This window comes from Mytilus trossulus, chromosome 2, assembly GCF_036588685.1.
Source record: "Mytilus trossulus isolate FHL-02 chromosome 2, PNRI_Mtr1.1.1.hap1, whole genome shotgun sequence".
In the NCBI taxonomy this organism is placed as follows: domain Eukaryota; kingdom Metazoa; phylum Mollusca; class Bivalvia; order Mytilida; family Mytilidae; genus Mytilus; species Mytilus trossulus.
Window position 1 is genome coordinate 85,295,106 of NC_086374.1, and position 72,089 is coordinate 85,367,194.

The window sequence follows — 72,089 nt, forward strand, 5'->3', positions numbered from 1 at the left end:
TCAAAAAGTGTCACAAAGATAAATGCAAGTTTTACTAAGAAAAGTAGACAGGAACGTCACATGATTGAGTGTTACATTTCAGACAAGTCAAATTATTTTATTGTTTACATACACTTAAAAAGACATCAAAGTCATATTTATCTGATTTGACTTTTTTAACTATCTACATTACAGCTACAGATGAATCAGGAGATTGTGGAATGATTCATCACAAATTCACAGTTGATACAACACCTCCATTGAATGGTGCTATGACTGCAGGTCCATTTTATAACATGGTAAATTATTTTGAATAGTTTTGTTTTTATCATTTTGCTTCATATTTTGTAACTTTTACAAAAAATTTCTCCTCTGAAAATATTGACCCAAATGTAACCAAACTTGCTCCCATTCATCTTTATCCCTGTCTGCCAATCAAAATTTGCCAACATAGCTGAAAATAGAACATAGGGGTAAAATGCATGCTTTGTCTGTTATCTTTTAAAACTATCAAAAGATCAAATCTGAGAGGGCAAAAATGATGAGAATTTTGCGAATCTACTGTCCATTAACATCAAAACTGTCAGACTAAATCTTATTATAGGAGTTATTGCACTTAAGGATTTACTTGGGTGAGGTTTTGGAATTTGTGTCAAATGCTCGGGCTCCTTGGTGTTTTTCCATACAATACAATGTAAAAATATTTTCCCCATAACACCCATTTATTTTTTCAAATATGACTAAATAGCTCATGAAAGGTCATTTACCAAAGTTTTAGAAGATTCTTAATTTTCTATCTTTTGTTTTGAGACCCAATAATACCAATGCAAATATAAGGTTAAAGTCCAAGTCAGCCTTTTCCTGCCATATTTTAATTCTCAAATATCTCAAAAAGTAGGTCCATGACCTATCAATATTGTTAGTTTATTTTTATCCTTAATTGATGCTCTACCTGAGCTTATAGTATCAATTTTAACTACTTAATTTATTAATTTTCACCTAACCTCACCTAAGCACATCCTTAAATAATGAGTTTTCAGCATTTATGCTCACCTGGCCCAAAGTGAGCTTTTCTTATCACTTAGTGTCGGTCGTCCCTGGGCGTCCATTGTCTGTCATCCTTTGTTATCTTTTACAAAAATCTTCTTTTGAAACTTCTGGACTTGGCCACAATCATCATTGGGGTAGCTATTACTAAGAAGGTCAATATGGCTGAAAATAGAACATAGTGGTAAATTGCAAGTTTTGTCTATCATTTTGAAAACTGTTATTTATAAATAGAGAAAATCTGACCTGATCAGATATTTTGAACATGTCAAGCTTTACCATTAGTTCATATACGTCAAAATTGTCAGATAACTTGTTATTTTTTAACAGGAAGTGGCCTACACCTCTGACAATACAACTGTTCAAGTTAAATGGACAAACTATAGTGATCCTGAATCTGAGATATCAATATATGAAGTTTCACTGTGGAGGAATACTTCTTGTTATTCTGATGGACAGGAAGCACTTTTGGTAGATTGGATAGAATTAACCAACAACTACACAGAATACAGCTTTGTCAATTTGAATCTTACAGTATGTTTCATTATATAGTAATTTAGTAATTAAGTACAGAAAAGTGAAGAAATGTCAGCTGATAACAAAGAAAACACCAACAGACATCCATCAAATAAACCTATCTACTTGAGAACTGATTAAAAGGGTTTGGTATTGCTCTGCATGCTTTTTTTTTCGAGCCTGCAACTTTTGTTGCAGAAAGCTCGACATAGGGATAGTGATCTGGCGGCGGTATTAGCTCACTTCTTGAAAGCTATATATTTTAGAAGGTAGAAGACTTGGATGCTTCATACTTTGTCCTTTACCTCATTTTCATGGTTCAGTGACTACTTGAAAAAAAAAGTTAAGATTTTTTGTAATGTTAAATTCTCTCTTATTATTAGTAATTGGATAACTATATTTGTTATGTGCGTACCTTGCAAGGTCCTTATGCACGTCAGACAATTTTTACTTGACCTCGACCTCATTTCATGGATCAGTGAACAAGGTTAAGTTTTGGTGGTCAGGTCCATATCTCAGATACTATAAGCAATAGGTCTAGTATATTCTGTGTATGGAAGGACTGTAAGGTGTACATGTCCAACTGGCAGGTGTCATCTGACCTTAACCTCATGTTCATGGTTGAGTGGTTATAGTTAAGTTTTTGTGTTTTGGTCTGTTTTTCTTATACTATATGCAATAGGTGTACTATATTTGGTGTATGGAATGATTTTCAGGTGTACATGTCTAGCTGACAGGTGTCATCTGACCTTGACCTCATTTTTATGGTCCAGTGGTCAAAGTTAAGTTTTTGAGTTTTTGTCTATTTTTCTAATACTTTATGCATTAGGTCAACTATATTTGGTTTATGGAAATATTTTATGACCTTTATATCTGTTATTCAGGTTTTATTTGACCTTGACCTGATTTTCATGGTCTATTGCTTAGTGTTAAGTGTTTGTGTTTTGGTCTGTTTTGCTTAATTTATTAGCAAAAAGTCAACTTTATTTGTGTATTGAAGAATTGTTAGCTGTACATGTCTGCCTGACATGGTTCATCTGACCTTGACCTCATTTTCATGGTTCATTGATCAACGTTTCGTTTTCTTGGTTAATGTTGAGTTTATGTGACAGTTGTAATAAAGCTTTATATTTAGGTCTATCAACATAATAACAATGATTAGTAAAGAAGTCGAGACATTTCAGCGTGTGCACTCTTGTCTAATCAACATTTTAGTAAACACTTTTATTAAAGAATATAATAATCTAGTTTGAGAAATTTCACTTGAAGGGGTCAAAGAATGATATGTTATGGATGTACCAAAGAATTGTTTTTTAAAAATAATTAGCAAAAAACAATTTCCACTAAATTATCTCTTTACACACAAATTAACGGTTCTGTCAGCGATTATTACGTCATCAAATTAGAGGTATGTTGCCAAGTATATTGCCTTTTGCTACTAGATGTTTGATTATACTTGTAATACACATCAGATAAACCAGCTGTTCAATGTAGAACATACATTTACATTGCTCAACCTCAGATTGAATAATTATGATGGCAATATATTCATGATGGATTTATTTTCTGATGATCATACCTGCCAACTTTTCAAAATGCCCATGGAGGTTTTACGTGCAAGATGGCTCATATAGTCCTACAAAACCTTTAAGAGGGCCTCCAAATATATTTTAATGTTGTTTTTTGGCTTCTTCATACTTTTATATAGCCATTGTAAAATTAATTGTTTTGTTTAAAATTGAGGACAAAATTGCTCTTTCTAAATTTCCATTTCAGAGCCTCCATGGGGGAAATCCCCCGCAAATAGTGACAGTGGGCAGGTTTGGATGATGAAAATCCAATTGTTTTTTGATTATTTCTTATGTTGTCGATTTTGGTTCTAAATTAATAAAATTGAGTTGCATGTTGGTTTTTTTTTCAGATGAATATACCTTATACTGTTAGGTTGAAAGTTTCTAATGCTGCAGGTCTTTACATTGTACAAAAATCTTCACCAGTTTTATACGACCCTTCCAAGCCAACAGCAGGTACTTTACAGGATGGATCAGACTTTTCAACACCTCAAGTATGGTTTAGCTCAACTACAACAGTAACAGGTAAAGACTAATTCATCATGTTACTAGAGTGATATACACTCAAAGAGTGATGTGTAGAACAGCAAAAAAAGCTCTGTTTTTTTACTTTTTGTGGTATTTTTGGGGGTGCATGCACATGTACTGATTTGCTGTAATGAATGGATACCCCATGCATATCCTTTGTTTTTCTACTGTACAGAATAGTACCACAGTGACTGAAATAATATTATATGTTATTCAGGTCTCAGACAGGGTATATACTGTGCCATTCCCGGCTTAGAGTTTATATCCCACATATATTACGGATTACCCCTGACTTAATGTTATTTTCCAGTGCAAGTATTTGTTGACAACGCATGTATAAGTTGAAAAACCCAGCCTAATATGTTCGACATACGTGAAGGGTTTTCTTATTTGCTGTGAACATAATTTTATCGTGTATGTTATAATTTATAATAACACTTTTAACATTAAATTTAAGTATTAAAAGTGTAAATTGTGTGATTTTGTATCAAAAATGTATTGTTGACTGAAGCATGTCATTATTTTCCCTCTGTGAGCCTCTGACAGTCTGATAACTTTTGACGACGTCATATAGTAACTGGTGTTATGATGACGTTTATGAGGATCCGATTGGGGATAAAAACGTCGTATATACCCCGGCAGTTTTCTGAATATATACTGACATCTCTGTGTTGTTATCCAATCACAAACCTCGACACATTTGTAATCCGTAATATTATACAAATATAGCCTTTGTATGAGGTCGATTCAAGGATACATTGACCTAAAAGAAGTATATTGACTGAGGACGAAGTCCGAGGTCGATATACTTCTTTGGGTCGATACATCCTGTATTGACCTCATACAAAGGCTATATTTGTTATATTATTAATTTCGACCATATTTGTATCAAAATCGTCTTTTAGGTTTGTTGAAATTTTATAGATATTACATTGTCTCCTAGACAATAACAACATATTAGTTGTTATTTCATTTCCTTTTTTTTTTTTATATCTTATGTATTCGAAGATTTTTTTTGTCAAATAATCGATCACAAATATCATGTGTTTCAAAACGTTAAACAATATCCTGAAATTCATTACATGACGTCACAAAGAATATTGGTTTTTAGATATTCTAAAAATAACCGTGCGATATGCTTTTTGCAGGTCAATATGCTTTTTGCTATCCGCTGTTTTCTCTCTACCTTCGAAAAAATAGTTTAACATGTGACTATCCATAAACGAATCAAATATGTTAAAATATACGAATTAATTATAGTATACAATTACTGTCTTTTGATGAGGTAAATGTGTGATTTTATTGACTTTTGAAAAACTGATATTCACTGAGGCCAACGGCCGAAGTGAATATCAGTTTTTCAAAAGTCAATAAAACCACATATTTACCGAAACAAAAGACAGTAAATGTTTTATTCCATATTCCGAAAGAAATGAATGTAATAGAAAATATTTACCAAAAGCAATTGTTAATCAAACGCTTTTTTACCAAAACTGTACATGAAAAAGCACGCGACGTTTTGCGCGGTGAATATCCTTTTTCCGCAGGTGAATATGCTTATTTATTCAAAATCCAATTCATATAGAAAAACCTACTAAAAGTTTATAAATATGGAATAATATCTGATATCATACTACAAAGTATGGTTGTATAATTCAGGGCTCACACTACTTCCGAATCATAGGGAGAAGTGACTTTTTTTTATGAAATTGATAGGTAGAAGTGATGAAATTTGAAAGAAGTGCTCAAAAAAAGGAAAAGAAAGTTGTTATATCAATTAAAATTTAAAACGACTCTGTTGTCATGTTTATGAAATTCAGTGTTTCTCATTAAAAAGATATATAAATTTAACAAAGTTAGATGGGACATAATTTATAATAGTCACAGAGTTGGGCAACTTAAATTAATAAATTGAAACAATGCAAATACATGGAAATATATACATTAATCAAGCAGATCTAATCAAATGTATGTAAATGCATGTGGAATGTGTCATTTTAGTTTTGGGATCATATTCTTCTGTTAGCTATGCCATTCATGTGTCCCTTGTCATTATCCTAATAATCTTGAATTCATTCATAGCTGGTCCGTTTAATGATAAATCGCGACTCTGATCTGTAGTTTGTACAAATAGTTCAATGGCGGACAATAAAAATTACAATAATAAACAATGTTTGGCACCCTATTTGGAAAGGATCGCGAATACGATTTACTTAAGGCAACTTTCATCACTTTCTGATGAAGTAACAATCTTATTTTGCTGAAAGTTTGAATGATTTCATGTACCCTCTGAAGTAACAAGTACCAGAAGTGATAAATATAATTTTCTTTATCAAATAATATGCAACCAACTTTAAAGTCAATGCTTTTACCTCATTTCTAAAGAAAATTAATCGTTTATGTTTTTAAATTTCTTTACTTTGAAAAGAAAAATTACTATTTCATTAACTTGGTATAAATTGTATATTGCTGATGATGAAAGCGATTGAAAGTAAGTATTGTGAACAACAGGGCTGCCAGATTTCGCTTTCGAAGTCAGACAAAGCAAAGTGTTGGACTTTAACACTTTTTATACAGATTCATACCAGTTTCTATTGAAATTAAGGAACATTTTTGAGTCTCATAAAATGAAGAACATCAACTTTATAGATTTTATTTCAAAAACTTATGGAGAGAATTATAAATGAATTGGAAATTATTGCTCTTTCTTTCCAATATAAAGAATTAATTGTACATGTGACTTTTTTTAAGGTTCATTTCTTCACTTTGCCAATCCTCTTGGGTCAGCCTGTCCATCAAGACCTATTTCAATGGTTAATGATCCTGACTGGAGCAGACTGCAGCAAATTGGTCTACGAGACCCTAGTGGCAAGAAATGGTCATTACTGTATCAAACACAAAATATCAACAAGGATATATATGATGATATTGTCTCTGTGAAACTTGCACGAGACCACAAAAAACAGCAGATGTTTACTGGGGCATATTACAGACCTGCTGACTTTGAAAATGGTGGCACATATCATGTAAGTTAAAAGACTACTATGGATTCAATATTATTTATTGGATACCAATGCAATTTTCATGGATTTCTTGGCCATAGGTGAACCATGAATTTAGATATATTTAACAGAGTACAATTTTTCTACAGGCTTTTTACATTTGTATTTATTTATCAACATATGAATTCTTCATTTAACAGAGCTCCCTTGGTGGTCTCATAGAAGAGTGTTATTATGTGCTGCTTCTCCTCTAAACCCATGACATTAAGGAGTAAGAGATTGATCTGCTCAGACTCAGAATAATGTGTTTATGTAGGGTGACATGACTTCCTGCAGACTGTTGTCTTATGAATTACATAATGTAGTGCATTCCAAATATGGCTCAGGGTGTCAATCTAGTGCAAAACAGGTTAATATTCATATCACACTATTAACATGTTCTTGACTGAATAATTTGCAACTGGATGTGAAACATCCATCCATCCATCCATCTATTTCAACAGTCCTATTATCAAGTTATAACACCTTTAAAGTCCAAGCAATTTCATTATTTTTCATTTCTTTTAGATTTCTGTAAAACCTGCCCATGGACATGGTATTGCTGTAACAGAATTATTGTTCTGGGATGGGCAGGATAATAGCATTGCAACCTTTCAATATGAAGAACCATTTGACTGGGCATCATCAGTTTGTCAGTGTTGTTTACTGGATCCAATACCTTTGGTAAAGTTATAATCTTTTAAAACTGTTATTAAAAATATACATACAAATGCACCCTGTTTTATGTTTCGTATTTATCGAGATAATTGCATTAAAAGCTTGTGAAACTGAGGTTTAAAAATGTGATTTGTTGCTGCATATCCATAATAAAAAAATTGAAAAAAATCATGTACATACGAAATCAAATGATCTTTGAGGTCACATATTTTTGGAGTGTTCCACAAAGTCCTTAGAAAATTTACCACTTCCCAAAACATACATTTGTTTCACATCTAAAATTTTGAGTACACCTGTTTGCTCTTGTCACAAGAATATTCAATATAGAAATACTGTCTTTTAGTGAATAAAACAATTTTAAAGTCTGTCTTAGCAGGTTTTAAACAGTATGTTATCTGTTAAAAGATTTTTACTACTTTTTTATACATTTTTATAAAAAAAAAAGGTTGTCTCCATTTTGGCATCTTTATTTGCAGTCTTCTCAATCTATTCACATTAATTGTTTACATTTGTATTATGTGTGTTTAAATTTGCTGAGTAACTTAAATTCAAAGTGTTAATCTTTGCTGAATATCAGATGATTCCTTTTGAATTTCCCCCCTGAAACTTCCTTTGATCTTAAGTTGCATACATATAAAGATATTTGGCATGTTCCTGGGAGTTATGCAGCCAGTAGAAAAATAAATTGAAGTTGGTGCTTTATGTAACCAGAACATTTTCTCGTGAATTTCTAACTGATAGCATCATTGCTATAATGTGACATGTATGGAAAATATCAAAGTTCTCAATGTTTACAAGGGAGGTAATATTTTGTTACTAGATTTCCCTCTGTAAATGGAGATTTGTGCTTTGTTTGAGTCTTTTAATTGTTTTAAAGGCTGAAACATGCTTAATATTTATCAGACATTTTGACTATTACAGGACTGTGATTATTGTAATTGCTCGAGATATCTGTCAGATAAATATGGAAACAGTACAAAACCTACAGTACCTAGTACCTCAACAGGAACAACTATCTTGACAACTACACAGCCATATGACATAGTTAATAATCCTGACAACAGTGACGTTTCAGAACCTGTAGATACAAGTAAACCAATAGCAAAAAGAGCATGTGGCATTCAAGTATTTTCAGGTACTGTTTAGATAATTATATTATTACACAATCTTTACTAATTTATACTGTTGAAGCTCCATATTGCCATTCTGACTCCTCAGTTTGTAGATTTTGCATTAATTTAATTTAATCAATTAAACTCACCTAGCCTACTGGTTCGATCAGTTCTAAAACAAATTAAAAAAAAACACAATTATGATGCTTGATGAACACTCAATACGCAAGATAGTCCTAATGACCCTGCTCAGGCTGCTGTAACAGGGCAACATCATTACCTATTTAAGCACTGACTATGCATTAACTAGGATGTTGTTGCATTATCTATCAATTAAAATTTAGAATGGAAATGGGGAATGAGTCAAAGAGACAACAACCCAACCAAAGAGCAGAAAACAGCTTAAGGCCACCAATGGGTCTTCAACACTGTGAGAAAATCCCATACCCAGAGGCGAGATTCAGCTGGCCCCGAACCAACAATGTATACCCGTTCAGCCAAAATGGACGTCACACTAAACCACGAAACATAAGGCCAGTCTCAGGCTCCTTACTTGGGATCACAAAAGTAGGGCAAGTTAAACAAACAGAGTAGGTAGGTAAGGACTCATTTTGGCCTCAAATTTCAGTTTCATATGACGATAGATTTTGACCACTTTTTAAACACTTAAGTGTCTATTCCGCTTGATTCAATTAGTAAATGTGAAAGATTTAACTGATTCAGTCATTAAAAACGATCCGATTGAAGCTCAAATATGAAAAATCTCTCAAATATGCCAAAATACATCACTTTTCAGATGGTTTTTGTCAAAAATGAAAGTGGCCGCATCCGTGTTCATCCACAACCTTTATATATGCTATGTATTATCATAAAATACGACTTGCATTGCAATATTTTGGATGAACACGAATGCAGCCACTTTCGTTTTACACGGAAACCGCCTAAAATTTAACTAAAATGCTAGAATTTTGAAGATTTCAGTAATTTAGCATGACCTAATGGTGCTACAACCCGATATATGTGCATTGTATTGTCAAAAACAGCCCATATTTATGTAGCAGAAGCATTCAACTGTCCAATAAATATTTAAAAGTTTACATTTTAACAATTTTGTAAATCTGTTATATTTTTGGGCCAAAAATGGGCCTTACCAGACCTTCTCCTTCAACAAGTTTTGTGAGATCTTATCCCTCAAAAAAAAAAATTGTTTTCTCTTGCAGATCAAAATCCCAAGATAGTGACTTGGTGTAGATCTTTGAATGACATCTATCCTGTAATGAAGACAGCTGTGGATTATAACATCACAGGAGAATTTGTAAACTTCAAAATCATATTTAAACCTGAGATGGACGATGCAGTTGATGTAAGAATTATATTTGTCATATTTTTTGCATTGTAGGAAACCTAGAAGAACAGTACATTGATAATGTTTGTAGTCAATATTTTCAAGACTCCACACTGCATCATTGTACAAAGTCGTCATGGGATTTTTTTTAAGATGTATACTATAGATGTCCCAAAAAATAAGTACAAATAAAAAATAATATTAACAAAATTATGATTCAAACCTTAGACAGAGGTTCTTCATGATCAAGATATAGCATCTGATGATTAAGTTGGGTTTCTTTTTATATTTTTGCATTTGTTACTTAGAAATGGACCTTTTTTGGGGAGTAAACAGTATATTTTATACAGACAGCAACAATTTTAGGCTAGACACAGGGTTTGGTTGAACCCTTTACAATATTTCTTTTCTATTTTAGATATCTTTGTGTCTTATTGTATCTGTAAATGATGAGAAATTAACAGAACTATGTGGAATACCTATTCTAAGTAAATCAACAAAATTAGTGCTTCACGTTTTCAATCGTGATAATTTTGTGCCAGATATTACAGATAAATTTAACATATTTTCCACCAAAGCATATTTCAAGAATCTAATCCTGCCACCCCCAGCTGGTGCACTTTGTCGCTATGGTGATCCATTCAGAGGCGGGACTATTCCGATAATAAAATATGAAGTTGGTATTGGAAGTGACAAACTTTTAACAGATATTGAACCATTTAGAGAAGTGATAGTACCCTGTATACCTTGCTTTGGAGAATGTTCCAAATATAACTGTAATAAGGACTGTAATGTTGATCAGCATGTGGATTTTAAGTTTACGTTGACCGACTTACATCTAATGCCTCAAGTTGTTGATGTGAATGAAACTGGACACTACTATAATAAGACAATAATCTATTATCTTACAGGTTAGTTAATTATACCTGGGTTTTGATGGAAAATTGTTTGAATTGAGTTCTTCTCCCCAATCTGTATCTGCATTTGTATGTCCAAACCCTTTTCTGTCATATTTTCTATCGCTAAAAAGTTAATAGTAATCCTCTTTATTTTTGGTTCATTTAGGAAAATCTTATGCTGTTTCACAACAGTTACTTTGTAAAAAGATTGCACATGAATTTTTTTCAGACACAAGAACAATTTAAAGACATTTTCTGATTAGACTTTACTTGATACATTTTAGGAAAAGCTGTTACAGGGGCTGGGGATACTGCTCTGTCATCATCATCAGGGTTTTATATTGACCTTACAATACCTGTGTTTGACCCTGATGTAATGTTGACCAGTCCAATTTATACTGATGCAAAACAAGGAGAGTTTCAGCCAATTAGATATCAAGCATCCAACAACACTATTAAAGCTTTCTGGAGATGTACAGATGAAGAAAGTCAAATCAAGGTAATGAAGTGATTGGGTTTTTTTTTTTTAAAAAGAAACACTGTACATTGCACATGTTGTACTTCTTTTTTTACCATTTATTAAAAATTAAGATTTTAAACAGATTTTCTAAGAAAATGTAATTTTTGAAATAAAATTTGCATCCAAACAACAGATAAATTTTCAGTTTCATAGCTCAATATAACTGCTTTGATAGTCTCCTAGTAGCTTGCATGTCTTGAGTGTATGAGTTTGTTTAATTTGTTTGTTCAGTAATACATGTTTAAAAAATAATTCTAAAATGTATTTGCTGCTTTTCTGCTAAGTGGCAGTCAGAAGTAAGGGCAAAGACTGGTCAACTTAGAAACAGAATAAAAGGTGGAATGACATATCTTCCTTCACAGACTGTAACTTAATAAAAAAAATAGAACATTCAATTCTGCATTAATGTTTCAATCTTGCACAAAAAAGGGTACATATTTTTCCCATCACTTGGCGTCCGGCGTCCTGTGTCGTCTGGCGACCGGCGTCGTCATCCGTCGTTGTTAGCTTTTAGAAAAATCTTCTCCTCTGAAACTACTGGGCCAAATTAATCCAAACTTGGCCACAATCATCATTGGGGTATCTTGTTTAAAAATTGTGTGGCATGACCCAGTCAACCAACCAGGATGGCCGCCACGGCTAAAAATAGAACATACGGGTAAAATGCAGTTTTTGGCTTATAACTCAAAAACCAAAGCATTTAGAGCAAAGCTGACATGGGGTAAAATTGTTTATAAGGTCAAGATCTATCTGCCCTGAAATTTTCAGACAAATCGATCAACCCATTGTTGGGTTACTGCCCCTGAATTTGTAATTTTAAGGAAATTTTTGATGTTTTTGGTTATTATCTTGAATATTATTATAGATAGAGATAAACTGTAAACAGCAATAATGTTCAGCAAAGTAAGATTTACAAATAAGTCGACATGACCGAAATGGTCAGTTGCCTCCTTTAGGAGTAATTGCCCTTTATAGTAAATTTTTAACCATTTTTCGTAAATCTTAGTTATCTTTTACTAAAATCTTCTCCTCTGAAACTACTTGGCCAAATTAATCTAAACTTGGCCACAATCATCTTTGGGGTATCTAGTTTAAAAAATGTGTGGCGTGACCCGGTCAACCAACCAAGATGGCCGCCATGGCTAAAAATAAAACATAGGGGTAAAATGCAGTTTTTGGCTTATAACTCAAAAAACCAAAGCATTTAGAGCAAAGCTGACATGGGGTAAAATTGTTTATCAGATCAAGATCTATCTGCCATGCAATTTTCAGCCAAATCGGGACAACCTGTTGTTGGGTTGCTGCCCCTGAATTGGTAATTTTAAGGAAATTTTGCTGTTTTTGGTTATTTTGAATATTATTATAGATAAAGATAAACTGTAAACAGCAATAATGTTCAGCAAAGTAAGATTTACAAATAAGTCAACATGGCTGAAAATTGCAGGGCAGATAGATCTTGATCTGATAAACAATTTTACCCCATGTCAGCTTTGCTCTAATTGCTTTGGTTTTTGAGTTATAAGCCAAAAACTGCATTTTACCCCTATGTTTTATTTTTAGCCATGGCGGCCATCTTGGTTGGTTGACCGGGTCACGCCACACATTTTATAAACTAGATACCCCAAAGATGATTGTGGCCAAGTTTAGATTAATTTGGCCAAGTAGTTTCAGAGGAGAAGATTTTTGTAAAAGATAACTAAGATTTTACAGATAAACTGTAAACAGCAATAATGTTCAGCAAAGTAAGATTTACAAATAAGTCAACATGACCAAAATGGTCAATTGACCCCCTATGGAGTTATTGTCCTATATAGTCAATTATTAACAATTTTCATAAAATTTGTAAATTTTTATTAACATATTCCACTGAAACTACTGGGCCAAGTTCATTATAGATAGAGATAATTGCAAGCAGCAAGACTGTTAAGTAAAGTAAGATGTACTAACACATCACCATCACCAAAACACAATTTTGTCATGAATCCATCTGCTTCCTTTGTTTAATATTCACATAGACCAAGGTGAGCGACACAGGCTCTTTAGAGCCTCTAGTTTAAAAATCTCAAAACAATTTTCTTTGACCATTTTATATACTGGTGTATGTAAAATTTTCAACTGAATGTTAAACATATTCCCCCTTTTTAGCTCACCTGGCCCGAAGGGCCAAGTGAGCTTTTCTCATCACTTGGCGTCCGTCGTCGTCCGTCGTCGTTAACTTTTACAAAAATCTTCTCCTCTGAAACTGCTGGACCAAATTAATCCAAACTTGGCCATAATCATCATTGGGGTATTTAGTTTAAAAATTGTGTGGCGTGACCCCGCCAACCAACCAAGATGGCCGCCAAGGCTAAAAATAGAACATAGGGGTAAAATGCAGTTTTTGGCTTATAACTCAAAAACCAAAGCATTTAGAGCAAATCTGACAGAGGTAAAAATGTTCATCAGGTCTAGATCTATCTGCCCTGAAATTTTCAGATGAATCAGACAACCTGTTGTTGGGTTGCTGCCCCTGAATTGGTAATTTTAGGGAAATTTTGCTGTTTTTGGTTATTATCTTGAATATTATTATAGAAAGAGATAAACTGTTTACAACAATAATGTTCAGCAAAGTAAGATCTACAAATAAGTCAACATAATCAAAGTGGTCAGTTGACCCCTTTAGGAGTTATTGCCCTTTATAGTCAATTTTTAACCATTTTTCGTAAATCTTAGTAATCTTTTACAAAAATTTTCTTCTCTGAAACTACCAGGCCAAATTTAAACAAACTTGGCCGCAATCATTATTGGGGTATCTAGTATAAAAAATGTGTGGCGTGACCCGGCCAACCAACCAAGATGGCCGCCATGGCTAAAAATAGAACATAGGGGTAAAATGCAGTTTTTGGCTTATAACTCAAAACCAAAGCATTTAGAGCAAATCTAACAGGGAGTAAAATTGTTTATCAGGTCAAGATCTATCTGCCATGAAATTTTCAGATGGATCGGACAAACCGCTGTTTGGTTGATGCCCCTGAATTAGTCATTTTAAGGAAATTTCGCCGTTTTTTGTTATTATCTTGAATATTATTATAGATAGAGATAAACTGTAAAGAGCAACAATTTACAGCAAAGTAAGACTTAAAAATAAGTCAACATGACCTAAATGGTCAATTGACCCCATAAGGAGTTATTGCCCTTTAAAGTCAATTTTTAACAATTTTCATAAAATTTGTAAATTTTAATTAAACATTTTCGACTGAAACTCTTAGGCCAAGTTCAATATAGATAGAATGTTTGTAAGCAGCAAGAATGTTCAGTAAAGTAAGATGTACAAACACATCACCATCACCAAAACACAATTTTGTCATGAATTCAAATGCGTCCTTTGTTTAATATTCACATAGACCAAGGTGAGTGACACAGGCTCTTTGGAGCCTCTAGTTCTGTTTAACCCTAGTTATTCCTTTTAGAATCAAAGAAAAGAATGATTACAATCTCTATTTATACTTTGTTAGAAATTTTGAAATCTGCATCCTTGTTGGTGCTGTCACTAGGCTTGAAAAAAATGATTTCTGATGCAATTTTATTAATAAAAGGAAGCATCTTTCACTGTACTATAGATATAATTCTACTTTTAATATTTCGGCTATCGATAGTGTATATCTATCTGTCAAAACTATTCATTTGCAATACTCAATAACCTTATGCTGGGTCTTCCACCATGTAATATACCTGACTTGGGTTTGGTAGACTAAAGACAAGTAAAATATATAAATCAAATGAAGAGCTTTCAAGATTACATGTAAAATATCACAACAATCATGGATAAGGCAATACAGTTCTGGAATAGTAAAGATTCAACATTCAATTATACAATATTTTTCATGCTTACTCATTATTAGAAGTGATTAGAATAACGAAACTTAAAAAAAATGTAAAATTCAGTAAAACTTCTTTTTATAAGGATATTAAAAATTCTGTTACATTTTTAGGAAAATTTGTGGGCTATTGGTGAAAACTCAGGTGGAGAAGAAATTCAAAGTTTTCAGTCCATTGGCCATAACATGACAGCCCTTAATTCATCACTAGAGGGCATCCTAAAGCATAACCATACATACTTTGTATCTATTATCTGTATTAATGGTGGTGGGAAATGGGCTTACTGGAATGATACAATAGGTAAGTTGTAACGGTATATAGAACCACTAATATGGACCCTGTCAGAAAGAACATACAATAAAGTATTGCTCATTACAAACAAAATAGTTCCTACACAGGTGTATGCCACTAAGTAAAATATTTGGGTAATTTTATTTTTCATTTATTTAGGTGTTGTGGTACTATTGGAGCCACCAGAGGTTGACAATTTGAATAATACAATACTTGGAGAAATCAAACAATTCAAAGAAGCAGTAGTACCTACTGATGCCATGGAAAGTTTTGATCCTACAACTATAGGGTTCACCTTTACTGTTAGTGAAGATAAATCTATAAAGAGATATGGTAAGATCTTCTTTATGTTGTTGTTGATTTTTGGTCCTTCAGGTATTAGCCTACATGTATTTACTCTGGTGCATTTTTAATTGGATTTCTGACAGAAAAAATGATTTTTGCTTTTTGGGATGTACAGCCGTTGGTCTGGCATCCGAGGAGGTGGCTGTCTAACAATGTTGGTTCATTAACATTAATATGCTTTGATAGATATGATGTTTCCTGTGACTAAATGAAGGTCCAGTTTGATTTTCATGATTTTAGCTTTATCCTTGTTGAGTTGTAGATCTTTCAATATGGCAAAAAAGTGATTTAAAGGTGTATATGTCTTGTCTTGCAGGGTTTATATTACCTTGACCTCATTTCTATGGTTCATTAGTCAATATTAAGATTTTGTGGTTTAAACTGTTTCTCAGGTACTACAAATGATTGAACCACTGTATTTGGTGTATACAATGATTGTAAGGTGTACATTATATGTCTGCCATGGTTCATTTGCCAAGGATCATTGTTAATGTTATGTTTATGAGAAACTTGTAGTACCTTTATATTATAGACTTTCAACGTAAAATCAATCAACATTGATGCATGCATACATTTTAGCATGTGCACTCTTGTTATACAAATTTTCATAGATTTCATGAGTAAATATGAACCAGTACCGGGTAATTTAGATATTCAACGAAGTAACAGTAGTTTCCTATATATGGCTAGAGGCTTGTATGCAGATTTTGGCAAAACCAGAAAATCAAATATCCATGAAATTCTAATATTTCCTGAATCTATCAAAATTGGTGTCCATGAAGGTAAATGAAATTCACAGTAGAAAGTAAAATCATTTCTTTAAATAATAGCTCTCTGACAAAATTATGTAGATGATATTCTTTTCAAGTACACATCAAAGATTGGATTCATGCCATCTGTAAGAAAGATGTAGTTAGAATTAAACTACATCAACACAGAAAGTAGTACCTGCCAGAATTAGGGCAATAATATTGTAGTTTACTTACATAAAAGTTATTTTTATCTTTTAGAGATATGCATTGGAACATATAAAAATTTAGACAACATTTTCCCTTGTACCTGGGTTGGTTATAACACGTCAGGATCAGCTTCTATCAAAGATGGATATTTGTATATTGATGATATCAAGCTGAGACCTTTGTCTGAGCTAAAGACCAAATATTGGAATATCTCCTATGAATTTACGGAAAACAAGACAAGTGTATTCCATATGGAACCTGGTCGGACATTATTTATGACTATGAGGGTTTGTAATGAAGCTGTGCTTTGTACCAATAAGTCAATAGGAAGTGTGCTGATAACCAACACAGAAACTGTATTGAAAACATCAGAACACGGAGAATCCATTGAAATTGTACAGTCAGTTGCTTCTAATTCAACACGGAAAAAGAGGGACACAGATGTGATTGTTGTTACAACACCTGGCGGACTGGAACCTGGTCAAACAGTTGTACTACAGCCAATATCCGAGAGGGATCTCAACACAGAATACAGATCTGATTCTTCAACAGATTTCCAACCGTACATTGTTAATCCAGCAACTTCATTTGACATGGTTGAAAGATTATTGTATAGAAGGTATGAATCTATTTTATTTTGAAATTTAATTGCACAACAATAATCTTTTAACATGTTTAATTATACCCCATGGAGGGTATAATGTTTTTGACCTGTCTGTCAGTCCTGTTCTTGACATAGCAATTTCTCTGAAACTGCTCAAAAGATTTTCAGGAAACTTTGTAGATAATAATGACAGACTATGTAGATGTATATATCGTCAGGAAATTATGATTTAATTTTTTTTTCTAGGAGTTATGCCCCTTTAACTGAATTTTGGCCAAAATATACTTTGTCATAGTTACTCCTGAAACCTCACAACAGGATTTCGTGAAACTATGTAGATAATAAGAAAATACTAATATGTAGATGTGCATATTGACAGGAAAGTAGGATTCAATTTTATGCCCCCACCATAGTGGAGGGAGCATTAAGTATTACTCTTGTCCATCTGTACATTATAAAGTACATCTGTATCTCCCAAAGTTGGTTTCCATTCTGTAACTTTAATTTCCCTCAACCAAATATTATGAAATTTATACACAATGCTTATTACATGTATCACATAATACAGATCAAATTGGAAATTGGGTGGCGTCACTTTTACCATTCTTCAGTAATGTATCTTTATAACTTGATATGTTATATAAGCAAAATATACTTTTTCATCACAACTCCTGTGAATTACACTACAGAATTTCATGAAACTTGTATATAATAAGGACATACTATGTACATGTGCATATCGACAGGAAATTAATATTGAACCTTTTTTAGGAGTTATGTCCCTTTGAACTAAATATACTGCTGCAACAGTTTGTAATCACAACTTCAATGAAACCACACAACAGAATTTCATGAAACTTTGTAGTTAAAATAAGGACATAATATGCAAATGTGCATATCTACAAGAAAATTGGTATCACTTGACTTTTTGTAGAGTTATAAGTCTTTGAAGTTAGAAATCTGTTAAGATTTTATTTTTCCAGTACCAATTTGTGAGCGTGGGGTATGTGACTAATGGGCAGCTTTAGTATTTCTTATTTTAATTATTAACTTCATTTATTTTAATTGATTGATTGCTTTATTTATTTGTAGAATATATTCCTATGAAACTTCATTTTCGGTGATACCTGTTGGTCACCTCTCAATGCCAGGCCCTATGAATATTACATATCAAGATGCTGTCGGTGAGAATGAAGACAACAGAACTGTACTAGCACACTGGAATACAGGTTTGTCTAATGAATTTATATCATGGTGTAGCTATTTCCACCTTACACAGTAAACACATTTCTCTAATTCTTACATGATTTATCATATTCCTGACTTGTTGATTATTTTTATTTAATAAACATGTGGTTTGTTTGATCTCAGTTCTTCTATGGTAAAAATTCCATTATAACAGCAAATTTTCTTGCTTTCTTCTGAATTTCTCATTGTGACGGCAAGAAAAAAGCATCTATGTCTGATGATGTCACATAGAAAAACACATCTTTTTGCAGATCATTTGAAAAGAAGGAATAAGTTTTCCTGCATATTGTTTAAAAGTCATTAGAGAAACAGGTTCCACCACCAAATCTTGTGTAATATGATATTTATCCTCTCTCGACAATTAAAAAAATGCTCAGCAAGCCACACATTTTAAATTTGAAAATTTAACTGTCTCAAGTGGATGAATGTCATATCACACTCGATGCATAGGTAGAATATATATTTATCCATTATTTTTACCTTTATGTGAAGTAAATATACATATTCTCATAGTTAAATGATGTTTTTAAATTTTTAGTTATTCAGCAGTGGGAATTAAGTGGTAAAACCTGTGGTGATGCATCACTTCTAGAGATTGATAATGAAGATGGTACAAAGACTGTTCAGGTATTTTTGTGTTGAACAATTAAACACAACACATCTACCTCTAGATGTCTTTTTATGGTTTGTTGGGTTCCTGCCTTATTGACATATACTTTACATCTCCCTTTATCCAGGTGGGCGAGAGGTCAAAGTTGTTAATCTACTGTATCACAAGCATGTCAATGCATAACTTGTGAGTTAGAACCCAATCTTAATTGACTAGGATTGCCCTTTTTCCTGCAGCAGGTTGGTGGTTCTCCTTAGGAATTCGTTCTTCCTTCACCAATAAATAACTGGCTGTTATAAAATAGCCAATAGTGATGAAAGTCCCATAAACACCAAATAATCTATCAATCCTTTGATTCCAATTGAAATAAACGATTTTAATAGGTGACAAATTGAGAAATATCGTGTTGATCAAATTAATCTGTTAAAAAAATTTGATAATTAATTCCAAAGCTGAATACTATTAATGTACTTTAAACAAGAAAAGCTGTATTATAAATTTAAACAAATATTCTTTGGATGAGAAAAAAAAAATTTATGTTTAAATTTTTGGAAGAGGTAAATACTTATTTTAATCATTAGTAGAACTGCTCATTATAAAAAAGATGTGGTATGATTGCCAATGAGACAACTGTCCACAAGAGACCAAAATGACACAGACATTAACAATTATAGGTCACCGTATGGCCTTCAACAATGAGCAAAGCCCATACCAAATAGTCTACTATAAAAGGCCCCGATATGAGAATGTAAAACCATTCAAACGAGAAAACTAACGCCTTATTCATATAAAAAAAAAAAAAAAGAAAAACAAATATGTAACACATAAACAAACGACAATTACTGAATTACAGGCTCCTGACCTGGGACAGGCACATACATAAATAATGTGGTGGGGTTAATATAAAAAAGAAGATGTGGTATGATTGCCAATGAGACAACTGTCCAGAAGAGACCAAAATGATACATAACAACTATAGGTCACCTACGGCCTTCAACAATGAGCAAAGCCCATGCCACATAGTCAGCTATAAAAGGCTCCGATTTGACAATGTAAAACAATTCAAACGAGAAAACTAACGGCCTTATTTGTATAAAAAATTAACGAAAAACAAATATGTAACACAAAAACAAACAACAACCACTGAATTACAGGCTCCTGATTAAACATGTTAGCGGGATCCTAACCCTCACCTAACCTGGGACAGTGGTATAACAGTAAAACATAAGAACAAACTATAAAAATCAGTTGAAAAAGGCTCAAGTCATCCGTGAGATGGATAAAAATACAAGTGGACGTGGCCGGGTACTTGTACATCCCAACAACAAAAATACACTAGGAAAAGATCTGAGAGTACTTGCAGTTATCTGACACCTAGTTCAAAGCCACTAACAACTAAAATCATGCATCTAAAACTAAACAATCAATACGAACACATTCAATTTCCAATGGATTTAGTGTAAAGCCAACATAAACAGAGAAAAACATGACCTTGTGCCATGCCAAGTTACAGGTATCATTAGTTTTACATATGAACAAGTTTTACATATGAACAAATGATTTGTCATTTTATTATATACATTTTAAATGTGAATATTTTTTTTTTAAATATATTTTCAAGGTTTGCAAAACTTGGAGAAGTGAAACAGAAGCAAGAAATCAGACTGAGGAATCTATTTTATATTTCTCTGAAGAGACACAATTTGCTGTTTTCATTGTATCAAACAGAGTATACAACACTGCACCAACACTGATCAGTAATAGATATATATCTATCAATGAAGATCAAGGTATGACATCAAAAACTGGAGTCATTTATTAACTCTAAGGCTGTAGTGAGCTCTTCTATCACTTGGCATCCATCATTGTAATTTACTTTTAAAAAATATTTTCTACTGAAATTACTGGTTCAAATTCAACTATTAACAATAACTCTAAACTTTGCAAAAATCATCATTTGGGCATTTAGTTTTTAAAATGTGTCTGATACCAGCCAACCAACATGGCCTACAATGCTAAAAAAAAAGGTCGTTAATCTTGAAACCTGCTATGAATACAGAAAATCAGACTGGGGCAAAAATGTTAAGATCTCTACCTATACTGCCTATTTGCATCAAAAACTGTCATATGAATTGTTATACATGTATAGGTAATGTAAAATTTTACCTATTTTTGTCATTTTTTGCTGATTATTTTGAAAACTATAACTATAATAGATCGAAAGAATCTTTATTCGAAAAAGTGAGTATGACTGAAATTGTCAGTTAAGTCTTTTAAAGAGTTATTGCCCTCTCATGATGATCCATTGAAGACAGATGGCTTATTCAGAATTGGTTTAATTTAGGTACAGTACAGTACCAGTTAGAGGCAGCAGATGAAGAGGATGATACAGTGAGATTTTACCTTAAAACAAAACAGACATACAAACTTGGTGCTCCAGTTCTGTATGAGAATGGCTTGTAAGTCAGAGCTACATGAACCGTTCTTGATATATGAAGCAATTTAGATATTTTACCATTTTGCACACAAATTTTTCAGATAAAAGCCTTTTAAAGGGCTAAATCGAAAAATAAATTTCTTTATTAAATTGCTCTGCTTATGATATAAGAAGACACACACTCAATGTCTGGCCTAAATAACTGACAATGATTGTGAGAGAAAAAACTGTTTCAATGGATTTTCAGGTTCATTATGATACCTATGCAAACCTACCCCTTTGTCCCATGTCCTATATAACAAATTCACAAAAAGATATAAGATGACAATAATCTCTTTGAGTTTTTTGTGCTACAATAATATCAAAACATTTTCTTGATTTTGTTTAGATTGATGTACACTCCATGTAAAGATTGTTCAGGAGTAGAAACAATTGATATCATCCTTAGAGAGATACAGACCAGTAAGGATATTACACCAGCCAGCAGTGAAGTTACACTTGTTATTACAATTATTAATACCAATGATCCACCAGACATTTTCCTTGTACAGTATGGTCAGTCTATTTTGTTAGATGATCCAACAGAGCCGGTTATGGTAGGAAGTTTTATATGTACATGTAGTATTGTAAATCATTGTGTAAATTCGGAAATAAGTGTGTGCATTTACTGGTATAATTGCAAGAATGGACAAAAATAAAGGATTAATATTTTGATTTCAGACAGATATATGTATCAAAAATCAGAATCAAAATTCTTATTGTAATACCCTAAATAAAATAATCATTCAGAATAATTTGTGAAATTTACTACAAATGATAGGATTAAACACATTTTGAAAGGAATTTATTGGTGTATAAACTTGACCAATTCACCCACAAACAAATAAACGTGTGAATGACTTCACCAATAAATTTCTTTCAAAAGGTGGGGTAAAAATGTTTAATCATTATAATTCTTGAAAATTATAAATAAACTATTTGTTTTCCACATTCATAAAATCTATCGCATGTTATTGTGTTTTAATGAAAATAAGTAGATGTTGTATAGTAGCAAAGAAATTAAGAACTATAGGTCACTGTACAGCCTTCAACTATGAGTAAAACCCATATTTTTGTTCATTGTATTTGTCTGACGTGTGAATATATTTTATAGTAGTAACCTCAACATTATTTATCCAAAAATAATATACTGCAGTCCAGATATTCCCTTTGGATTGAAATAAGTTAAACTTCTGGGTCATACTTTTAAAAACAATGTTGGAATAATCGAGTTTAAAACTTATAATATAAATTATTGCAGGTATATTTGGAACAGAAGACTGAATATAACAAAAACAAATGGACAGACGATTTCACAGCTGTTATAGGAGCATTTGATGTGGAACAACAGCATCTTGTTATTGAAGTATACAAACCAACATTGGGAACAGTTATATTTACAGAAGTGAAAAGAACTGTACCCAATATGGATGACTGTGATATTGATACAAATGTAAGTAAATATTGCTTACTATAAGGCAATATGTTTTAACAAAAAATTCAGTTTAATTTAAATTTGAAAACAGCTAACAAAATAAATTAGGAACTGTAAGCAATATTGCTAAGATGAAATAGTCAAATGCAGGTATCTGGACCATAGATTAGAAAAAGGTTTGTCTAAGGTGCTTTTTTAGTTGCAACACTTGACCATTTATCCAGAAATAATTAAGATATACCACTTACAAGAAAATTTCTGAATATGCTTATGAAGAGGTTTTATCCTTTTACAATACCAATATTAAAGACTATTCTTCAAGTTGCAGCTTGAAGAATAGTCTTTAATATTGGTATTGTAGTAAAAGTATACCTCTTCATAAGCATATTTTAAATCTAGAAATTATTGCGAAAAATGTGACAGAGTTGAAAATGCAATAATTTAAACTCGCATTTTGAAATATTTTATATGAATTAAACAGAATTTTTCTCATCTATTCAACCAATCTAACTCATGATAAAGAAACCATGTCCTGGAATAATTATTTTTAATAAACCAATTTAATACAATATATGATCCAGGATTTATTTTTGCAGGCAGCCAGTGATCTATGTGGTAACTTTAGTTATGCTCTGCCTCATGATAAAGAAACCATGTCCTGGATTTATACCACCTTGACCTACAAACAAAGCATAAATGTAACAGGAAAGGACTTCATTAAATTGTATGTCTCTGATTCCATGAATGCCTCATCATCAGTAGTGACTGTACAGTTTGTTTTAATGGAATCACCATGTCACAATGATGGCTTTTGTCAACGTAAGTTTGAACTAAAAACTATTATTTCAACTTATTTTACTAGAGAAATTAAATTTTCATGAATGATTAATCTAGTATCTCAAAACTTTTTGTTTTATGTATAGCTTGCAGTTGCTTTCCAAAGATATTCAATCTTGGTGGTTAATTAATAAAATTACAGATTGTAATCAATATTTTATCATTTTTATCATTTAAATCCAGTTACAGGTATCTCCCTTATTGACAGATGTGTCCAACCTCTTCTAAAGTATAAATACTTATGTACTTATTTTATTTTCCTAGCTTATAATTTATATTTCTTTTATTATATACATAAAATTTTTATACCTTTGACTTGGAAAGAAACTATAGGAAAATGACCTTATAGATATATATTACTCTGACAATGAGAAATCATGCCATGTCACTTTTTAATATAAACTATGTTAATAATTTCATATTATACAAATTTGTTAATATTAAAAACAATATTCTACAATAAACTTTTATTGTATTCAACAGTGGTCTGTTTTGCTGCTTTTAAAGCAACACCACTAGGCACATATTCAGAACAATTGCCAGTTTGGTTGCATTTACTTAATTAAACAAGGCACACAATATATGAATCTTGAGTTCGGATCATGAAGTGTTCTAATAATGAAAACAAGTGTAACTGCGAGCTACTGCTCACTGATGATACCCCAGTCGCAAGTGGATACTGTTAATAGTATAAAAATATGTAAGTGTTCTGTAAACATGAAGATGTCGAGTGATGATTCTAAAAACCCTTTCACATGGTAAAGCTGACATAAATAAACTCTGATATCAAATTTTAGAAATCCTTGTATTGTAGTTCCTGAGAAAAATGTGACGAAAATTTCTACTTGTCTATATGTGTAAAATGATACAAGTGTTTCGGTAAACAGGAAGTTGTCGAGGAATAAATCTGAAAACCATCACATGGAAAACTGACTTATCTAAACCCTGAAACCAAATTTCAGAAATCCTGGCATTGTAGTTCCTTAGAAAAATGGGACGAAAATTTTCAACTGGGCCAGCATGTGTAAAATTATACAAGTGTTCGGTAAACAGGAAGTTGTCAAGGGGCGAATCTAAAAAACACATCACAGGGTGTAGCTGACTTATATAAACCCTAAAACCAAATTTCAGAAATCCTGGCATTGTATTTCCTGAGAAAAATGCAACGAAATTTTCAACTCAGCCAGCTTGTGTTAAATGATAAAAGTGTCAGGAAATTGTCAAATGATGTCTGAGAAAAATGCAACTAAAAATGTTCATGGGACGGACAGACAGATGGATGGACAGACAGAGGTAAAACAGTATACCCCCCTTTTTTAAAGTGGGGGTATAAAATACAGAGAATCTCTATATCACTAACAACCAAAAAAGCAAAATAACAAAAAAGCATATAATTGCGTGTACTCGCCAGGTGACAAAATCCTTGCAAGTAAACTGAGTGTAACATGTGAATATCATGTCATTTTGGCAACTATATATTACTTTTTTCTTTCAGCAAAAAATGGCAGTAACTATCCTTGCACCAGTCCGTATAGAGCTAATAATTTTGATCAGTATTTTGAATGTGTATGTTTACCTGGCTGGATAGGTGTATACTGTGAAGAAAATATTAATGAATGTTTAAGTTCAATATGTGATGAACCATTTGAATGTGTTGATGGTGTCAATAAGTATGAATGCAGATGTCCAGTAGATGACCCTAACTGTGATTTTAAGATGTGGATCATTCCATTGATTGTCCTCAGTATAGTTTGTGTGGTGATGATCTTCATAGTGGTCATTTGTAGATATTGGAAGAAAAGGTGATTGTAAAACTGTTTTTCTTTTCTTTCATTTTTATACGCCCTTCTTTTAGACCGGATGTATTATGGTATACCGTCTGTCCGTCCATCCGTCCGTCCGTAGTCCACACTTCGGACAATAACTCAAAAACACTTTCACCAATTTCCATGAAACTTAAAGTGAATTGTTTATATCTATTGAAGTAAGCTCCCTTTCGTTTTTTTTAATTCCAGATTTTAAGTTTTGGATTTATGGGGCTTTATTCATAAAAAAAGGGGGTATTTTCAACACTTCAGACAATAACTTAAAAAGGCTTTCACCAATGTCCATGAAACTTTGGTGAATTGTTTATATCTATTGATGTAAGCTCCCTTTCAATTTTTTATAGATTTCAGATTTTAAGTTTTGGATTTATGGGGATTTATTCATAAAAAAAGGGGGATTTTTAACACTTTGGACAATAACTCAAAAAGGCTTTCACCAATGTCCATGAAACTTTGGTGAATTGTTTATATCTATTGATGTAAGCTCCCTTTCAATTTTTATAAATTTCAGATTTTTACATTTCCGTGTTATGAATTTTTATACTTAAAAAAGGGAGGATTTTCCAATTTTGGGACAATAACTAACACTTTCACAATATTTTATGCAACTTTGATAAATTGTTTATATCTATTGACATACACTCCCTTTCCATTTTTATAAATTTTAAAATTTACGTTTTCTTAAGAAATGAATTTTTATACTTTAAAAAGGGGGATTTTATGCAACTTTGGTGAAACTTTGGTGAATATATTAATGTAACATCTATAAATTTTATATAATGTATATGCCTTAATAAATATAAAAGGTACTTGGTACTCAGAAAGTGTGTTGTGAACAAGATAGAATGTGTGGATGAAAAATTAAGACAACAAACTTAGTTAAATTTGAGGTAGCCTTAATAGTGTCAATTTTTTTTTGCATTTTTATTTATTATTTGGGGGGGGGGGGGTATTTGACAGGGCTCACACTATTTCCAGTTGATCATATCAATTCATTTAAAGCATAAAAGACAAGTTAAAAGAGCAACGGGCGTATCATGCGCTAAAGCGCAGCCCTTTATTTGTAATAAGATTATAAAGATGTAATATGAATGCAACTTCTGTCATAGAAAGCTGGACATAGGGATAGCGATTGGCACCGACTGCATGTTGGCATTATTAAAAGCTTAATATTTCAGAAGTAGAAGACATGGATGCTTCATACTTTGTATCTGTTTATTATTTTTGGCTTTGTTATCTGATCTTGGCCTCATCTACTTGAATCATATGTTTTATGTGATACTTGTAGTAAAACTTGACTATCAACATAAAATCAATGGTCAGTAAAGCATGCAAGACTTTCAGTGTATGCACTCTTGTTTTGTATTACTTCAATTTTGATAAAGACCTAATTGCAAATTGTGATTTAAAATTTTAATTTCTGGAAAAATAAGATCAAATTTAATATGGCCCTTACGTTTTGAAAGATAGGCCAAATATAGCCTGTAATTTAATTCACTTCAATACCACTTCTTGCTTTGGGCCACACTCCAAATAAGCATAAATGTGTAAGAAATTCTTTAATCTACACCCCAAAATAATATATGACTTAAAAGTATGTACAAATTCCTATCAGTTCAAGGTTAGTATAAAGGAAATGAGAAAAGAGTCAATAGGTATATTTCAAGAATAATATAACATCTTTTTATTTTTCAGAGTGAAAAACAATAAAGCTTATAGAGACCATCTTAACCAGGTAAATATACTTCTCAATATTTGACCCAGTGACACAAAATATATATACTTTGGTGAATGGTATCCAGGTAGAATTACTAGTTTTATTGTCAAGCCTGCAACTTTTGTCGCAGAAAGCTCGACATAGGGATAGTGATCTGGCGGCGGCAGTGGCGGCGGCGTTAGCTTACTTCTAAAAAGCTTTATATAATGGAAGGTAGAAGACCTGGATGCTTCATACTTTGTATATAGAGGCCTCATGTTACCACTTTTCTGTCAGTCACATGTCCAATGTCCTTGACCTCATTTTCATGATTCAGTGACTGCTTGAAAAAAAAGTTAAGATTTTTTGTAATGTTAAATTCTGTCTTATTATAAGTAATTGGATAACTATATTTGGTATGTGCGTACTTTTTCACTTGATCTTGCTTCATTTCATGGATCAGTGAACCAGGTTAAGTTTTGGTGGTCAAGTCCATATCTCAGATACTATAAGCAATAGGTCGAGTATATTTGGTGTATGGAAGGACTGTAAGGTGTACATGTCCAACTGGCAGGTGTCTTCTGACCTTGACCTCATTTTCATGGTTCATTGATCAATGTTTGGTTTTCTTTGGTAAATATTGAGTTTATTTGACAGTTGTAATAAAGCTTTATATTTAGGTCTATCAACATAATATCAATGATTAGTTAACAAGGCAAGACATTTCAGCGTGTGCACTCTTGTTGAACTTCTTTGTGTTACTTTTTCTAGAAACTATTATTATATCTTTTCATTCATCATACTAATATATAGGGTAAATGCCCCTCTAACCCAACAGGTTAGTCAGGGTCAGGGGAACACCTGCCGAATTTTTTATCTTTTTGAAGGGTGTTCAATAAAAACTTTTATAGGCATTTTCAGCATAATACAGGTCCTAGCTAAAGGTAAAATAAGTTTTGGAGCAGAGGAAAGCATTTTTTTTATTTTTTTACTTACCTTGAATATCATTAAGATTGAGATATAAACAGCAAAAATGTCAGGCAAAGAAAGATCTACAATTAATTAAACACGACCAATTGGCAATTGACATCTTATTGTCCTTTAAAGTAAGAATATATATATAGTGGCCAAAACAATAAAAGAATTGTTTGCATGACACAATTGAAATTATTAAGTCCTAAATGTTTATTTTGACCAGGTAATTGTATGAAATAGATTGTCATTTGTATGAAATAGATTGTCATTTCTGTTATCAATAAAGGTAATATTTGTAAAAAAAAATTCTCTTTATAGAGTACTAAAGATTTGTTAAGTGATGATTTATCTCAGGAATTTTCATTTGTTAAAGATCCAGTGGTAAGTAACAAATTTGAGCAATTTAGAATAATCTATAAAGAACATTGTATCAGATATATTTTTTAAGTTGTTTATTTATTAGATATTTTTTTGTGAAATTTTTGTGTTTTTTGGCATAATATTTTATTCATTGTAATGTGAGTATGATAAACAAAAAATTGATTTAAAATTTGAAACAATATATAAAAGAAAAATGACTAGATGGAGTGAAATTGAAAATTACATTATTTTGAATGTTAATTTCTTGAAATATCTGTAAATTTTAATAATATTTATTTTCATTTATATGTCATATATTGAATACATCTAAATGATTTCATGAAGGACTGGTTCCATTATGCAATTGAAAAAGCCCATACTGCTCCCTTAGTGTATTATTTAAAAGAAGCTTTAGAATTTGTTCCTTGAAGAATTTTAAAGCATGAATTTGTTGATTGCAGAAATTTTAATGGTAAAAATTCCATAAAATTATTTTCTAAATTTCTTATTTTCAGGACAAGAATTGCCAAAGCCGTCCTGGAACCGCAACTTTAGATGCAAGGGTAAGAGTTTTTCCTTTGCGATGATGGAGCTCAACCCATATAAATGTTTATAGAATCCATAGAAAGAAAAATCTGACTGTGGAAGATTGTACAAAAAAATTGTAATGATAAAAGATGATTGATTGATAGATGCTAAATATCTAACGGAAAATATTACTTGCAAATTGAATATAACAAAATATGAGCAGCTCTTAATTGGAATTTCAATTCTTCTCAGTGCATGCATTTTAGACTGTTATATAGATATTTTAAACTATATAAGCAACAACAGGTTGGTATGATAAGTACAATTTTGTAAACATTTAAACATTTTTAGAAAATAGTAAAATTCTCCAATTCTATAAAAGGATTCAAATTTTATTGGCAAATGAATATGATGGTATGATCTGGACACTTTAGTTCAGACATGTTAGATGTGACATATTGGACTGAAGATGGCAATTTTACATTTAATTTTTGGAGATATTAAATATGAGTCAAGACAAGCCGGAAAAGTTAGTTTATCCCCTTTTTTTTGTATAAGACCACTAATAGCAATATAAAATAATAGCAAAATATCTTTCAGATAAGTCAAAGGCTTATATCTAGATTTTGATAACAAGATCACCAAATGAGGTTACTTTTGAAGACTTGAACATAAAAAAGCAAGACCTTTCAAGCCCTAATTTAAGGAAGGCATACTCGATTCAAAAATAGAAATACTAATTTCTGACAGACATATCCATTCTTAACCAAGCTTATTTATTCATTATTATAGTCTGAAACTTACAATTACAAGATTATTGCCCAATGTTTATATAGATTTATGGGCATGAAACTGTATGGTACAATGTTACAGCAGTAATATAACTGAAATATATGTCCACAAATAAACGTAATATGAGGCATGACCTGTTGTTTAATGATTGTTCCTTTTATGAGCATTTTATATCAGTAACTTTTTTTTATCTTTCCAATAGCAAGTTGAGTTCCAAGAGAGCCATGATGATCTTGCAAATTTGAATCTAGTGGGACTTCTGAATCCTGTTATTGGTAAAACTGCAAACCCAAGATGGAAGAATAAGGTTTACCCTAAATCACTTACCAAGAAATCTACAATTCCTTCATTACAACAGAAAACAGAAACCAAGATAAATGAAGAAGTTGAAGAAATAGATAATTTGAAGGATGACTGGACAAATTCGTCACCTGTGCATCAAGCTCTTGAACAAGCCATGAAACCTATACCAAAACATTATAAGAAGTCTTTAAAAGAAATAAAATCAGAATTGTTAGCTGATAATATAGAGTCAATATCAAATCCAACTGAGGAAAGAAAGCTAGACACGGAAGACATCCATCAACAGGCCATGCCATCTCATTTTAAACCAATGTATCAAGCAAAATTGGCAAAGCCACTTCCCACAACTGGTCTTGTTGCACAAATCATGTCTTACAGTCGATACAATGAAAAACAACAGCTTGAGAAAAGCAGTGATGCTTAATTTGTGTGAACTTATAATCGCATTTTACATCTTTTAGAAAATAGATTTTTGTGATATAGTAACTTTTTCATAATATTCAGTTAACCAGTTTATTATTGATAGTTTATTGAATTTTGCTGAAATGCAAATAATTGAATGATCAGATGTTTTATTTCTTAGTACTAAAAATAAAGTCTTTCTTACTCAGATAAAGCTTTTATAGATTGTGTTGCGAATTTACTTATTTTAGTAGCAAGAAAATTATAGTCAAGTGACCCTAACATTTCTTTTTCTTATCTGGAAGCATATCATTAGAGCTCTCTTCTCATATTTTGTCTTAAAATTATTTGGTTGAGTTTTCTTTTTGTCACACAAGATCTGGTTTTCCATTCATAATTATATTATTATAATCTATACAAAATCTGGTTTTCCATTCATCATATATTCAAAATCTGACAATTTTGCACAATCTGTAGCGTAAAAAGACGCCCTGTAATCCATACTTTTTTAAAGACCCAATTGTTGCAAAACACTTATCCTTCCTTCATGACAAATATGTTGTTGTCCCCACAGATGAAGCCCCAAACAACATCGTTTTTGTGTGTAAAACTCATTACATTAACTGCTTGATAAACAAATAGGCTAGGTATCGACAATTCACTGGGAAACTCAACATATACCCTCACGACACTTACAGAATAGGAAATCCTGGATTATCATAGGTCTGTTCTATGTTCCTTTTGGATTTCAATCAAAGATGAAGAACTGGATTTTCCATCACTGTATTGGATACCTATACGTACTTCATAAGTGTCCTTACAAACAACGGTATATTGCTGGGTCTTTCAAGTGCTCCACGAAACCTCTTTCTTAATTCTTATCATCTATTTTATCAGCAATCAAAGACGGGCTTCAAAGTTATTGTGAAACTGCCTATTCTAGAGAAGGCATGAATCAGATGTGGATACTTAAAAATTCCAAAAATCGTTTAGAGTACATACAATTTAACTCTCTTTCATTTTGTAATAGTACTAAAACATTTGACTTCTCTACACTTTACACAAGTATTTCACATTCCAAACTAAAAGACAAATTGAAAGAGTTGGTATTGTTTTGTATGATAAAAAAAATGGCCAATATAGATACAATTAAGTATCTTGTCTTAGGGAGGGATAAATCCTACAGTGTAAAAGATCAATCTGATTCAAAATTTTCTCCAAATGACATTATCAAGATGCTAGATTTTTTTATTGACCACATATTTCTTAGGTTCGGAGGACGTATTTTCAACACTGTCGGCATTCCAATGGTTACAGATTGCGCCCCTCTTCTTGCCGACTTGTCTATTTATTATTATGAGGTTGATTTCATACAGGAACTTTTTAGCAAGAAAGATAAGAAGTTAGCAATATCCTTTAACCCTTATTTCCACTATAAAGATGATGTTCTTTCACTAACTAATTCAAAATGTGTAGACTATGTTGAACGCATCTATCCCATCGAACAAGAGAAATAGGACACAACTGATACAGTTAAGTCGGCCTCATATCTTGACTTACATCTAGAAATTGACAATGAGGGTCAGTTGAACACAAAACTTTACGACAAAGAGATGATTTCAGCTTTCCAATTGTGAACTTTCCATTTCTAATTAGTTCTTGATAGATGGCTGTTGCTCACAAGGAAGCTATTAAACCAATAATTTGAAATGGTGAAGTTGAACTAATCACTTCGTAAATTTGACGGACGCCATCACGAGTTGGTTGACCGTTATAGATAAACGTTTCACAAATTTTATCGGATGTTACTGACGTCGTTACTGCAGTCCCATTTCCTTTCATGAATGTGACCTACCGAATTACCGGTATACTATTTACCGGATTTGTAATCACATAAGCAACACGACGAGTGACACTTACGGAGCAGGATCTGCTGCCACCCTAGTTTTTGGTGGGGTTCATGTTGTTATTCTTCTTTTTTTTTGTCATGTGTACTATTGTATGTCTGTTTGGTTTTTTTTTCATTTTAGCCAAGGCGTTGTAAGTTTATTTTCGATTTATGAGTTTCACTGTCCCTCTTTTAAGTCATTATCTCAAATTGTTTGTTTACAGCCCTTTTTAAACCTGTGTCACGGTCAAATCATATTTTACAATAGGAAGTGACGCGAACACATAGATTAACAACAAGACTATTTTACAGGAACATTAGTGGAGGACATACAAGAAAAGCGGTAAAAATAAATGTCAATATGTAGGATGTATTAATTTGAATTTTTACTTTTGTTTTGTAACTTGGTTAATTAATAACCAATTATCCATGCTGAAAAACATTTTATCGTTCTTGTTTATTTGTCTGATATATGTAATTATCCCCGTCTTAGTATATTTCTAGTAGTTTGATTGCTTAAGGCAAGTCGTTACAAAACCTATAGCCCCTGAGTGTTTCTTACCCATATCCCCGGACGTTGCTATCCATTAGATCGGTGAAATTCACACGCGTTTTCCTTAGTTCCTTTATTGTTCCTTGTGAAATATCGATTTCTGTAGATTTTATGTCTGTATAATTAGATACTTAATCCACTAACGAGTTTATCTTATTATGTCGATAATTTGCACTCATTTGTGCATGCATCACTTTTCTGTCACATTGTCAGTAAATGGGACTACTGACCTAGCTATGCAAACGACCCACGTTGACGTCACACCGTCTATGAGTGTAAGCGCTCACAATTTGAGCACCAAATTCGACCCATTTCACTTTGTCTTCAGATTAAAAACCTCTCATATTTGTCTACCTGTAGGGTTCTACCAAAGGTAGTACCCTACACCCCGTTAAAATATGTCAAGATCCCAAATTTCAATTAAAAATATTCAACAAATGAAAAAAAACGTTACTTGCACGTTAAACTTTGTGGTCGAATTTCTCTAAAAATCGCCAGATTAAGACTGGGGAAAAATTCGTTATCTACGTTCATATCCGTAAATATGGATATGAACGTAGAGAAGTTAAAATATGTTGATGTTGGCAGGAGATGGTGAATCAAGTCCAGGCCCTACGAATACAGTTGACATTTCATACCAAAGCATATACATTTTTTACTGTTATACGCAGTTTGAGAAATAAACTGGATTGTATTTCTAATGTTATAGAATAATTCGATATCATTCGCTTTTCTGAAACTCATCTGGCTCAATTATTTCCAACGAAACATAGTACTCCCGGTATTTGACAGGACAGGCGATGGAGATGGAATTATTATGTTTTATAAAAGTAACATTAATATAAAGCGGCGTCTAGATTTGGAGCCTGATAGTCTAGAAATTATATGTGGTTTGAGTTGAAAACAAAATTGCACACGTAATATTGATTAACATGACTTTACGATTTGAGCGCTTTTCATCCTCCAATTTTGGTAGCTATACGATATGATGGTGAAAAGGGCATTAAACGAAACTTATATTATTTGTTTTGGTGATCTAAATAAAAAATTCCTTCTAAACTTACCTTACTTTATAAGTGATATACGAAGTATAAATGGTTTATTTAATACAATTAACGGTGCTACTCGTTTTGATTCACGAACTGGTTCTTTGTCCTTATATTATTAGACCCAGTTTTAAAAACTGATTCCAGTTAGTTTATTGACTGGGAATTTTCTTATCAATAGAGACATAAATGATCATGAAAGTACTTGCATAACAATCAGAAGTGTGTTTAGTAACTCGATGTGTTTCAAAGTAAAATAGGGGACTTTAAAATAGGGGATTCAAATTTAATGAAACAGAAGGTTTCAGAGGTCGAATTGAAGAAAATTACTTATACTTGATAATGCTATTGACGTCTATGAATCTTTCAATATATTTACCCACGAATTTTTATAAGTGACTGAATCTTGCATTGCGAAAATAGAAGTAATTTTTCGATCTAATGATAAAGTCTTGTTTAATTCAAATCTCCGTAAAGAAGTAAGAAAACGAGACAGGTTTTGGACTATGAAATATTTAAAAATAGATAAAAAGCACAACAAACGAAAGGAAATTAAAAATTAAAGGGATCGAGTAAATAACCTAATGAAACACATTAAACAAAAATGCTATGAGAATATTAATGAAAACTTAAATGAACCTAAGCAAACAAATAGTAGAGTATATTGAAAAATCATAAACTCCTTATTAAAAGAAGACAGATCTTCTCATGATATTTCACCGATGCAAAACCCTAATAATAATTTTGGATTTCTTATGATGCAAAAAAAAGGTTGATATTCCAAAAAGATATTTTTGTTCAATAGTTAAAACTAGGTTCACACGGCCAATCAGATCAACTCGTGATCCCGATTGTCCAATTTTCCATGAACAAGTGTAACCAAGTGCTTGATCGATCCTATTTACGACTTCTACTCGACCGCTATCCCACTGTTTACGACTTTAACTCGACCATTCACGACTCCTTGCTGACTTCATCACAATTCCATGATAAAACAACTCGATTGTGTGCATAAAATATGTGAAACTTCAACATGGATAAATGTTTGGTTTAAAACAGTTTCTTAAATGAAAGTAACAATTGAAGAGATCAGTGTTCAGGAATGATAGAAAACAAACTTGACTTATGATGAATAATTTTCTACGATCTTTTTTAGTCACCTTGCTAATGCAGACAAATGTTAGCATAAAGTATCCGTATATTTTGTATCCACTAATTTGTGTTGATAATAAATCTTTTACTGGAGTAATATTCCGGTTAATTAAGATATGTCTATCAATGTTAATATATAAAGATAGCATACATTGGACTAAACTTGTATCGGATTTTGGTCACAAATATAAATAGAGTATTGTTCTGGCAGAGGTCCAACTGCAGCAAATATCTAAAGGGATTTTAAATACCTAGCTTGTGTCGTTTATATGGAAATGCATTGAAAACTATAATTGAATCATTTTTTTCTGACTAAAAAGATTTATTATATTATATTTACAATGTCTGACAAACACCATCTAGTCCAAAGTATTGAGTTGAAAGTACGTATTGATTTGTTTAACTACACAATTCAATACTTAACTTGCAATACACCACTTTGTTTGTTTTCATTTTATAAACGAAACTTTGGCAAACTATCAAACTATCAAAGGTGTAATAAAACGATCACCTTTTTTATGTGCATAAACATATAACTTTTACAAACTAGGATCACAGTTAGGTTGAACATGTTGAAGAAAACTCTATCAATGAAACTAACAGGTCAGTTTTAAGAATAAATAAATTAAGCTGGACTCTTATTTTGTTTCTTTTGTTGTATTAACTTTCTCTTTCATTTTAAAGCTATTTTTCTAGCTAACTAGATGATTGCTAATGACTCCTTTCGTAACAACTCTGTATTATATTTTTTTTCTTCAAAATGTTAGATGTTGTTTAAAATGACATATTTTTAGGTAATCGAACTGATATAAATAGATTCTGCGGCATCGAGTGTGTTACGATATTTATTCACTCGAGAATGTAACAACTTTTTTCAAATTAAACTGTATTAGACAAACTTATTCCTTCTTTTCAAATAATCTGCAAAAAGATGTGTTCTTTCTATGTGACGTCATTAGGCGTGCCGTCACAATAGGAAATTTCGAGGAAAGATAGAAAGTTCAACGTTATAATCGAATTTTGACCGACGAAGAACTGAGATCATATAAACCTCATAACCGAATAATTAAACTTTCGATGGCCTAGTGTTACCTTTCCTCGTTATTAGAGTCTAAAGTTGTCTTCAAACTCCGTTGTTGATATATGTGATAAACTTAATGATGAAATTACAGTTTTAAAATATAGTGTGAAAATAATGATATGATTCTAAATATTAAAAAATCCAAATTAATATTAGTTGGTTCACATAGAAAACTTCAGAGTATACAAGATACTATAAAGATAGATTATAGTTGAATTCCTTTACAAAATGTAAACAGTGGAAAAATTACTTGGCATCACAATCAGACTTGAGGTAATTGTAATTGTAATCGTTTATCAGCTGTAATTGAATACAATTTTTCAAGTAATCAGTGTAATCATTAATCAGCCAAAAATCTTATTACATGTAATTTACGGATCATGAGCTCTATCATCATTGTTAAACTCAGTGAAAGATTTGTTCTTGTCAAAGAAGAAACAACTTGATCTATTTGACAGTATGGTGGCCTCTGTTCTTAATTACGCTTCGGAAATATGGGGTTTCAATCGAGGTAAAAATGTTGAGATTATTCACAATCGTTTCTGTCGATATATTTTTAAAAGTTGGCAAATCTGTCCCAAATTGTTTTTTATATGGAGAATTGGGCCATTTTCCTATGTACATTATGAGAAAATTTAGAATTTTGAAATATTGGTTGAATATCTTATTTAACAAAACACCTATTGTTTATGATGTTTATAAATTGTTACTTGATGATGCCAATAATGGCAAAAAAAAACTGGGCTTCTAATGTACGTGACTTACTATTTGATAGTGGTCTCAATTATATATGGTATCAACAATTAGAAATAAATACTACTGGATTTTTTTATGTAATTAAAAATAGAATTATAGATCAGTATATCCAAAGCTGGTTTTCATATGTAGAAAAGAGCGAAAAACTTAGTATTTATAAGGATATAATGTTAGAATTTAAGTTTGAGGATTATTTAGATTTTTGTTATAATTCACACTTTTGAACCAAATTGCGAAGTGGTACATTTAAACTGAATATTGAAACAGGAAGATATACTGGCATGGCTAGAGAATTACGTTTATGTAAATGTTGTAATATGCAGTGTGTTGAAAACGAATACCACTTTTTACTAGTATGCCCTGCCTATAGATCAATTAGGCCTATATATTTGCCAAAATTCTATTGTTCTTGGCCAAACCTTACTAAATTACAGTATCTATTTAAATCAAAATCTGTTTTACATATTAAAAAATTGTGTAACTACATAAAATCTGCGTGGTCAATCAGATCACATATTGTTATTTAATGTTATTTGCTTTCTTGTTATGATTTATATGTATTGTTCTCTGCTGTTTATCATTTGTCATGTTGTAAATATGTTTTTCGTTGCTATAGCATATATATGCTTTTTGCAATAAAGTATTCATTCATTCATTCAATTTAATTTAATCAATTACTTTTCAAAATACCCTGTAATCATGATTACTTTTTGATTACATTCTGATTACAATGAAAAAAAAATTAAATTGTGTTTTTGGTCATTAAATGAACCTATTTATTATTCATTTTGGGATATTTTTTTAACATTCTAAAAAGGTTTGGTTACTTTAAGCATGCCTACTTCTGTAAAAAAAATAAACTGTTACAGTATTGAAAAGTCATCATTAGCCTAAGCAGAGACATATAATACAATTACATACCTTTTATCTTAGTAAAAGATATTGTACATACATGTATATTCAACGTTTTATAATGATCTGCATATTAATATTTGATAATAACTGTTATAAATATTCAAGTAATACTTTTCTTTAACCCTGATTTATAATCTTTTTTAATATTTTTGATTTTTATCAACTTTGAATTGACGGGTAGGAGACTAATTAAGGTTTTTTTTTTGCAATTACCAATTGAGTATAGCTGTAGGGAAATATATATAATAAAAGATAAATCAGACATGAAAATTTATCTAATTAGCACAAACTAAATCAAAAGTTGGACAAATATGTTGTTTAAAATTTTTAAAAATGTATTTGGACTGAACATGCTAAATGCAATAATTTTTAGTACTTACATATTGTTTACAATTTGATTAATCATTTCTATTAAAATTTTACATAGTTTTAACTGGTAACTTTATTTCATCCATATTTAAACTTCCAAAAACTGCAGCTTATAAATTATGAAAGAGGTCAGAAGACAAACAAAAAAACTCTTGATTATGATATATCTTTATCAAATTTAATTCAAAAGAATTCAGAGATCATTGGTGATTAAGTGTACCGTATATAAATGTAGTGAAATTTGGTGTTTATTTAAATAGATGAAGTTTATTTTAAAGTTATCATTTCATAATTGAACCAAATAAAATACTTTCTCTAAAATGCTATAGTTATATTGTATGTTTATTCATTTAAATCATTCAAAAAAAATAGTTTTTAAATTCATTGTAATCAGATGTAATCATGATTACTTTGCCAATGTAATCATTAATTTAATCAGATACTTTCAGAAATGATGTAATCATTAAATTAATTTAATCGTACAAATGACAAAGTAATTGTAATTTAATCAATTACATTGAAAGTAATCGGGCCCATCTCTGATCACAATCGATGATTGTCTTTCATGGAATCAACATATAAACAAAGCATTTTTTGTGATTAGTATAAGACTAGGTTTACTAAATCGATATGGACTGAAACATGTAATCTAAATATGGAAATGATAAAATAGCAAAAAGGGTAGCCAGAATAAATCTTAACAAAATCATATGAGACACCGTCAAAAACTTAAAACAATTAGAATGGTAATAATTTAGTACTGTTTCGTAGCGAACATTTGTCTAATACAAAACTGCTTCTAAACACCTTATGGCAATGTAATGTCTCTTATTGACATTCCAGTTTGCTTTACTAGAAAGATCTCATTTTTTTTCTGAATTGGAAAACCATTTTCAATCAATAAAGATTAGATAGTACTTCACATGTGAAGGAACAACTCATTTTACGTAGTGGACATTTGATAAGTTTCGTAGTTGACAAAACCGTTTCGTAGTGGTCAAACAAATTCGTAGTTGACATCAACCCTATTCTATGTTGATAAAAACATACTTAATATTACATGAAACTACCCCTTGTTATTTGTTTAGCATGAATAAAGATGAAAAAAGAGTAAAAAACGACTGCATGTTAGTGGTAGTGTCCACTACGAAACGTTTTGTTCCCATACTTGTTTCGTAGGTGACCGTTTCGTAGTTGACATTTTCACATGTTTTGTTTTTTCCCCACAATCCCTACATAGCAATAGTAACAAGAATTATTCCATTCATCAAAGCACTTACTAAGCTGTACACTGATATTGTTTTACCGTAATTCTAAAACCAGATACTGGAGATTATATCCCTTTTTTATGTGACGTATAAAAAATTTTGACGTCAGACACTCAAATCAATTAATGTGTTCGTAGATAGAAGATGTTTTTGGGTTAAATTGTCCCCTTTTAAAATTGTTATACGATGATGACTGATGTACCCATATTTTGACTATTTTATTAATTGTGACTGTTTATTTAACGCATCATGTAGATATAACGGAATTTGATGAGACTGTTATTAAAGTGAGAGAGTTAGCGCTATAGAACCAGGTTTAATCCACCATTTTCTACATTTGAAAATGCCTGTACCAAGTCAGGAATATGACAGTTCTTGTCCATTCGTTTTTGATGCGTTTTGTTTTTTTTATTTTGCCATGTGATTATGGACTTTCCTAATTGATTTTCCTCTGAGTTCAGTATTTTTGTGATTTTACTTTTTTCGTAGTGTTCATTAACATAGATACGGTATCACTCTGGTCCATTTGATGTGCGGAATTTCATTTTGTCACCAATCTAAGCAAATTTAGGTAATTTCGTACGACCCGTAGCTTGAAAAATAGCACAGTGACCCAGACTTTTAATTATATTTTTGGAAAAAAGCATAACAAAATCTATAGTTTGGCAAAAAAAAGATATATCTAAGAAGATATATGCCTTTAATCTACTTTTTTGGGCATACGATACAGTTTTGATCCCATATTAACAGTTTGCTGACAATTTGCAAATAGGTTTTTTTTCTTTCGACAGATACAAACAACTTTTGAGTTTTAAAAGATAAACACAAGCTGGTTTTTGTTAATTTATTCGTAAATTATGTTTTATATAAATGTAGTTTAGATTTGTGCAATTTGTTTAATTTCAACTAACTCATATTTATCAAATGTCCACAAATGAAGAAAAAACATCATTGATTGCTGTAAATTTAATATCTAAATTTTTTTTTTTTAAATGCACTATTTACGTGTTCATGAAAATTTGCACACATTATCGTCTTACTAATTAAACCAAATGGCATTTTAAAAATAAGGGGTCCATGAACTTGTTTTCAAGTTAAATAAGTTTGAATGATTAAAATCAGTCGAAATCTGAATGTTTTCCCCGATAAGTCGTAGTTTGACGTCGCGAAAATAACAATTTACATCCCCTGTAACTGTATCGTATGCCCTTAAACGATTATTAAAGAGCGAACAATAAATGTATATGTGTTTTGACTCTGAGTCTAACCAATTTATAAAGTTATTTACCCAGTATATTGTGATACTTTGATACGGTGTTTCTGTTTTCTAAGTCAGTGTAGGTATCGGCGTCGGCATATGTGTGGGTGTAGGTAGATTTTCGAAAATGTCTAATAATAGTAAGATAACAGTCAACGATAATTGTCTATTTTAAAATTTCTTAATTTTTATTCAAGAAACCTAACTAGAAAGAAATAAACATACAAGTTCAATGAATCTTCGATAATATAATTCACCGTCAATGTTGAATCACAATTACAAGAGTTACCATACTTAAATCAAAACAGGTAAACGGTGATCGATGTGAAAGTATATTCTAATATAACGGGCTATTTTAGCTTTGTAAATAAACCCAATGGCATGTTCTAAATCCAATAAAATTTGTTTGCGCATGCGTATATTGACTACTGCAGAATAATGAATTTTGTCAAATTGGCATGCATTTGATGGTTGCACTTTGTAAGTGTAGCTGTTCTCGCAGAAACATAACTTGGGAATGTTACCAGTAAATATACATTTACATATTGTTCACATTGAAATCTGTGGAAACCTTCCATACGAGGTAGGGGTAGTTACGAAAATTAGTGTTAGTTTTAATTCTGAGAAGTTCAGGGCATATAAACGTTAAAAATATGCCACACAGCCCTATATTTTGACCTTTGAAAAATATTGTAGTTCATATAAACTAAACACATTTATTTCTAAAAACAGTTGTTGGCATGACACGGGTTATGTTCTTCTCATATATTTTATGATAGTATGATACTAAACCCCTAATGGGAGGGATTGTGCCTGATATTCATATGATGAAGACATAATCTTTCAATCAGTTTAATTGAGGTCTGGAGCTGGCATGTCAGTTAACTGCTAGTAGTCTGTTGTTATTTATGTATTATTGTCATTTTATTTATTTTCATTTGTTACATCTTTTGACATCGGACTCGGACTTCTCTTGAACTGAATTTTAATGTGTGTATTGTTATTCTTTTACTTTTCTACATTGACTAGATGTAAAGGGGGAGGGTTGAGATCTCATAAACATGTTTAACACCGCCGCAATTTTGCGCCTGTCCCAAGTCAGGAGCCTCTGGCCTTTGTTAGTCTTGTATGATTTTAAATTTTAGTTTCTTGTGTATAATTCGGAGTTTAGTATGACGTCCATTATCACTGTACTATTTTGCATATTTTTAGGGGCCAGCTGAAGGGCACCTACGGGTGCGGGAATTCTCGCTACATTGAAGACCCATTGGTTGCCTTCGGCTGTTATCTGCTCTATGGTCGGGTGGTTGTCGCTTTGGCATATTCACCATTTCCTTTCTCAATTTTATTCCTATTCTAGGATAAGATTTTTTTCAAAACTTTATAGTAAAAGTGGTACGGTCTCAGCCGTAAAAGGAGTTTGCATTGTAAATATTTACAGAAATACAACCGATAATATTTCATCAACTTAAAACACTTCAAAACTCTTTTGAATGATGCACATGTTTCTACTAGTTCATTTATTATGACAGTATTGTGTTGCAATTGGAAATTGACATATTTGATCTAGATACGACATCCGTTCATGGTGGCTGTTCAAACTTCTCCCTCTGAAAAATCACAATGCCAGTCGTTTGCTTGTTTCAGTCAAAAAAGGGAGTAAAATGAAAGAGCCTACATAAACCTTCTACACTTAAACTAGCAACTTTACCTGACCATTACAGAACATAGGTATTTAGTCGGATCTTAACACGTACTTGTGGTTTGGTTAAAACCGGTTTTGATAAAAAAAATATACGAAGAAATGTCGAAATGTTCAGGATTTAATTAAATCCGTATTTCGGTAGGATGGTGCAAGCATACGATTTTTGTTGCGTCTTACTCTTTGAGAAGCGAATAATCTTTAACTGCTTTATTCAAATATTGTGTAAAAACGTTAGTTTTGAGCTATGAAAGTCAAGTGGCTCGAGCATTTTTCTGAGGAAATTAAAAAAAATTGCAAAGAAATATGTTTACAGTGGGTTAGCTTTCATTAGTCTTCACTTTCTATAGATTAACAGCTTTTGGTTATATTTATAATTTAGAATCATCATTGAAGGCGGCGGACGATTGCACAGTTAATTAATTATATTGATATGCCATTTGTATGCAAGAGTGACAATATTCCGTTGTATTATGTGCCAATTCGAAAAAGTTATGCGAGTATTCTCTCCCCTTAACAGGTTCATTATTTTATAATTACGTTTAGGTTTCTGATATAATTTTGATTAATTACAAAATGTACCAGTTCAATATATTTCAGTTTTTGTTATTGGTGTATCAAAAACATTGATGTACGAATATAATTTCATAAATTTGAAACGTTTAAAATGATTACATACCAATATAAAGAACCGTTCATTATTTTTGAAAAAGACTATGAACGGAAATCGTATTGGTTATCTTCCCTTGATGATAGATTGATTGGGAAATGAACCAGCGTTATCCAATGGTAATCACAGAGAGGGACCAGCAAGCAATTTTGAATTGTAGCTTATTCAACGTTAAAACAATTTTCCACTATAAACGAATGTTACTTTATATAAATAAAAGGACTTTGTTAGCTAAATCTACAAATTCTATTATATATTATGATTTTTTATAACAATAGATTAATATGCTACTTAAACACATCGGTTAAAGAAATTACCTTAATTGTCCTAATCAGAATCAAAATAATTGATGCAAGCTTGTCTTGATTGTAGTTTTGACATGGGAGGCATTATATTCACTACCACTCAGGCAACAATAACCACGAATATAATGCCTATCCATGTAAAAACTGCAATAAAGTATAGCTTGCATCAATTATTTCTTAATTAACATTTTAATTATGATTTTATATATTTGACCAACTAATACACATTCCTGAACTCGGCTATGACATTGCGGCAAATAGTTAAATTATGCAAAATAATCAATCGACAAGAATATAAATCAGAATAATTAAAGAACATAAAAATTCAAAGATTTACCGAACGCAGCAAATTCTCCTAATTTAATTTGAAAACAAAAGAAATACGAATCAGAAGAGCCTTTTTATTTCGTTTGATTCATTAAATATAATTTGAATACAATATGCAGTACCATGCAATACATACTGTTGATTTATTCCGGAATTAGTGAAAAGGTATTTGAAATTTATTTTTATGGAAGCTAAAGTCAGAAATATAAATACATTTAAATGAGTCTTATGTAATTTGATTAATTGATTTATGGATTACAACATTTTATTATAATGTATATAATATTTTGAACAGCGGTATACTGCTGTTGCCTTTATTCTTTAAGGATGGGCGTTCAAGGATTAACAACAATTGTAAATAAAAATGCAGCGACTTTGTTACAGGACACGATTATTGCAAAGACAAAACTGGTAATTGATGGTGATAGCCTGGTTTATTTCTTATATCAGAACAGTGATCTCAACCTTACACATGGCGGAGATTATGACGATTATGCTGACATAATTAAAGCATTCTTCAGTGACCTGAGGTCTAACCAAATATCTCCATATATTGTGCTTGATGGTGGGTACGAAACCGACAGACGAAAACATGAAACACATGTACGTAGAGCAAGGGAAAGAATATGTAAATCTAGAGAAATCAATAGTTCTGAGACTTCATTTGCTCCTATGCTTTCCCGTTTAACTTTTCTTGAGGTGATTGGTACAATGAAAATACCTTTTGTTGTATGTGATTTTGAAGCCGATCACGACATTGCAACTCTTGCAAATGCTTTTAAATGTCCAGTACTATCAAATGACAGTGATTTCTTTGTGTACGATTTAATAAAAGGATATATACCTTTAGATACATTGTTTGTCTCAGAATCTTGCTGCATAGGTAAAGTCTATTATGCAAAATACATGCAGAAGGTTTTCCCTGGTTTGCAAATATCGAGATTACCCGTATTAGCTGTAACGTTGGGAAATGATTACATTGGAAGAAAGAACTTACATAAATTTTACTCAGCTTTACCTGATGATCCGAGTTTAGGAGATTTAACCGTGATACAAAGGAAAGCGATTCGGTGGTCTATAGGTGCTTCACTTGACGATGATCTTTCAAGATTGGAAGATAGTCTTCCGGAAACATTACGTAGATTTGTAAAAATATCCCTAGAAATGTATTCAGATACACAATGTTTTGAAAGCTTCGACCTTGTTCAATATTTTTCAAATAAAAAAACGAATACAACAGACAAATTAAAGGAAAGTCATCGGACAGGTAAAATACCTGTTTGCGCTCAGAATATACTTAAATTGCAAGAAATATTTCTTCTATGTGAAGTTGAAAACATTTCTAGAAAAAGATCGATACACAGATCTACTCTTCGATTACGAAAAGCAATATATGCAGTGTTGTTGGGAAATGCTGAAACAAGCATATTTGAATATGATCGGTATGGTGGATCACTTGTGCGCTTTAATTGCACATCTACATCGCTTGACCGAGTGCAAATGCCAAAATATAAGGAACTAATAAGGGATCATGAGAAAATAGATATTCTATGTTTAATCTTTAGATTTGAAAACAAAGAGGTTTTAGATGACTTCTGTGGTAATACAAAATTGTTTGTCCTCTTCTTAACGTACTGGGCAAAGCACGCTAAACCGAATGTGGATTCAATTTTCATCAAGAGTTTGATTGTGTGTCACATTGTTCTTACCGCAAGGGCAATTGTGAATACAAAAAACTACCATTCCGGAAACTCGATTGACCAGATTTTGTTAAACATGCACAAATTATGTGGTGACAACTTGAAAAATCTATTAAAAAGATCAGAAAAATATTTCTCAATTGATTTAAGTAATTTTTCATTGAGTATTGTGCATGGTTTTTCGCAATATCAATCTTGTTTTGCATTTGGAACATATCTGAATCAGCTTTTAGGATGTCCAATTCCACTGTTAAGTCCACAAGACGTTTTTAATGGTACTTTCCTCCATAACATCTATGTACGTTGGCAAAACTACGGAGAAGAAAAGGTTGACAGAAAAATTAAGACAATTTTCCAAAATAATGAAAGTTTGGGAAATCTTTACGACGATTTGGTATCCGCAGTAGAAAAAAATGTAAACAGCGCGCGATGGGAAGTGAAAAAAATACCACAGAGTGTCAACAAATCACCTTTTACGAGAGGTTCTAGAATTTTCTTTTCTAACATATTCAGTCTACTTAGAAGGGATGTTGAAGCCTGAGATAAACAATAAAATTATGATATAGGATCAATTTTAGAATGGACAAAATTGTATGGAGATTTTCGGTGGACCAATTCATTATGTATATGTAACTAATGTATATTGATGACATATGTTTTCACTTTTTTGTACTGATATGTACCTGTATACCTACAATATCAACTGTATTATTATACATGTTGTGGTCATTCAAAAGAATATGACGAATGTACATCGGCGGGTCATTTCATTTTTTTCATTGCAATAGTAATAGAGAAAAAATGATATCAACTATAGTAAATAAAGATAAAATTCACTTAGTAGACAATTAGGTTATTGATTTTTTTTCTATGAAGTATGTTTGTTCTATCTGCATGATTTGATAGCTTCAATCTGAACTCGTATTAATGGAAAGTTTAATCTAAAATATATCAAATGAAAAGGAAAATAGATCACAAAAGGCACTCGTTTTCGTGTTAGGCATTGCCCGTTCGTAATTTGAGTATCTTCAAACAAGAGATATGTGTCTGCCAGTTCCGAATCACACATATATTAAAACTAATAATTATTGAACAGCTGACAAAATATATGAAATCATTCTGCTCAGTGATGTTGGACGAAAATTTTAAGTTCTTTAAACATTTTGAAAAAATTCTAGAAAATCAGCAGATAGGTTGCAGGTATCTGATATATCGAACATTGTTTCACGCATTAAAACTAACCACATTTAGGCATTTATTAATAAATTCATTCTGTTTGGTTGTCTGACAAAAATATTTATTGAACGGACGTTCAAGTGATTCCCATGTATATCCAATACTAAGAGGGACGAAAGATACCAGAGGGAGAGGCAACCTCATAAATCAGAAACAAACTGACAACTTCATGATAAAAAAACAGATAAAAAGGAACAAACAGACAAATAACAGTACAGAAGACAGGACATAGAAAGCTAAAGATTAAGCAAAACAAACCCAACTGGGGTGATCTCAGGTGTTCCATAAGGGTGAGTAGATCCTGCTCCACACGTGGCACCCTTAGAATACTAAGATCTATTACTTTTATGAATTTTGGAGCAATTTAAATCTCAATAAAATAACTAGGCATAAAGATTAAATTATTTCCAATTCAAGGTAGACAATCACATTGACTTTTTTGGAATTGATTGATTGATTGATTGTTGGTTGTTACAAAGTATAAAGGAATGCAACGCTTGCATACAATTGATACTTCAAAAGAATTATTAAACACGAATTCGTGCGCCACCTTCAATGACGATTCTTAATTATCATTATGACTTACAGTTGTAAATCTATAGAAAAGTGACAGCTAATAAATTCTAACCCACAGTGAAATACATTTGTTTGAAATTTTTAAAACCTACTCGGAAAATAGGAAAAACTACTTGATTTCCATAGCTCAAAATTAACATGTTTACACCTTGATAAAATATGGTGGTTAAACATTATAAGTCTATAACAGTATAAGATTCAATATGACCTCGTATGCTTGCATCAACTTACCCAAATATGTAACGTGTAACCAGGCGTTTATATCTTAAACGAACGTTCCAGTAAATACTTGGATCCAAGTTGTCCACAAACAATACGCAATACCAAAAACAATAACTATCTATGATATACACAATGAACCAAAATATATACACTAGCTCCTTGCCGATACAAAGTAACAATGCACAATAAAACAATTATATATATATACAAATATAATTATAACACAGCCTGTCCTCCTAATAGAACAATCTGTCCTATATGACAGTGCGGGCTGGTACAGTATGTTACTATCAGACAGTGCGGTCTGGTACAACTTGTCCTCCTAGTAGGACAGTCTGTAACTACCAGACAGTATGGGCTGGAACAACTTGTCCTCCGAGTGGGACAGTATGTCACTAACAACTAATGTGGACTATTGCAGTCTGTCCTCCGAGTGAGACAGTCTGCTCTACCAACTTCCAATGTTAGACCAACTTGTACCCAGTACAAGTTGTCCTCCTTACAATATTACAGCTATGTAGCGTATTCTCTATTGTAAGCCAGTCTTCTTCTGTAAGAACATCGACAGAACCCGATTTGTATTCCTCACCCACTTATATACTCTAGGGCGAATTCACTATTTTCTCAATAGGGGTGTTCTCCAAATGTCCCCGATACCGAACACAATAGTACCTCTCAAACACCCCTACGCCGATAGACCCAACCACTGAATCTCGCGCCAAACGTCCAAATCTACAAAACGCTTCCTTCTACATGAAATAAGCATATACACAGCAAGATTCTTTATGTTTGTTATCTTAACAACCAATAAACATTACATAACCCACGCCTCAATCTACATGCGTCCCGCATGATTAATTTACAATACAAAATAAAATTCAACAACATATTTTTATTTTTTTTTACACACAAACTAAAATTCACTCCATTACGTAATCAGCCATCCAGACTGGTCGCCTTTTTTCTCGACGACCACTTTCTTCTTCTATTTCCATTCCGTCATTCTGATCTATGACATCATCAAATATATCAGCTTCACGTGGTTCTATTACTTGGGAATTATCAATGTCTTCATGCATTTCCCCTCTCAACACTTGCTTGTGCTTGAGTTTTATCCTATCCACATGAATGATCTGTGGGGTCCCTCGGATACCACAGTTAACCTTATAAGTAAGGTCACCAGTTTTCTCTGAAATCGTGAAAGGCCCTCTCCAAAAACTAGTCAGTTTTGGAGATTTTCCAGTTTTCCTTACAGGGAAGTAGACATATACCTGATCTCCAGATCTAAAACTTTCATATGATAATTTGAGATCATGATACCTCTTTTGTCTCCTCATTTCTCCTGGCATTCTTTGCCTAACAAAAGAATGTGCATCTTCTAACCTTTCTTTTAGTTCCCATGCCCATTTATGTTGTGGTATACCTTTAATAGATGGCGGCATTTCGTACAAGATATCCAACGGGGTTGTACTTTCCCTACCAAACATAAGACGGTTTGGAGTCTGCCCAGTTGTGTCGTGTTCGGAAGCCCTATACGCCATCATTACAAAGGGGATATACTTATCCCAATCTCTTTGATGCTCTTGGACATATGCACTAAGCATCGTCACTAATGTCTTGTTGAATCTTTCTACCATACCATCCGATTGAGGATGATATGGTGTAGTCCTGGTTTTCTTGATATCAAGTACTTTACAGACCTCTTGAAATAACCTACTTTCATATTGTCCTCCCTGGTCAGAGTGAATCCAGGACGGGACACCAAATCGAGCTATTACCTCCTCTACAATTATTTTGACAACAGTACTTGCTTCCATATTGGGCATAGGGAACGATTCTGTCCATTTAGTATAGTAGTCTGATACAACTAAGATATACCGATTGCCATTTTCAGTTTCCGGAAGTTCCCCAAGAATATCAGTAGCTAACCTTTCCATAGGACTACTTGTCTCTACTATGGCCATTGGAGCACGTTTCTTTTTCGTTGGGGTTTTCCTCATAGCACACTTGTCGCAACCAGCGACATATGCTCTAACATCAGCTTGCAAACCTGGCCAATAGTAAGACTGGCGTATTTTCTCTAAAGTCTTACGCATACCCAAGTGACCTGCATACTTTGCATCATGACAGTAGTGTAAAACTTGTTTTCTTTCAGACAAAGGAATTATAGCTTGCAATTTCACAACTTTCCGTTCATTGTCATAAAAATGTCTGAATACCAAATCATCTTGAAGTTCTAGACTATTAAACTGACTCCATAATGACCTTATAAAGAAACCTTTACCAGATACCTCATTGTATAGTGGCCTTTGACCATCTGTCAGCCACTGCTTAACAAATTTAAGGTCTGGGTCGTTTGATTGTTTATCTGTCAACGTCCAATCTGTATGGTCAGGCATCTGACTAGTTACTATTTTAACCTGACTTTCTTCAGTCTTGTGACAATCACTGCTCGTTTTTGACTGCCAGTCTAACGTATAGCCACATTGTTTACAGGGAATACGACTCAGTGCGTCAGCATTCCTGTGTTGGGTACCTGGTCTGTGTTGAATGTGCATATCATAAGCACTCAGTGTCTCAATCCATCTAGCTACTTGGCCTTCTGGATTTTTGAAATTCAACAACCACCGAAGTGAGCTATGATCCGTTCTTATCGTAAATTTTCTCCCATATAAATATGGTTTAAAATACTTCACAAAGTATACCACAGCTAGCAACTCTTTGCGAGTCACGCAATACCTACGCTCGGATTTAGACATTGAGCGACTGGCATATGCTATAACTTTTTCCTTGCCGTCTTCATGACGTTGTGATAAGACACCCCCTAATGCGACATTACTAGCATCTGTGTCTAAGATGAACTCTTTATTAAAATCAGGATGTGTTAATATTGGGGCATTTGTCAACTTTATTTTAAGTAGATCAAATGCATGCTGACAATCAGATATCCATTCAAACCTTTTGCCTTTTTCAGTCAAAACATGCAGACATTTAGCAATTGAGGCAAAGTTTTTAATGAACTTTCTATAATAGCTGCACAGACCTAAAAATGAACGAACTTCAGTAGGGTTTGTTGGAACAGGCCAATTTTGTACAACTTTAATTTTCTCGGGATCAGTGGCTATGCCATCTTCTGAAATTATATGCCCTAAATAACGAACCATGGTAACACATAAGTTACACTTTTTAGCCTTTAGCTTCAAGCCTGCTGATTTTAATCTGTCAAAAACTGTCCTTAAATTAACCAACATATCATCTAATGTCTTGCCAAAAACAATAATGTCATCTAGATATACTAGACATACCTCCCATTGGAGCCCTGCTAGAACAGTTTCCATTAAACGCTCAAACGTTTGTGCAGCACAGCACAACCCGAACGGCATTACCTTGAACTGAAACAACCCTTTTCTAGTCGCAAATGCCGTCTTATGTCTATCTTTCTCGGCCAGTTCAACTTGCCAATATCCAGAACAACAGTCTAGGGTACTAAACCAGCTGTTGCCTGCAAGATGGTCAAGTGATTCATCTATTCTAGGCAGTGGATATGCGTCTTTATTGATAGTCACGCTATTCAGTTTTCTGTAATCCACACAAAAACGGTACGTGTCATCCTTTTTCTTTACCAAAACTATACCTGCAGCCCATGGGCTGTGTGAAGGCTCAATAACCTTATTTTCCAACATTTTATCTATATTGTCATTAACAACTTTTGATAAATGAAAAGGCGTGCGGCGAGGAGGTTCTTTGAAAGGCCTAGCATTACCAGTTTCTATTTCATGTTTGACTAAACTAGTCTTACCCAGGTCTGAATCTGTTTCAGCAAACAGACTTTCATATTCCTGCACTAAACTTTTGACCTTCTGTTTTTCTGACCTTGATAGTTTGTCAGATGTTCTATTCAAAAGATCATGCAAATCTGATCTCAACCCCTTTTTATTTTGTCTGTCATTCTGAGAGGGCAAAGATTTTGCTACGTGGCTAATCTCACACATCTGTGCAATAGTTGTGCCCGGAAATATAGTCTTAGCCTCGTCCTCTACATTCATGAGTCTGACTGGTATACTGTCACTTGATTTGACCAAAGAACGTGCCGTCAAAATGTAATCTTTCCCTTTATTTTCACTAGCTTCCACTAAAACATCATTATTTGGCAATGTCTGACCTTCCGACAAGCAAACTTTCCCAGAAACTACTACCTCTGATCGAGCTGGTATCGTAACAGATTCTGTAGAAACCACCCTGAAACATCCTAATGTACCTTGAAAAATTAAAGGAACACTAATGTTATCGATGTGAAACATGTTTTCAGACACATCAACCAGACACTTGTTTTTCTTCATGAAGTCTAGCCCCAGAATGCCATCAACTTGTAGCTCAGTTACTACGGCCTCTGAAGTAAACCTTTCTGTACCAAAATCTAATTTGAAATTGCCTTTACCTCTAAGGTTTAAATAGTTTCCACATGCGGACTTAATTTGTGACTGAGTAGCATTCAGATGTGGCCTATACAAGTCAGGAATAAGATCGTACACTTTGTTAGAAACTAGAGTTAACGTAGCTCCAGTATCTACTACAAACTTGACAAATATATCTTGAATAAGTAACTCGACATACATTCCTGCATCCTCTGATGCTGAAATAACAGCGCCTTTATCTTTATTTGCCACCTTTTCTCCAGACTTCAGTGTCCTGACCGATCCGTCCGTATCAGGTCCTTTCGTATATCCTCTATTATTTTGTTTCATAACCTTATTGGGACAATTTCTTGCAAAGTGTCCTATTTCACCACAACTAAAACAAGGACCACCCCTTTTTCTGTTGTTTTGAGTATTATAGGTCTCCCCACGTGGCTGGAACTTCTTTTGATAATTTAAATCTTTAAGCGTCATCATGTCTTTCGTTAAAGATTGTAAATTATTCTCCATTGTCTGCATCCATGTCGCCATATTCTCCATTGATACAACAGTATCCGGACTATTAGATGCCTCTGTCCGTTCGTCACTCGTAGTCTGTCGTAAGTGACCCATGCTTTTCATTGTTCTACTCTCAGCTTTGTTGTAAGCCTCAAGTTCAACTGCCAACCGTATAGTATCATTGAGACCTTTAGGACGAGACTGTTTAATTCTAAGTCTCATTTCAGAGTCTACTAATGCGTCCAAAAATTGTTCCTTGGCAAGCGTGTCTCTCAATTCTAATGGGGCAGTAGGGTATGCCAGATTAGACAGTCGTCTAACTGACTGACCTAACTCCGGTAGAGTTTCACTTGCTTTCTGGCGTCGTTCTTTGAATTGAACGCGATAAAGTTCCGTTTGACTGGATGGAGCAAAGCGTTCCTCCAGTGCAAATACTAGGTCTGTAAATATTTGCCTCTTTTCCTTTGGTAAATCACCAAGGACTGCTTGGGCCTGTCCGATCAGTGAAACGGCCAAGTATAAACCTTTTTGATGTTCAGACCACATATTAACAAGGGCGCACATCTCAAAGTGAGATAAATAATCCATCCAAGGAGTAAGACCATCATATTTTGAAGGTTTGATTTTAACGTCATTTGATCCAGAGCTTACAGGATGAGCAGTGCTTTGATTTTTTATTAATTCCTGCTTAGGACTTATATCTTGAATTTTGTCTTGCCCTATAGATTTTCTATTATTTACCTGAGGATTTGTCATGAAATGCCTATCTGGCAAAGGTAGTGTATCACCAACAGCTAATCCTACAGGTGTTGATAGAGACGGCCCTGTCGTCACTACGCCTGAATCATGTTCTTTGTTTTCCACAACTTTTGGACGTACACCCTGAACTCTAGGTGTAGAAGATATAAAACCTTGTCCATGTTGTATTGCGCTTTCGCTAAGAGACTGTATTTGTCTACTTATTTCAGCAATCTGATCGTCAATATTTGACATATTTATTACAGTACAGTGTAATCAAAAAGAAACAATTTTTATTAAATAACACACTCGTGTTACAACTCAGCCGTGACTTACAACTTTGCCTCACGGTTGATTCACTCTAATCTTTTAAGTAAACATTGATGTTAACCGACAATAAATTGAATGACGATCAATCAATCAAATAGTATTTGATAGACAACTTGAATCCCAACCGCTAGCCACCAAATATGTAACGTGTAACCAGGCGTTTATATCTTAAACGAACGTTCCAGTAAATACTTGGATCCAAGTTGTCCACAAACAATACGCAATACCAAAAACAATAACTATCTATGATATACACAATGAACCAAAATATATACACTAGCTCCTTGCCGATACAAAGTAACAATGCACAATAAAACAATTATATATATATACAAATATAATTATAACACAGCCTGTCCTCCTAATAGAACAATCTGTCCTATATGACAGTGCGGGCTGGTACAGTATGTTACTATCAGACAGTGCGGTCTGGTACAACTTGTCCTCCTAGTAGGACAGTCTGTAACTACCAGACAGTATGGGCTGGAACAACTTGTCCTCCGAGTGGGACAGTATGTCACTAACAACTAATGTGGACTATTGCAGTCTGTCCTCCGAGTGAGACAGTCTGCTCTACCAACTTCCAATGTTAGACCAACTTGTACCCAGTACAAGTTGTCCTCCTTACAATATTACAGCTATGTAGCGTATTCTCTATTGTAAGCCAGTCTTCTTCTGTAAGAACATCGACAGAACCCGATTTGTATTCCTCACCCACTTATATACTCTAGGGCGAATTCACTATTTTCTCAATAGGGGTGTTCTCCAAATGTCCCCGATACCGAACACAATAGTACCTCTCAAACACCCCTACGCCGATAGACCCAACCACTGAATCTCGCGCCAAACGTCCAAATCTACAAAACGCTTCCTTCTACATGAAATAAGCATATACACAGCAAGATTCTTTATGTTTGTTATCTTAACAACCAATAAACATTACAAATATATATTTATTAAAATCCTAATCATTTTGTATAAGTTTACCTTGAAATCCCTCTTGGAAATTTTTAAATTATCACAAATCCCGGTTCTGATTTGACTAGTAAATACCAACATCCAGATATGCTCAGGTAAATATGCTTATATATGTTTATATATATTTTTTGTACCTTGTTCATGCAACAAAGAAGTAAAATTCGTCTACAATTAGACGGCATTGACTTATCTTCATTTTTAAATAAAGGTATAACATATGCCAATTTTCTAATCTTTAGGAAATATCTTTTGAGAGAGCGATTTGTTAAACAGAATACATAAGGAAAATGCAATATTTTTTTTAATGTTATCAGCATTCAATTACTGACTTTGTGTCGTCCAACAACTTTAATTGGATCTAAAGTAGAACATGTAGAAATAGTATCTTTAACGTTTTCTTCAGTTACAGTAATTTGTGACAAAAACGTTAATACCTCTATAATCGAAGTCAGACAAGATTTTGTTTTCTTCATCTAAGCTACTGGTCCGAGTACACAGTTATCGTCCTTTGATTTTCGTTGTTCCTTTGATTTTCGTTGTTCCTTTGATTTTCGTTGTTCACGAATATAGTCCTTAATGTGGACAGTGTGTTACTTGCCAATTTTTGTTATACCCCTTCCAAATTTAATTCTCCATGTTTTATGCCTCATATAGCAAGTTGGGGGGTGAAATGACACTGTAAAAAAATTTGGGACATAAATATTTAGGTAAAGTAGTGATTAGGTCCAGCTGAAAAAGGTCAAAAATTAGCACTTCGGAAGCTGTCAAAAGATTTCAAGACCCCCTTAACACAAAATTGTCCATATTTTGAGTTAGAGCTGATGAAGTTTTCTATAATTTTGATATAATTTGTCCCAAAAGTAGTACAACACACTTTAAAAATGTTATTGAGAAAGCGCAGGTGGGATTTTTTTTATTTACATTTATTGTCTAAAAGAAATGCACTACGAAATAACTGTGTACTCGGACCTACTGATTGATCGTTTATCAAATTGTTTTATATCATGAACAAAATAATTCAAAGTAATTTCAATGTACTACTTTATACGTATTGAATTATGTAATTCTTAAAGAAATTCAATGCATCCTTACAGCTCAATTCTTTGGACTGGATGGCGTTTGGAAGACATTATAAAAACCAGTGTTTGTACAGTTAAAGTATGAAAACATACCTAACAGTAATTATAGATCTTGTATATAATAGTTATGTTTATGTTCTTCTTCGCTGTACTCATACGAACATAAAAATTGTCTTAATTATATATAAATAAAACAAAAAGCAATTTGGGATGAGAAATTGTACTGATCAGTTTCGACAAAAACAAAGGAAGGAAGGATGTTCTAATCACATAATTATAATCCCAAATTTTGAGAAATTTTAAGTCTATTTTCTAACTTTTCTTTTATGTAACCATCTTTAGCCTTGTCTGTCTTCCATCTACCGTGAGCTTTCAAAAGCCTGTCGGGAACAGAATTACTAGCAGCTGCTGTAACGCCCCCGCTCCTTAGACTATGTAAACCAAATAAAGAACTATTCAGGCCTATTTCAGAAATCGCGTTTAAAATAATTTCCCTAGTTCGAGTGTAAGAAAGCGGCCTATTCGTGCAAGCTAGTTTATGCTTATCAATAGATTTGAAGTATGAAAGAGCTCTGAAGATGTAATCTTCACTCCCAACTGGCAAACTTGCAACGCGAAAATATTTCTGTAGCATAGCAACTGGACAAAGGTCTGTACCAGTTCTAGAAATCAAAATAGTGTTACCCTGTCGATATCTATCAGTCTTACTTTTTTGAATGTTTATTTGTAGATGAGAATCGTTGAACGTTAAATCAGAAGATCGGATGTGTGCTAACTCATCGTATCTTAAAAACCCGGAAAACCCTAACAACATCATAGCACAGATTCTCAACCCTGGCAGATTGTCATTTTTGTCGAATTTTGCAATAATACTCTTCAAAATCGTAGGGGTGATGGGTTCTTTCCTTTTCAAAGGTTTAGATAACAATCTTATACCACCTTCTAATACCATGTCTAGTAATTTGTCATTTAATATACTGTCATATAAATTCAGATCATGTTCCCACTTAATTGAATAGTATGCTGCGTTTAAAACGGCAGTGGAAACTCCAGATTGTATCAAATAGTTAAGATAAAGAGCAACTGTACACACAGTGGTAGGCAAAAACGGTAGATTGTACTTTAAGCACCAGTATTTGAATCTTTTGAAATATCCTTTATATTTCTTCAAAGTATTTTCGCTTTTTGAAGCAGTTACTACTGAACACAAAGAAACTGTTAGAGCTTTCAAGTCAGGATTAGAAAAATGCCTTAAGGATTCCCAATGTGAATGTTTGAATCTAAACTGAAAAATAAATTTAAATGAAATTAATTTGATTTAAAAAAAATCATATAGCGAAGCACTATATGTAAAAGAATTTATTCAAAATACTCTCAATTTTGATTTACAAGTATACAATTAACGGATTAAATGTATTAATATAAATTAGAAAATCATTAAATTAAATGGCATTTTGAGAGTGCCAAAATGGAAGTATCTCCTTTGTAAAATTCAACAATGCATGATAAAATACCTTGATGTCCGAAGGGGACATAACTCATGCAAACTAGAGGCCCAAGCTGGATTTATCTCGAACACAATAAAACAGAATAATGCTCAAACGAGACTTTGATGTATACGTGCTAGATGCCCAATCGGGACTTATCTCTCCAAAATAAAACAATACAATGCCCAAACGGGACTTATGTTAATGTGATAGAGGGCCCAAACGGGACTTATCTCTCCATTAAAACACAAATAAAGAATAAATCAATATAATGCCCAAGACGGGACTCATATATGCACACGAGAGAGCCCAATCGGGACTTATCTCTGACATAGAATAAAATATAATAAATGAACCTAAGTTATGCCCAAACGGGACTTTGGTAAGTGCAAACAACGGTATAAACGATTCCATACCTTATAAAATGCGTATTTAATGCATAACTCCAATTATAAGTATGCTCAACAAATGCGTGTCGCAAAATAATTTTTATATAACTACTATACCAAAACAGGATTGGTTTGAAACTACTAGTATAACACCCGACAAAAAATACAAATAAAACTAATAAAAAATAAATAAATATTTAAATGGATATTGAGTGATATACTTACGGATTTAACTACAATCAATCTTTAAAACAAGAACGTTGAAAGTTAATGGAGAATGAATGAAAATGCTATTTTTATCCGAACCTTGGCAAAAAAATCCAGATGGTTTAACGTACTCTACAAAATCCTTTACAAAAGATTTGTATTGGTTGTTCGATGATGACCACAATAAAGGCCAAAAACATGACGAGGTCCATTTCGGAACAACGATAGTACCCTTTCCTTTACAAATTAACATATGATTTAATGCTCTACCAACAAGGTGAACAGGGGGAACTAACCAACAGTTATAAGTATTCCACGAAAACCCGAAAGCATCAACACCACTAGTATCTGGACACCAATACGCCGAAAAGAAAATCGGTAACTTGTGATTGTTATAGTCGGCAAAAACATCACAATCGAACGGACCCCATAAAGAATTAAAATACTTGAAATACACATCATTCACATACCAGTCATTAAAGTCAAACAGTTTACTGTAAAAATCTGCAGTAGTGTTAAGCTCACGGGGAACCCATTCTACTTCAAGGGATATGCAATTACGAATACATAGATTAAAAATTTTCAAAGCGATGTCTTGTAATTCTGATCTCATGCTCCCAGCCTGCACAATTTTAACTACATTTTGATTGTCCGTATAAATTTTCACCATACGATTTTGAAAATCGGGCAATAAGGAAAATAGGGTTATAAATACTGCTGAAAGTTCTCTGAATGTAGAGCTTTTCTTTGCCTCGTCGGGAGTCCACATTTTATGTACAATTTTATTTGACGTTTCAACAGCAAACCCCGCACAAGCGAAACCACTTGCATCAGTAAAGACAATTCTATCTGGCAAAAATGAAACGGGTAAGAGAGATTTCCTGGGAAGTGATGTGCAGTTATTCTTCCAAAAGTTTAATTCAAAAATAGCTTCGTCGGTTAACTGAATGTGAAATTCCCAATAATCGCTAGCGGCGATAAGAATGAGCATATTCCTAGACATTATTCTGCAAATGTTTCCAAAACTGGGAATAAATGAAATGATCTTGCCAGTAACTCGTGCTAATTGTCTAGCAGTTATATTATTGATATTGCTAAAAATATCGTCTATAGTAGATTTAAAACGCTCAATCTTATCTTCAGGTAACTCTAAATTAAAAGTGTCCAAATGCCAACGGAACCCAAGCCAAGTTAAAACTTTTGTGGGGTCCCAAATACTTTTTTCATGATTCAGGAAAAAACCTGCTGACAATAAATCATGCTTTAAGACCTTAGAAAGCTTCACACAATCCTCAAAATAGGACTCAATCCCCAAACCGTCATCTAAATATATGATCATACGATAACCTTGTGATCTCCAGTGCTTAACTAGTGGCCTCAACACTTTAGAAAACACGTGACCAGCTGTAGACAAACCAAACGGTAAACATCTAAAAACGAAATAACGGGGGCCAGTTGGGAAAACCCAACAAAAACCTAAAAACTTTTGATGATCTTCGTGTATATTAATGTGATGATAACCACTCTTTAAATCAAATTTTATCAGAAATCCTGGATTTGATACAAATTGCAAAGCCTCAGTAACACCTTCGTATTTAAATTTTCTTTTTTCGTTAAACTTATTAACGTGCCTCAAGTCCAAAATCAATCTCTTTTTACCTGAGTCGTTAACTGACACCGATAACGGATTAACGATAAAAGGAATGTGATCTTTCACCTCACGAATCACACCTGTTGACAATAATTCTATAATTGATGACTCAACAAAAGATGTGTGTTTTACAGCTGAACTGTTGTTCTTTAAAAAAGCTGACGGTGGCAATTTGTAAAAAGGTATTAGGTATCCAAATTCGACAACATTAAGAACAAAATTATTAGCATTTAAAGTATATTTCCAAAAATCTAAATTTCTCCGTAAATTATCTACTCTAAACGAGCTGGCTGAGGAGCACTCAAATTCAAAATCTTGATCGTGACTTATAAAAGGAGATAAATTGTACTTAACTGTTTCATCACTTTGCTCCTGAAGAACCACTGGTCTCGGCTGGTTGGAACCTCCGTCTCTTTGGGCAATGATAGGCCCAGTGACCCTCTCCATTGCAGTAGTAACACCTGTCTGTTGGTTGTGAACTGGTGAAGTACTCATTCTGGTTGTAGATACCGGTACGAGGTCCTGTGCGGGTTTGTGATCCTTGGGCAGCCGGGTATTTGTAGTTTCTAGATACTTCTCTTGTAGATGCTGATGAAGTTTTACGAAAAGACTCATCTTGAGGAACTAGGAGACTCTCTGGTTCTGGAATATAAGGAACAGGACGGGTGCTTACTTTGTTACGTCTCTTAGCTTTGGCCCGGTAGTCGGCTTGTCTTAACTTTGTTGCGTCGTCGGTCCCCTCTGTAATAGGGTCGTCTATATATTCGTCCACTACGTCCCACCCGTACTTGTCGGCTATTCGAAGAAGCTTATTTCTTTCCTTTAGGGCCTTTATGCTCTTTTCTAGGTACTGAATGGCTAAAGCCGGGGAATCTTTCTCTATGAATTTGAGGGTCTTTTCAAGTTCTGTTAAACGTTCTCCGTTAAAACTAAATTGCTTTTCATTACCGTCGTACCTGAATTTAGGAGTCTGTTTTACCGGAGGAACACTTTCAACTTCTTTAGCACCAATTCGCGTGTCAATCTCCTTGAATAACTCTTCTTTGTGCTTTCTCAATGTCAAATCAAGGCTCTGGGTAAACAGCGATAAGGCATCCTCAGGTGAAAATCGAGTAGACCCTTCACGTTCTTCACTGCGTTGAATTCGTATAGGCGATTCCGGTTCAGGTTCACTCATATTACCAAGGTCAGTATACGTGTCGATCTGATCAGTAAATTTTTCTCGACAAGAGAAAAGGCGCGAAATCCAGATATATATGTGTGAAAACCGAATTACTGCGGATATAAGCGGATGCGAATATTTATACGCCAAATTAAGAAATGAATTGATATGTATGAAAGCCTTTGTAGCATATCCTTACAATTAATTTACATTAATGTTAATAAAACTTTGATTTTCATCTTATTTTTGGTCGTTTTTTTATCATAATGTGTTAAACTAATGAAAAAGAAATAAATGATCTATAAGATATACAATAATTGTAAAATTATATTCCTTTCGTCGTTGTGGGAGATTTCAAGTGACAAATAGTTCATGGATATTCAAAACAAGAACAAATTAATATTGCGTACGTAACCATTAGTAGTAAGTTCTATTAAAGAGGTGTCCGGGATAAGGTCGTAGAAATTTATACTGCAACAGGATACGAGGGTATATTGAATAGGGACAAACATTTCGCCTTGCAACAGGTCATCTACGAACATTCATTACTCTGACAAATTAAAGTTTACGGACAATATATCATTGTCTTAAAAAAAAAAAGGAATTTGCGATAATAAAATATCCTAAATTAAAAATCAAACAAGTTGAATTGAAGACTACAAAATGTATATCATGATGACATCACAATTGCAGTAATGAGATTGGAAAATCTATAAATATCGCTATGTCAAAAGATAAAGGGGAGATCATTAGAACCATTTTTCTATTTACTGAAAAAGATTATTTATAAAATGTGTTGGTGTACACCTTTAAAGTGTTCAACACTATTGGTTAAATGGTATGTAAAAAGCCGCGCAGTCGGTTAACATATTGCAAGCATATCAAATATGTTTAACGGGAACATAGAAATAAGAAAATGTGGTATGATTACAAATGTGACAAATTTCTACAAGAGACGCAATGACATAGAAGTTGTCAACTAGAGGTCACCGTTCAGCCTTCAGCAATGAACAAACCCCATACCGCATAGTCAGCTATGAAAGGTCCCATGATAATAAAGTTAAAATAATTCGACGAGAAAAAAAAAACCGGTATGATGTATGTACAAAGCAGTTAACGAAAAACAAATGTGGTATACAGTTACTAACGAAATCCTATGCATCACAAGCTCCAATGACATCCACATTAAGACTATGTCAGGGTTAAACATATTTGCGGGCGTCCAACCCTCTTGTAACATTGGACATTCTTGTAAAGACACAACACATGAACACATTATAATAATAAGTTGAAAAGCACTTGAAGCATGAAATCGATCCAAAGCTGAACTTGATAAACTAATGCCTCCGCACTCCGTGAACTATATGTTTTAAAATATCTTATAACAAATTCTTTGAGCTATTGTTGTATCTGAGAGACACTAATGATACTTCCACAGATGGGTCAACATTATTTTACAATTAGTTCTCCATAGGCGGTAATGGTAACGTTTTCCTCCGGTGCTCAGTCCATATCGTTTACTTGAACATATATATGATGTTCGAAGCTGATACATTTATACATGTCTGGTGAAATTTTCGGGTTGGCAAGTGAGATTACATTTTTCGCAAATTGCTGGACCCCGGAAGATGGTAAAAAATGTCACTCTCCTCATGAAATAATCCCAAAATTCTGATCATAAAATTCAATAAAAAAAATTGTCCTTTCTAATAATTCATTTCAGGTCAAATCTACATATTTCTTTTCTCATCACATCAGCTCTATTAAACAGTTCTTATTGTTCATTTCTGTCCATTTTTAAATCACAGCATACACAATTGTATGGCGGACTAATATTTTTTTTTATTTACGTCTACTCAAGGTTCATTAGGGATCCTGACCCAGGTTCCTCATCTCAAGGTTCATTAGGGATTCTGACCCAAGTTCCTTATCTCAAGGTTCATAAGGGATCCTGACCCAGGTTCCTCATCTCAAGGTTCATTAGGGATTCTGACCCAGGTTCCTTATCTCAAGGTTCATTAGGGATCCTGACCCAGGTGTCTTATATCAAGGTTTATTAGGAATCCTGACCCAGGTTCCTCATCTCAAGATTCATTAGTGATCCTGACCAAGATCCCGCGTGAAAGTGATACTTTAAAATACAAGTACACACATTTGCCCATGGGAACACATATGTCTATGTTTTACTGTAGGAAGAGTAAATCAGAAACGCTAAGCACCTCTTAGTTTAAACATATTTATTAAGAGTGGATTGGGATTTTACAACTTATATTAATCCCTTTCCACTTTGCGGGTGCGAGTGCTGCCTTGTAGCGGCATTAGCCTACTCTTTTTCGAAATCTACAAGGGTATCTTTAACGTGCAAGAGATTTGGCTCTCTCTTAACACGGGTCAGCCATTTATCGTCCCCTTCCGACGGACTATCATCGTTTCCTTAAGACCATACTCGCTAATGGTGTCAAGGGAGAGCCGAAAATTGAGTTTCTGAATTTTTCCTCCCAAACGGGAACCTTTGTGTTAGTGGTCCGATGCACTAACCACTACACCACGGCACCTCATAAGCAAGTACCAGTATAATATACTATATTCACCATTTCCTTTCTCAATTTTATAGATACATGAAAAAATCAAGTATAATATATAGCTCTCACCAGAGCAACAGAGCGTTTATTTATTAGAATCAATACCATTACCACATGAACACATTGCTATTGTTCAAACAAGACGCAAAGTACAGATCTTTTACTTGTGTAAACAAGACTTGTAATATAAAAAAGAAGATGTGGTATGATTGCCAATTAGACAACTATCCACAAGACCAAAATGACACAAACATTAACAACTATGGGTCACTGATCGGCCTTTAACAATGAGCAAAGCCCATACCGCATAGTCAGATATAAAAGGCTCCGATGAGACAATGTAAAACAATTCAAACGAGAAAACTAACGGCCTAATTTATGTAAAGAAAATGAACGAAAAACAAATATGTAACACACATATAAACGACAACCACTGAATTACAGGCTCGTATGTCGGAAATATTTGTTATACTGCTTCTTTCAGGAATCGGATTAGCCAATAAAACAATATGTATGAGGAAGGAATAACGACTTAACAATAAAATAATTGATCATCATTTATTTTCCGACGAATAAAGATGCTAACTTAGGTTTTACAAGAGATAACGTCGATGGTTTGATGTTTGAATTACATCCGTCGCCATGGCAACAAAAATGGCATTCATGAACATTGTGATTGTTAACCGTTCCGTATTGTGTACAATAATCTAGCTTGGCAGAATTATTGGTCCATTTTGCATGGCATGTTTGCTCTGTTACACATCTGTAACACAAGATAAAACTATTGCAATATAAACTAAGCTATTATTTAAACGAAAAAACATCAATTCATCATACGACCACGCTTGAACATTTCTCGCATAAATTCACTGAAATAAAGTATCAACTTTATGTAATCTTACAAAAAAGAGATGCATAATAAATTAATGCATAAAAAATGTCCGAATGTTCTTCTATTGACTCTAACTATAATAGTTTATTGACAGACTATCATTGTACTGAAACTAACACGACGATTGCAACTTTTTGGGTCAAAGTTGACATTTTCGAAATTATTTTTTTCTTATCAAGTGGTTATTCTTTGAAATCACCTTTTTAAATATGCTCCTTAAATCTTTTTACTGTTTGGACGTTTTTTGTTAATAAAAAAATCTACAACACGTGTTTTATGGTCAAACACGGATGGATAAAAGAAAATATAATGGTAACGATGATTTTGCCTAAATTGACGATATTCTAGTTTGAATGAACTGGTGCACGAATTCATCGAGATTGACATTGCAAAGGTATAAAGCGAACTGTACAAACCCTTTGAAAATGTGTTCTTTGCCAAAATTGTCAGTTAAGACATCTGTCATGCAAAAATCTTGACCTGTCTGACACAATGTAGTCAAATTACGATAGACTTCATCTGTAGAGCAAGGGGTAAGGCTATCAATGTTTCCACATGTATGACATTTAGTCTGTCTCGCTGTACTCGGATTTGAAGTGGTTACTGATGAGGTGGATTGTGAGTTTAGAAGTGGTCGATGTGTGGTTATTGTCTTTGTTTTCAATGTTGCTGAAAAAAACATGAACACATTATGTTATAAAAAACAAAATCAATTTTCTACATCTAAAATCATAAGCTAAAGTAGAAAAAAATGTGTTTGAAATATAGTTTTAGTGTCTTATAGTTAGTTTTCCTAGCAAAAATCGGTGGTGTCTCCGGCCACTCCGGTTTCCTCCACCAACAAAAACTGACACCACGAAATAGCACTATAGTGTGTAAGTGCCGTTGATGACACTAATTAACTAATCAGTTTATTCTGATATAATTTCCAAAGTTCGTAATTTGTAATACATCCATTCTAACTTACAGGTCTTTATATAAAACATAAAGTTATGTCATGCTAAGAAATTCTTTGTGCTATGTGTAGTGACTGACATTCTATTTATTTATTTTTGGCAACAATGGTTTATTCATATGTTTAAATAGATTTTATCTGCACCTATGATCAGTTTAAACATATTTATTTACAGTGGAATGGGAAACAATTTTTGCAACTTATATTAATTCCTTTCCACTTTGGCGTAGTGCTGCCTTCTAGAGGCATTAGCCTACTCTTTTTCGAAATCTACAAGCATAAGGGTGTCTTTAACGTGTAAGAGACATGGCTCTCTCTTAACACGGGTCAGCCATTTATCGTCCCCTTCCGATGGACTATCATCGTTTCCTCAATACCATACTCGCAAATGGTGTCAAGGGAGAGCCGAAAATTGAGTTCCTGAAATATTCATCCCAAACGGAAATCGAACCAGGAAGCTTTGTGTTAGTAGTTTGATGCACTAACCACTACACCACGGATTATCTATCATCTCTTTACATCTGGTTGAAGCTGTTCGAAACTGTCAGAAAAGCTGTTGCCATAATTATTATATAAGGATGCAAAAACATCTGAAATGTCAGTCACTACGTATACATACAAAGAATTCCTTACCCAATGCAAATATAGAAGTATTGACAGTACTGTTTTATGTTGACCTATTCATTCTCTTAAACATTTAACTAATATATCATATAAGAATTGTAGGTCTGAGATTGCTTACTTTGCATTTCATCTTCTACAATTGCGACATAAATTACTTATACAGAAAAAGTTAAATGACAAAGACATCCCACTAGTCCAGTAAAAAGCTGATATAAAACTTTGATTTAAATGTAATCATCCTTATGTTCCGTGTTGAAGGCTGTACATTGACTAATAATGGTTTATTTTTTTTAATTGTTATTTGGATGGAGAGTTGTCTCATTGGCACTCACACCACATCTTCCTATATCTATATTATGTGGTCAGATGATGAAAGTTGTTAACGACCTTGACTGTCTAAACTGCATTTGCACGGTCAAAATAATTGCGTAAAAGCTCTTTTAAGACAGGACGGAATGCAAATGCCTGTGCATGTTGTATTTCTATATCTTAGATGGCAGACTGAGGGACAGAATCTTCTGTCATCTTTTGAACAATTCCTTATAGAAGGTGGTCTACCTTGAAATATATTAATCAACCTGTAAAAAAATAACAGTTCTGTTAAGAAAATAAGAGTGTTTTATTGTCTGGCTTTTGACAGATTTGAAACTTTTGGTTTCTGAATTTTTTTTTAAGTTTCAGTTCACCAACTTTACCTATATATTCTGTAATTTGCTACATGTCTTGGCACATGTAGCGACACTATATACCTTACCTATATATTCATCACATTTGTTACATGTCTTGGCACATGTAGCGACAACATATGTATGTGCAGTAGCATGACAAAGGCTGTCTTTATATAGAGCGCATCTGTTATCATTGTCTACACATAATGGGTTCTCAGTTGTCTTCACTGTAATAAAAAAAAGTAAATGGTGATGACGATATTTGTTTCATGAAATAACAGTAAAGTAAATGATGAGCAGTCCGGTGAATTTTTTTTCTTTTTCTTCATTGAAAGCATGATATAATTAAAGCTATCTTCTCACAATTTATCTTTAAATTTTATGATGTAGTTTTATAGATTATCGTTGGTTATCTCAACGAGATTGATTTTACCGGCATGAAGAAAGTGAAAAGAGCAATCGAGTTGAGTGAACCAAATTGAATGATAATCTGTTTATCGCTATTTTACACATGGAGACGTTTTCTTTAACAACGGCACGTGTTCCCTTAGTTTCTGGCGAGAATTGTCATATCACTCGATTGACTTCGTTTTTATATCGCTCAACTCCGCTGAAAAAGGAAATTATCAGTCAGCAAGATCAAAAGAAGAATTCGTAAAATAGCGTTTTAAATTCTTTTGAATGCAGAAAATTGGATTTACCATGCATAATCTATACACAGTCGGAAATTTTGCACAACCTGTAGCGTAAAAAAGTATCGTGACCCATACTTTTGATCATATCTTTTTTTTTTTGGGGGGGGGGGGGGGATTTTTTACACATTATTATAAAAATTTATGAAATTTTTATCAAGACCCACCTTAAAATACCCATTTCTGCAAATGCTAGTCAAATTTTAAAATTATTTTGAACTTTTTATTCTAAAACTCACCTTAGAAATTACTCCAAATATTATTTCATGTTATATAATATAAGTCTTTTTAAAAATACGAAGATGTGGTATGATTCAATGTGACAGCTCTCCACAAGAAAACATAAGCCATAGAAGGTAATTTTAACTATATGTCAGTTCTAACCTGAAGACTGGACTGTCGTACTTTTAACTGATGTAGTACTGATAGTAGTTGTAGGTTTGATTGTTTTGGCCGTGGCAATACATCCATCTTGTTTGCAGTAACAGGGTAGCGTATGTGAAGAGCATCCAAATGTCACCTGGAGAGATATTCTAAGTATTTTGTTGTTATAATACTTGATAATTATAGTAGTCGTTACCTACCGAATTAGACTATTTACCGGATTTGATATCTCATAACCAACATGACGGATGCCACATGTGGCGCAGGATCTGCTTACCCTTCCGGAGTACCCGATATCACTCTTATTTTTTTGTGGGGTTCGTGTTGTTTATTCTTTAGTTTTCTATGTTGTCATGTGTACTTTTGTTTGTCTGTTTGTCCTTTTTAATTTTAGCCATGGCATTGTCAGTTTATTTTCTATTTATGAGTTTGACTGTCCCTCTGGTATCTTTCGTCCCTCTTTTAAATTTAAAAATGAACGTATCTTGGTACAAAAAATACAGAGTACGAAAATGTCGCTATTCACCTCTAAAGCTAACCAAACCTTTAAACAGACTTGTTGAGAAGGGACATGGTTACTATACGTTTGTCAGGACATAAAGATGGCATAGTTTGGAATTAATATTGATTCACTCATAGTATTTTTGGAAATAAACGCACTTATTTTCTAAAACAAGTTGTTGCCATGATACAGGTAATGTTCTTCTCATATACGTTATGATAGATGATTAACTTAAACACCTAACGGAAGGGAATGTCATTGATTTTTATATGATAAAGACATAATTTTTCAATCGGTGAAATTGAGGTCTAGAGCTTGCATATTAGTAACTGCTAGTAGTTCGTTGTTAATTGCATGTATCATTGTCATTTTGAGTAGTTTATTCTTTGTACTGTTTTAGCATCGGATTCAGACTTCTTTTGAAATAAGTTTAACTGTCCGTATGCTTTATGTTTGGTTATTCTACATTGTACTAGAGGTATAACGGGTTAATTGATATCTCACTAAGCATGTTGTGTTTTAGCGCCTTCCCCAAGTTAGGAGCATTTGGCCTTTGTTAGTCTTGAATGTTTTTTTTTTATTTTAGTTAATTTACATGTTCCGCAGTTTTTTGTTTCGTTTATTTTCACTGAACGAGTACACATTTGACGTATTTAGGGGCTAGCTGAAGTCCACTCCCGGTGCGGTATTTTATTGCTGTTTTAAAGACCCATGGATGGCTTTGGGCTGTTTGTTTTGTTATTTATTTTGTTTGCTCCTTGGTTGGGTTGTTGTCTCTTTGACTCATTCCACATTTCCATCCTAAATTTTATTTTTTAGTAATTTGTAGAAAACTGTTTATTGTTTCTTAAAGAGCTCAACAGATTAACAAAATTTAGACAGTCTTTATTTCATTTATCAACTGTTATTGCCCAAGTATATCACCAGTTCATTATTTTGGGATTCGACGCTTTGGTACTTACATGTTTTGATATATTTTCTCTATTACCCGTCGATAGATAAAGAAGTAATTAAGAAATAAGGTTCCAAATATCTCAAACAAAGTTGTCCTCAGATGAACTAGGATATTCTTTAGGGGTTTTGTTTAGTCAAAAAATTCATGAAGTTTATATGTACAAGTATGCGTTCCTGGCTTTTAATTTTTTATCTTTGAGCGTTCCTATTGAAAGGAAATATAGACAAGAGCTTGGGACGCACAAATAGATAAAACATCATTTTCACTAACAATGTGGCAATATACACATGTATCATTTAGGGTGGAATGTTAGTCCCTGAGGAAACGATTATTTTAGTTCGACATAGACATGATTTTATCATATTTTCTAAAATTTTCCATTTATAAATTATGAAATCATCGAGAAACTGAGGTTCCCACTACATGATTTTGATTTTCTTTATATTGTTTGCTTGAAGTCTCATGGAGACAGCTATTTTTTTTATTAAGATTTTTGTTCTCATTTGATGGATTGTAGAAATGTTGAGTGTCTCTATTATAAATTTTAAGAAAAGAAACATAACCTTTGTACCCCGTTTTGTTGGATCTTCCATGCATCTCCCTATTGGACTGCCTCCTGCGTCTTCAACGTAACAAATCTGCGAGAAATAATACTATAGATATAGTATACACAGAAGATAAGTGTATAAAACGACAATGCTGTACATCACATGCTACCAAATTCTATTTTAAGTTATTTTTCCCAGTTTTGTTTTTATCTATTCACTATTCATACCGAATTTTTCAACGGCAATTTTCTAACCGCTTAGACAACTATAGTGCATCGTTACGATTAAAATATGATGGTAACGGTATAGAAAAAACTTGCAGATGAGTAACTCTTGACAACAACAGGCTACATTTGAGAAAAATGACTGAACATATTTAACCAGTTTGTCCTTTTTTCCATATAGCCTCTGACTTAGCATCGGATTTACTCATTCATGGTATCCAAATGTTCAGGTTTGAAAAGGTAATCCAGGAAAGCACTTCGGACGCCATTTCAGAAAATTCTTATTTTATAAGGCATGTTTTCTTTGGTTTGCTTGTTGTACAAAAGTGTTGTAATGACCGCTACAGGTTTTCCATAACAAATACATGTACATAGTTATATGTTTCAATACTTATATAAAATAAAAGATGTGGTATGATTACCAATGAGAAAACAACTCTCCACAAGAGACCACCATGACACAGAAATAAACAACTATAGGTCACCGTATGGCCTTCAACAATGAGCAAAACCCATACCGCATAGTCAGCTATAATAGCTCCGAAATGACAATGTAGTATTCTTAAGATCACATTGACATCAAGGCCTCACTGAATTACAAATTGATGAATACGTTATTTCTGCAAAATTAATGGGCGAAGGTTTAAACTTGTCAAAATAACTGTTACTCTGAATGCCCCAAAATACAAAGTAACTTCAACGCTGGCATTATGCTTTACTGTCATTGCAAGTAAGTGATTTTGTACTGACAATTTTACTTTAAATATAGACCTTGTTTGTCGAATATTGTATTACCTCGCCAATAGAACAACGAGTTCCCAAGCAATTAAGTACATGACTACTTGGGGTCGAACCACTTCCATTTGCCAATGCACGAAAAAATAAGAGTCCAGCTGAAATAAATGTATAACGGTTTTCACATATATAAGTAGCAGCATTATCGTAGCAACTTTAAGGAAAACGGTACTTTTACATTTTCCCAGCATTAGGTTGGCCTTTTGTGCACCCAAAGCAGGTGAAGGCAGTGAACTAATGAGAGTTGTGATTGGATGTGAGGGTACACTATATTATTTTTTTTATTTTTCTATGAATAACTGTGTGTTTATTTAAAATATAAATTTTGAAACCTTTTGAAATATTTTCTGGAGAATTATTTGAAAATGCTTTTAAAAATTTATAAATTTGGTATAAAATGACGGTGGGCATGCATAACATAAACAAACTCCGTTGGAATATGGTCATGATACTCTTTGACTTCAATTTTTAAAACAGTATAATAAAGTACGTATACCACACATAAATGTTTTATTCAGGTTTTTATTATAAAAAGTGGTTAATTTAGAAAATATTAGTATTGTAGCCTATGGCAAAAGAAACAGTTTCGTTTTCGTGTGAGATGAAGTAAAATGTTGTAATTTTTTAATGTTATTTCAAGTATAAACCGATCAGTTATACAAACATTGTATTATATTTTTTTGTAGTTTTAAGTCAGAAAATTATACCTAAAGGAATTATGCTTAAACTGTGAAGTTATGATTTCTATACAACTAGAATGGTTGATCGGAAGATTTAATTTGATTAACAAACATATGAAGTTGACCTTGCCATTTGTTAATGTGTTCGTCTGTAAAGACAGGCATATCGTTTAACATATTTTAGTGTTTAAGTTCTTTAATAAATTTGGAGTTGATAGCAGATCTGGTTATAGTCTTTGTTACTTTTCTGCACCACTCGTCTAATCATCAATTGAATTATATGCGACTGTCATACAAGTGAGAGGTTTGCTAGCTATAGAACCAGCGTTAAGCCACCATTTTCTACATACCAAAATGCCTGTTCAGAGTCAGATATATGACAGTTGTTGATATTTATATTGCTGACACTTGTAAATTATTTTTGAAAATCGAATGTGGGACTCTAGAACAATATAGATGGTGCTTTGTTGGTTCATTGAGATATGCCTTAAGTTATTATGTAACTCCGTTGGTTGATAAATTATCCAACTCAGTTAACATCTTACAAAAACTTACTTAATTCAAGCATGCATTTCTCATTGTCACAAAAACAACTTAAGTCTGCATTGCCTTGATGGGGATCTTGAAGCAGTATTTGTGGGCATAGTTGTAATCCCGGAGCCTGTAAACAAAATAACATTTTTCATATATGATGATAAATGAAATTAAACTTGAAATCTTTGGTTGTCACTCGTGTAGCATGAACAATTGCACCTTTCCGAGCACATGTGTTTATCCATGGTCGAATAAGTGTAATTTTAAATGCACTAGCTATAAATAATTGTTTGTTTGAACTTTTGTCATCGTTTT

At 33.0% G+C, this 72,089-nt stretch overlaps 4 protein-coding genes across 5 annotated transcripts in view; 2 read left to right on the forward strand and 2 right to left on the reverse strand.

Moving 5' to 3' along the window:
* The first annotated feature begins 1,024 nt into the window (after positions 1–1,024).
* Positions 1,025–30,803, forward strand: LOC134706048 (uncharacterized). Its single transcript, XM_063564756.1, has 24 exons — positions 1,025–1,042; positions 1,357–1,560; positions 3,464–3,638; positions 6,393–6,667; positions 7,211–7,366; positions 8,282–8,495; positions 9,693–9,835; positions 10,236–10,728; positions 11,001–11,215; positions 15,208–15,394; positions 15,545–15,718; positions 16,741–17,308; positions 18,386–18,522; positions 19,080–19,168; positions 20,773–20,941; positions 21,496–21,610; positions 21,977–22,184; positions 22,889–23,080; positions 23,659–23,881; positions 25,395–25,701; positions 27,421–27,460; positions 28,715–28,777; positions 29,272–29,319; positions 30,279–30,803. Exons 1-24 carry the CDS (start codon positions 1,025–1,027, stop codon positions 30,801–30,803), a joined length of 4,938 nt encoding a protein of 1,645 aa, XP_063420826.1.
* Positions 30,804–35,915: 5,112 nt separating this feature from the next.
* On the forward strand, positions 35,916–48,204 carry LOC134706049 (protein asteroid homolog 1-like). Its single transcript, XM_063564758.1, has 3 exons — positions 35,916–36,023; positions 44,398–45,671; positions 48,071–48,204. Exons 2-3 carry the CDS (start codon positions 44,399–44,401, stop codon positions 48,202–48,204), a joined length of 1,407 nt encoding a protein of 468 aa, XP_063420828.1. The 5' UTR covers positions 35,916–36,023; position 44,398.
* A 7,913-nt stretch (positions 48,205–56,117) lies between these two features.
* Positions 56,118–56,795, reverse strand: LOC134706050 (uncharacterized). The gene has a single exon (XM_063564759.1). It carries the CDS (start codon positions 56,793–56,795, stop codon positions 56,118–56,120), a length of 678 nt encoding a protein of 225 aa, XP_063420829.1.
* A 7,065-nt stretch (positions 56,796–63,860) lies between these two features.
* The window catches only part of LOC134705471 (uncharacterized), a 12,112-nt gene continuing 3,883 nt past the window's right edge, over positions 63,861–72,089 (reverse strand). For both annotated transcript variants that reach the window (XM_063564196.1, XM_063564195.1), the window contains 7 exons: positions 71,796–71,901; positions 70,561–70,658; positions 69,557–69,631; positions 67,537–67,672; positions 66,547–66,687; positions 64,630–64,882; positions 63,861–64,084 (listed from right to left, as the gene is read on the reverse strand). In XM_063564196.1, the coding sequence (XP_063420266.1) occupies positions 63,880–64,084; positions 64,630–64,882; positions 66,547–66,687; positions 67,537–67,672; positions 69,557–69,631; positions 70,561–70,658; positions 71,796–71,901 (1,014 nt within the window). In that variant the 3' untranslated portion in view covers positions 63,861–63,879. The remainder of the gene's footprint in view (positions 64,085–64,629; positions 64,883–66,546; positions 66,688–67,536; positions 67,673–69,556; positions 69,632–70,560; positions 70,659–71,795; positions 71,902–72,089) is intronic.

What these genes read in the sequence shown, in the direction of transcription:
- LOC134706048 (XM_063564756.1), top strand. An exon ending in CTCAACTACAACAGTAACAG is followed by an intron (nt 3,639 to 6,392) that starts GTAAAGACTAAT and finishes ACTTTTTTTAAG; the next exon opens with GTTCATTTCTTCACTTTGCC. An exon ending in ATCTATCAATGAAGATCAAG is followed by an intron (nt 20,942 to 21,495) that starts GTATGACATCAA and finishes GGTTTAATTTAG; the next exon opens with GTACAGTACAGTACCAGTTA.
- LOC134706050 (XM_063564759.1), bottom strand. Translation starts at nt 56,795, where the DNA reads ATGGTATTAGAAGGTGGTATAAGATTGTTATCTAAACCTTTGAAAAGG.
- LOC134706049 (XM_063564758.1), top strand. Translation starts at nt 44,399, where the DNA reads ATGGGCGTTCAAGGATTAACAACAATTGTAAATAAAAATGCAGCGACT. An exon ending in GGTTTTAGATGACTTCTGTG is followed by an intron (nt 45,672 to 48,070) that starts GTAATACAAAAT and finishes CCTATATGACAG; the next exon opens with TGCGGGCTGGTACAGTATGT.